The sequence below is a fragment of the Notolepis coatsorum genome, assembly GCF_963971535.1.
Source record: "Notolepis coatsorum genome assembly, chromosome: 6".
NCBI classification, from domain to species: Eukaryota; Metazoa; Chordata; class Actinopteri; order Aulopiformes; family Paralepididae; genus Notolepis; species Notolepis coatsorum.
This window is the reverse complement of record NC_140170.1, coordinates 90,392,727-90,457,726: the sequence shown is the minus strand read 5'-3', so window position 1 is coordinate 90,457,726 and position 65,000 is coordinate 90,392,727. Positions and strand designations below refer to the sequence as shown.

The window sequence follows — 65,000 nt, the reverse complement described above, 5'->3', positions numbered from 1 at the left end:
TCTTCTTAGATTTTCTAAACACCTAAATGAAAAAACCCTATTGGTTTTGGCGACCCCATAACCTTTTTTCCATCGCCACCATCAGGCCAACATTGATTGATTGATTGATTGAAAACTTTATTAACAGATTGCAGAATGGGTACAATACAGTACAGCTCAATACACACAATTGTTAAGGGGATGCAGACCAGAGAAAGACTTTCGTCTTGTTTACATCAGGGTCCCCCATTTTCAATTCATCAGGACATATATGACAGACAGATAGTCAGTACTGCTACATCTATACATTTATGACATACCAGATTTGCAAATACAGTACTGTTTGTGATACAGAAGGAGTCAGGAAAAGGGAGTATATACATTTGACGTAGAAACTGTACATTGGAGGAGGTTGGGTGGGGGGGGGTTGGGTACACTGGGATATTGACAACCATACTGGGTAATCTACATTGGAGGTGGTTGGGGGGGGGGGGCACACTGTATATACAAGCAAAACTGTACATTGAGGGGGGGGGGGGAGACACTGTACAAACAAACAAAATTGTACATTGGACTATTGACAAAACCATACTAGGTAAATGACTGTACATTGGAGGGGGTTGGGTTAGGATATTTACAGGGGCCAGTGTTGAATTGCAGTCTCCCGTAGGTGTCCCTTGAGAGAGGTTTTGAAAGTGGGTAGTGATCCACATTCCTTTACAGCTTTGGGTAGGGCGTTCCACATTGATGTGGCATAATTGCAAAACGTGTTTAGTCCCTTATTTGAGCCGAATCTGGGTTTAACATGATTTGTGGAGCTCCCTCTGGTGTTGTGATCGTGGTATTCACTGACCTTTGGGAAGTATTTTGACATGTACATGGGTACCTTGGTCGTGTAGTGTATCTTGTAGACCAGGCCCATTGCAAGTTGCTGTACTCTGTCGTCTACTCTAAGCCATCCTAGGTTGTCAAAGTGGGCAGGGGTGAGGTGGGTTCTAGGAGTAAGGTCAAGCAGTAGTCTGACCAGTTTGTTTTGAGATGTTTGTAATTTTGTTTTTAGCGCCTTTGAGGTGCTTTGGTACCATGAGGTGCAAGCATAGTCGTAGTACCCCTGAATGAGTGCTCCTGCCAGAGTCTTCAGGGTATTCTTGTTTACCAGAGAGGAGATCCGGTACAAGAATCGAGTTTGTTGGTTGACTTTTTTTATTACATTGGATGCCATTTTGTCACAGGAGAGATTAGCCTCTAGGATGGAACCCAGGTAGGTAATTTCATCTTTCCTTGTGACAATATTGTCACCCACTGTAACTGAGAAGCCGTCGGTCTTGCTGAGTTTGTTATTTGAACCGAAGAGAATGGACTCTGTTTTGCCCATGTGTAATGATAGTTTGTTATCAGCGAGCCATATGCAGATTCTGCCTAGTTCCGAGCTGAGGGTTTTTTCAACCTGTAACTTGTTCTTGTCAGAGACCAGCAGGGCTGAGTCGTCCGCAAACAGGAACAAGTTGCAGTCACAAGCTGACGACATGTCATTTGCATAAATTAGGAACAGTAGCGGTCCTAGTATGCTTCCTTGTGGAACACCACAGCTCACTGTGAGGGGGGGGGGATAGGGTACCGTTTACCTCCACCATCTGTTCCCTCCCCTCAAGGTAGGATTGCATCCAGCTCACTGATAGACTATCAAAACCAATTGCTTTTAGCTTGTCAATCAGAATGGAGTGATTGACCGTGTCAAAGGCCTTTTGTAGGTCCAGCATGACCATGCCGCAGTATTTGCCTGCGTCCACCTCTTGTTTGATGTGGTCATTCAAATAGAGAAGGCATGTGTCAGTGGAGTGGGATGTTCTGAAGCCAGATTGGAATTCGTAGATTAGATTTTTTTCCGCTAGGTACTTTTCGACCTGTTCGTAGACTATTTTTCCATGACTTTCGAGATGGAGGTGAGAATAGAAACAGGGCGGTAGTTGCCTGGGTCTAATTTGCTGCCCTTTTTGTGCAGAGGGGTCACCCTCGCAATTTTGAAGTCCTTGGGGACGTGTCCCTGTTTTATGGAGAGGTTTATTATGTGTGTGATGATTGGGGTGATGGCGGCTGCTGAGTCTCTGAGGAATTTGGAAGGGATGTTGTTGTGGCCAGTGGCCTTGTTAGGTTGGAGGGCGCTCAGTTTATTGAGTACCTCATCTGTTGTTACCATTTCCAGCTTGAAGTCGTCCTTGCGGACCCCTAGGTTTTTGTAGTAAGCTACTATGTGTTCTACCCCATAAAGCCCTGAGTGGGAGGGTAGTTTGTTTACCAGTGTTGTGGCTATGTTTGTGAAGAAAATGTTTAAGTAATTGGCTACATCCAGCTTGTCTGTGATGAGCGTGTTGTCCGTTTTTATGTTTATGTTTGAGAATCTGGTTTTAAGTTTTTTACTGCATCCTAGTTGATTATTGAGTAATTTCCAAAGTTCACGTGGTTTGTTTTTGTTTTCCTCAGTTTTGTCATTGATGAAATTCTTTTTTGCAGTTTTGATCATGGAGTTTACGTCGTTTCTTAGTCTGTTTCTTTCTAGTTTGTATTTCGGAGTGCATCCACGGCTCAGCTGACCAGTCCAGACTCTCCAGTTCAAGGTTGAAGGCCTCGCTAGAGTAGGTTTTGAGGTCTCTAGATGTGACTGTTTTGTGGCAGCCAGCCTTTTGTTTTAGTTTTTTGCGGGTACAGAATATCATATAATGATCACTTAACCCGCATGCTATAACCCCTTTATTGGAGATCTTGGACTTGTCGGAGGTCAGAATGAGGTCAATGGTAGTCTGAGTTGATTCACATACACGTGTGGGTTGGGTGATTAGCTCAATTCAATTTTCAAACCAAATTGTAGGTAGTAATATGAGAAAATAGTTTTTCATTTATTTTGGGGGATTTCACTTAACATTTCATATTTTCACATTTTATTTCAGGTGTTCAGTTTCCACTTTCAAATGGCAATTTTTGTTATTTTTTCTTTTTAATCTCAAGTGTCCTATTTTAATTTCTGATTTTATTATGGCATGATTACTCGTTTCTCATATTTGTCTTCTGGCATTTACATTTTAATTTATTATCCTCCATAGAATTGTGCCTCAACATTAAATGTTTATCTATAATTTGTCTTTGTTTCCACACAGGTGATCAACACATTCGGAGTTCAGAAGGTTTAGATTCTTAATGTGTGGCATGTTTCTCACTATACAATGACCACCATCAATAAACCTTCATCTAGAAACTGATCCAAGTCTTGTTTTGTCGTTTGTTCACTTTAAAACACTGTTACGACCCCTGAGGTCTAAGGGTAAAGGGCTGTAACATGGTTGATGGAAAAGGATGACCAGGTTTGTAAACAAAATGATATTTATTGATATAAAAAGGAAGCACAGGTAACTCAAGGGTGAGCCAAGGCCAAAACAACAAACAAACACCACTATTCTCCAACAGTGGAGTTGTTAGCCCCGGATGTTTTTCTCCTAGCCCCGGAGCTTTAAAAAAAGAGATTACATATTTTATTTTTATTTTTTAAGATTGCAGCATCCCCATTGTCTGTGCTGAATGTTTGTTAGTGTTTGGTATTTTGTTGGTTTTTAGTACTTTTAAAAATTCATTTTTAGTAAGTACTAGTTTTCATTCACCGATTTGTGGACTTATTTTTTAGTGTCCTGAAAGGTGCCTTATAAATAAAATGTATTATTCATGGTTGAAACGGCAATAAAGTTATTCTATTATCATCCAGGAGGGAAAAGACACTTTGGATAGTAGGGACTGCATCTCTGCCTGTCCTGGCCAGGAAACACTTTGCAACTGTGATCTCCTCTGGCAGTAGTTGGATATTGTAATGTGTGGCGATGGGTTGCAGCAATTCCACTGAGAGAAACTGGTCTGAGGCTGGATAACATGCCTGTATGCCTCTCATAAGTTGTTCTCCAACTCATGAGAACCTGCTCTTGCAGCATTCTGTCGAGGACTGGATAGAACAGTCTCTGTCTCAGCTGATCTCCTGAGCTGAGGTCTGAGCTTGTGCCACAAGATGACTCAACTACATACTCGTCCATCCTTTTCTGCTTCCTCCTTTGGCTGGTAGTATGTTCCTCAATCCCAAGGCCATTACATATGGCCTTTGTCCTGTCATACATGTCCACTGCCATCTCTGAGGTGCAATAACCTTTGAGTGTGTCCTGCACTGTGCTTTTAAATAGTACAGATAGGTATTGTAGATGTGCACTTTAACGCAGCAGCACCTGGAGCCATCCGTACCCATGTCCAGTGTCCACTAACAAAGACATGCTCATGATACTGTGATAAACTATAATAAGCTTTAATCAAACCCTGGTTCATTTCCTCCGATAGTCCGGTTGGTTTGGGGTGGTGTTGCGGTTAATTTGAGATGTGAATGCAAAGCGGACCAAAGGCAGGAAAATACCCAAAAATCTAATATTTTTTTTATGAGAAGACTGAAACATATGTATATAATGAAACACACAATACAGAGGGCGGCTAAGTGGCGCAGTGGGCAAGGCGCTCGCCACTAATGCAGGAGATGCTGGGTTCGAGCCCAGCTCTCGGCATTGCTACCAGCTTGGCTGGTCGTTCATACTAACACAATTGGCAGTGTTGGGGTGGAAAGCTGTTGGGTGGGGATCGGCCGTTGTGGACAGTGACTCCTACAGGTCGGTTGGTGCGCCTGCGCAGTAGAATCAGGAAGCAACGGGGGCGGCGTGTCCCTCCCACGCAGACCCTCGCCGCTGAGAGATCGCGCTGTGCAGGTGAAAAGATGCGACGGCTGCCTCCTCGTGTACCGGAGGGGACACGTGATGCAAGGCTTCGTCCACATTGCAGCCGGCCTGTGGGAGGCATGGCCTAACAGCGTTCGAGACACAATACGAAATTGGGATGGGAGAAAAATTGAAAATGGGAGAAAAAGTAGATAAAAAAAAGAAACACACAATACATTTTTTTTTTCTCGATTGCTTAAGCACGATTTTGAAAACAGGGCCCGGTGTTTCAAAACACTACACACAATTAGCACAACCACACACAATTATCAGAACACCTCAGATCCTTTGCTAAATTAAACACTCTTGTCAAAACTATACACTAATTAATATAAACTACATTTTGTTACCATATGAAACACACGTTTCATATGACTTAATTCTGTTTGAACCAGTTACACACTGCTGTGCTTAACCTAAAACACATTTAGCCATTCTACTTCTCAGTGATTAGAGTACTGTAAGTGAAGTACACAGAGAATGTGCAAATATACAATAAATTCACCAAACACTACACAAGACCAATGCAGGGTAGGCAACCCTAGGCATGCGTGGCTGCATAGGCACGCGGGGGCATTTGCATAGGCACAGGGGGCAGCAGTAATTTTTTTTATTTTTTTTTATTTTTATATTATAGTGGAATATTTTGCACTGTTGTCGCATTTATCTTGTTGAAATCCTCCCACAGGTTATTTTTACTACCACATATTTAATTGAGACCCTTTATTTGTTTATTATTTCAATTTAGCTGGAAATACATTGCTACATCATTCAGTAACATTTGCAGATCCTTATAACAAAAACATTATTACGGTCACCGTTGTGACCAGTGGGATTAATCAACAAATTGTATTATTTATTTTTCTATTTCATTGAACATTGCACATGTTAAAAGCCATTTTTTTTCCTGAAAATGTGAGTATTACCAAGTCAACTTGTGTTCTTAAAACAATGACAATAAACATAGTTTTATTAGGTTGAAATAATGTGGTTGTGTACTTAATTTTCTGTTAACTTATTATGGATTGAAAACTGAAAACCTTAATGCACAGTAACTGAACTCAATATTTTGAAGTTCTGGTAACTTATTATTATAATTTTTTTACAGTGTAGTCTTGCGATCAATCAAAACGTATTTACACGATATACCTCACATTCACCCTCCATTCACATCCTGGTGTTCTCCTGGTGTTCTCCATTAGGCCTGTAGGTGGAGCTATGACAGCACACGTACAGTACACACACCGATGGTGTGTGATGTGTCCAAAAATGAATGGGCAAATGTGAGTGAAATGGTTGCACTGTATGCAGCTGTTTGTCTGCATTGCATCCCCCCCCCAACTCAGATTTAGGGTTGATACAACCATCATAATAATATCGTTAATAATAACAATAACAATAATGATGTAATAATGTAAAAATTATCATTACAAATACCTGATTATGAGAAAAAAAATTACGATGCATGGAATATTGTTGAGGCACACTAGTTACAACTATATTTCAAACAGGCACTCCATGTCAAAAAGGTTGCTGACCCCTGCTGTAGACTGATGAAAATATAATTTATTTATCTCCATATACCCAAATCAATGATGCAGACTGATGAAAATATAAATTGTCTCTCCATATAACCAAATCAGTCAACATTTCAACATGGAGAATCACAACAAAACATGTCCCAGTTTTCATGCTACTACAGTGCATAACACTGTAAGCTCAGCAAATATCAGACAAACATAAAATACTGTATCCAGTACAGGTTAAAATTACAGTAAAACAAAAACAAAAATAGAAAACATTTAAATAGAATACAGAAAATACAAGACATTATCTCTTTGCCTAGCTGGATCTGGCAAGATAATTTTTTGTTGTGATTCTCCATGTTGACATGTTGACTGATTTGGGTATATGGAGAGAAAATGTATATTTTCATCAGTCTGCATCATTGGTTGTCTTGTTGTGTAGTGTTTGGTGAATGTATTGTATATTTTCACGTTCTCTGTAGTGTGTACAGTATTTCACTCTCCTTCCATTTTGGTTGAAGACAGGTGAACTCACCTGCTGCATTTTTATAGTGCAGGTAATGTTTAAGCATTGTGATTTATGATAACCCATCAGAACAAATTGCTGCCTGTTACTAATAGCTTAAACATTACCTGTGGTGTTCCACAGGAGTCAGCATTGGGACCCAAATTGTTAATTTTATACATAAATGATATGTAAAGTATCTGACATACTGAAACTTGTCTTTGCGGACGACACACATATTTTATGTTCGGGGGATGACCTACAGCAGCTTTTAGAAGTGGCAAAGAAAGAAATGGACAAATTAAAAGGTTGGTTCAACACAAATAAGTTATCACTCAATTTGAAAAAATAAAAACGTCATGATATTTGGAAATTGTTAAATAAATACTGATCCTCAACTGGAAATTGATAATGTAAAAAATTTAGAGAGTATATACAAACAAGTTTCTAGGGGTTTTAATAGACCACAAACTCTGCTGGAAATCCCATATAAAATATTTGTGTTCAAAGTTAGCGAGAAGTATTGGTATACTGGGCAAGACTATATCCTGAATCAGAGAACTCTATACTGTATTTCACACTCATTGTACCATATCATATTATGTTGAAACTTGGAGAAATACTTATAAAAGTTACAAAAGATATGCACACTGCAAAAAAGAGCCATACAGATATAGTACATCAGATATTTAGATCACACACTTGTAAAGATTCAAACATTGAAATTCATGGACATAATCAAATTCAAAACTGCAAAAATTATGTTTCTGGCAATAAAAAACAAATTACCAAGCAACATTAAAAAAAAATTTCATGGCTAGAGAGAGTGGGTCTTATTCACCAACGGATTTAGGACAAAAGATCTGACCAATTTTGGTCTTAGCGCCACTTAAGACATTTTCGGGCCGATTTTGGGATTTAGGATCGCTGAATAGCAGACTGGTGTGCGCCAAGGGCTTTATTTGGGAGGAATCATAGTGATTTCATTCATGTCTCTACAGGCCTCCTTGGAATTAATTAATCATAATTTAAATAAATATGACTGTTTGTATGATAAAGAATTATGTTTTATATTTAAAGGCATGCCTCAACAATGCATTTGATGTCTGAAAATAAATAATAGCACTATACAAACACTGTAAATGGCGGTGGATAAATAAATAAGAACTAAAGCTAATCGCGTGGATATAGTGGAATAGACTGTATTAATATTCCATATTTATACATCTTGTTGCGCGCTCCAGCCTGGCCACCTGTTCAGTGAACACACACACGCACATACTGTATAGTCTATATAATGAATGAACAGTATAGGCTTATATTATTCTAATGACTTTATTTTTTTTTTGCATTTTTACAGCTTTATTGGTCACACAGGACCGACAGAGGAGAGGGCGAACGGGAGGAGAGGTGGGGGAGACATGCGACAAATAACGACGGGAGCTGGGATCGAACCTGGGTCGGCCGCGTAGGTGTGCAAGGCACTATGGTATGCGCCACGAGGGCGCCCCTAATGACTTGTTTTATTAGGAGATCACAGATACTGCGCTGCCCTGCAGGAGTTTGGTACTACTCCCCCCTATGCATTCTCCAGGAAGAGAACATGAAGATCCTGGACTATAGAGGTAAAACAGTAGAACAAGTCATTGAATATTGTGCGTGCCGTGGATGTGTACGTATGAGTGTATGTGTTTCAAGTTTCTTTAATAGTTGTCATGTACAGAATACTTTTATACAAAATGCTTCTTTCTGTTACGCTCCAAATACTGTGCTAGACAAAAGATAAGTATGAAATAAAATAGTATAGTATGTAAAAATAGAAGTAAAAAATAGAAGGTCCGTACGTAGACACAGTGTTCAGTATATACATATGTACAATGTTCAATGCAGAATAGAAGTAACTGAGTTACCATACAATATACAATATACTATGCAATATACTAATTACAATATACTATATAGTGCAAAGCAGAAATGGGATGAGGTACAATTTAGGTACAATTTACAGTAAGGTGTACTGAGGTATGGGTTGTAGTGCAAATCCTTTACCAATAAATATAAAGTGTGTTTGGGTGTTCTAAAGTGTGGAAAGTGGGTGCTGCAGTGTGTTGTTTGTTTTAAAGTGAGTGTGTGCGTGTGGATGTGTGTGTTGTGAGTGCATTTGATGGTTGTTGCATAGTGTTATTGTTCGTTGAGCAACCTGATGGCCTGGGGATAGAAGCTTCTTCTGAGTCTTTCTGTGCTTGTCATGAGACTCCGGTATCGCTTGCCTGACCGCAGCAGTTCAAAGAGGCAGTTGTTTGGGTGGCTGGAGTCCTTGATAATTCTCTTAGCCTTACCCCTGCACCGCTTGTTGTAAATGTTCTGGAGAGTGGGAAGCCCCCCTCCAATAGTGCGTTCGGCTGAACGTGCCACTCTCTGTAGTCTGCTACGGTCTTGTGCGGTGCTATTCCCAAACCAGGAGGTGATATTGCCAGTCAGGATGCTCTCTATTGTACATGAGTAGAAGTTCTTAAGGATCTTCTGACTGACTTGGAACTTCCTTAGGCGCCTGAGGAAGTAGAGGCGTTGTCGTGCCTTCTTCACAACACTGTCAATGTGTGTGGTCCATGTCAAGTCCTCGGATATGTGGGCTCCGAGGTACTTAAAACTGTTCACTCTCTCAACCGGTGCCCCGTCGATGCTGAGGGGGCTGTAGTCCCTGACCCCCGACCTCCTAAAGTCCACAATCATCTCCTTTGTTTTGCTGACGTTCAGGGAGAGGCTGTTCTCCTGGCACCATCCCGCCAGGACCTTGACCTCTTCCACGTAGGCCCTCTCATCGTTTGCAGAGATCAGGCCCACCACTACTGTGTCGTCAGCAAATTTGATGATTGTGTTGTTGTTCCGCTGAGCCACACAGTCATGTGTGTACAGGGAGTAGAGGAGGGGACTCAGAACACAGCCCTGGGGGGCCCCTATGTTGAGGGTGATGGATGAGGAGGTGCAGTTGCCTGCTCTCACCACCTGGGGTCTGCCCGTCAGGAAGTCCAAGACCCACTGGCAGAGGTCATAGTTCAAGCCCAGTGAGTGGGCGCACCATCAGCTTCAGAATATCTGAATGGTCAAGTTATTGTAATGTAGAGAACGTTTTCCTAAAAATCCCCTATGACCTTTACTAGTCGTCCTACCCCTGACACATACGACCTCTGACTCTGCCTGGCCCAACGTAAGACGGGACTCGCGTTGAGCTGTCAGAAATAGTAGCCTGCACATAATCTGCAGGGTGACAGGACCGTACTGTATGTCAGTTCAGCAGGATAGCACTGCCTTTCTGCACCGTTACTGTACACATACTTTCCACTCCGTAGGCGCTAGTAGGAATCGCTCCATAGCGTGCGATGCACACCACTGGCAGTGAGCCCAGGTGCATATGCTCTCATGGTTATCTTTCATAGACCAAGCCCATCATTGACCAGTAGAGTTACATACGCCATATTCAAAAGGTATAGGTGTTTGTATTGTACATTATCGTTCTTGTGCATGTGTGCATTATTTGTTGTTGAATGCAAATAATTTCCACATAAAGTAAGAGTAGGGATTTTAAAGATGCAATTTTATTGGTGGTCAGTTTATGAAATTGCATGAAATATTTACAGGCAAAACTATTTGTTGAATAAGGCATGAGGAAAACTACTTGTAAAACCCAACTGAGGGTGCAACATAGGAATGTAAATTTTCCCAAATGGAACCAGTTCCGCGGAATCTAGGCAGCATAGGCCATACATTCATACAACCTCAGATGGCCTGACATACTGAAAACTGAAATAGTTAGAAGCGATCTGGAATGGGTGGCTGGGTGGTGCAGCGGACATTGCGCTCGTCACCAACGCAAGAGACACCGGGTTCGACTCCGGCTGTCGGCGTTGCCTCCGGCTTGGGCCGGCCGTCATACTAACTCAATTGGCAGAGTTAGCGGGTGGAAGTCGATGGGTGGTAATCTGGACGTTGTGGACAGCGACTCCTACAGGTCGGTTGGGGGACGCCTGCACAGCAGAGACAGGAAAATGGCGGGGTAGTGTGAGCCTCCCACACGTTACACCTTGGCAAATGATAGTCCGCGCTGGCAGGTGAAAAGATGTGACAGGCTGCCTCCACATGTATCGGAGGGGACATGTGATGCAAGGCTTCTATCCTCCCTACAACTGGCCAGTGGGGGGCAACGTTCAAGACAGGGGAGGGGAGAATTGGCACGGCTAAGTAATGCTGTGAAGTGTGTGTCGGCGCCAGGGGCGGGATGGCTTGGTGAACGTTCCCCTGAAGTGGACGGGTTCCAGGCGATCCTGGAGCGTGCTGCTAACACTAATGCTAATGCTAATGCTAACGCTAATGCTGAAATGGGTCACTGTTCTAATGTTCCCCGCCGTGGGATGTTGCCGCTTTTCCCTCCTCTTAACCGGTTCATTAATGAAGGTCAGTCAGTAGCTAATGTGGGGGGTAAATGGGAGTTTAAGGGGAGTCCTATTTACCCTTTTTACGGGTAAATGGGTTGACAACAGGGTGCAGGGCGGGTGTACCGCGGCTAAGTAGCCAGGTAGCTTTGATCCTGTGCCCCGGCGGGGTTGAACGGTGTCCCACCCGGAAGTTGATGCTTGAGAGCGAATCGGCTCGGCGGGTGGCAGTATGGACGGATGAGAGCTATACTGCTGCAGGATGGTATTTAGTGGCGGCCAGTGTTGTGGCTCAGCTGACTATTTTCCTGTCCACATTAGCGTCGGGTAGTGGGGCTACGGGACCAGCCGACGCTGAAAACAATTTGCATGTTTGTGGTGTTATAGAAATCTTGACTCAGTCGCAAGCTATAACTGCGGGAAGGATTAGGATGCTATCAACGTTTGTTAATAGGCATGTCTGGTTGGAGCAATCTCCTCTTGGGGAAGAAGAAAGGTTTTCTCTCCTCACGGCTCCTTTTTCCACAGAGGGACTTTTTGGTCGTTCTGCGGAGGCGCAGGCGGTTGTTGATCTGGGTCCCACACCGCCTCACGCTATGCAGCCAGAGATTGGAGCACGGCCTCATCAGCGACTGTGGCGAGGCCCTCGACAGGCGGCCATGTTTCCCCCGCCAGTGGTACCCTGGGCGGAGAGTCAACAGGGGTCCACAAGGCCGACAGCCTTGGCGGCCGAGGGATCGGCCATTTTGGGTGTACTCGGCTTGGGAAATACAAGCCGTCGTCATTCTGCCGCGAACAGCCCGCTCCCCGTTCACTCCTCTCTCCGTTACCCATGGAAGCGGGGCTCTGATCGTTTTCCTTTGGCTGCGGGCCGCGAACCTTCTTTGAAGCGCATGCGGCCCCACTTTTCGCTTCTCATGGGGAACAGGGGCTGACACCCAGTTGATGGCTGAGCCTGGGTCTGTCCGTGAGAATGTTGTGCTGTCGCGTGGCTCCTGCACCACACGTTGTGTGATGGGTGAGCCTGGTGTTACGGCTGCCACTATTTACAGTGGTCAGCAGGGGGACTCAAGGCCTCTTCGTTTGAATGCTCAGCACAGGTTACCCCGGCCTCGCCTTCGCCAGACGGGGTATCACGCTGATGCCTCCCACTCCCGTGAGAGCGGCAGTGGTCTGCAAAGAAGAGGCGAGCGTGATTTGGGTGATAGCAATATCACTGCAGGGCTACGGCGTGTAGGAGCCCATGGGGTCCTCACGCCTTGCATGTCTAGCTGTAGAACAACTCCTCAGCATGCGCTAGAGGGGTGTTCAGGGGGGGAGCGTGTGTCAACCAGTTTGATGGCAGCTTCTCCCGTATCAAACCGGCCCTTTCTGTCGGGGTCCCCCCTTGGGTGTGACCTCCCTGTCCGCGTTGGCGGGTTCAGGGGCTACGCACAGCGGGAGGGACCGGGCCACCTATCTACTGTTCCTTGCGGCCCAGTGTCAGTTGACGGCGGGTGCGCTTTGGGATTATTATCACATATGGCGACAAGAATGCCGTTTGGAGGGGTGGATGGAGAGAACGTTGAGGGAGGGGCTTGTTTTGCAGTTCGCACAACCCCACCCTCCGTTTTCAGGTTTGGTGCAGACCCTATTGTCAGGGTCAGAAGCAGTGACAGCCCTGGCCGACGAGATCCAATCTCTGTTGGCGGAGCAGGCTATAGTCGTGGTCCCGAGAGAGGACGCAATGTCAGGCGTCTACTCCCGTTATTTTCTGGTGCCCAAAAAAACGGGAGGGGTCAGACCTATACTGGATCTGTCCGCGTTCAATCGTCTGATTGTGGCGAGACCATTCAGGATGTTGACCGTCAAACTCCTGCTGCTTGCTGTTAGAGGGGGAGACTGGTTCACCTCCATAGACCTGAAGGATGCGTATTTTCACATCCCGATTTTCCCTCCTCACAGGAAGTTCCTACGGTTCCTGTTTCAGGGCGTAGCGTACGAGTACCAGAGGTTGCCGTTTGGCTATTCTCTGGCTCCCTGCACATTCACCAAGTGCGTAGCGACGGCGCTGGAGCCTCTACGTCGTCGGGGAATACGGATTCTATTCTATCTCGACGACATTCTGCTCCTCAGCCGGTCGGAGGAGGTCGCCAGGTCTCATACCAGGCTGGTGGTGGAATTCCTCACCAGGCTGGGTTTTGCTGTGAACTGGAAGAAGAGTACGCCTCTTCCCAGTCAACAGGTGGAGTACTTGGGCTTGACGTTGAGGTTGAGCAACGGATTGGAAAGACGGTCACGGCGCTGCAAGTGATGCGCCTGCTCGGTATGATGGCATCTGCTCACACAGTGGTTCCTCTTGGCCTCCTCTTCATGAGAAGGATACAGAGGTGGTTCTTCAGTATGAGAATAGACTCGGTGAGGGACAAATGGAAACGGTTGACGGTTCCTTTGTCGATATGGGGGGATCTCGCCCATTGGAGGAGGCCTGGTATCCTCACCAATGGGGTCCCTATGGGCAGCAGGCGCTCACACGTCACGGTCTTCACCGATGCTTCCCTCACGGGTTGGGGAGGGAAGTGTCAGACCAACGCAGTGGGGGGCAGCTGGACGATCCATGCTGCCTGGTCTACCCTGCACATCAATGTGTTGGAATTGAGGGCGGTCCTCCTGGTCCTCAGACGGTTCGTCCACCTGGTGGTAGGCGAGCACGTTCTGGTCAGAACGGACAGTATGACGGCAGCGGCGTATATCAACAGGCAGGGTGGGACTCGATCCATCCGCCTGCACCGGGCGGCGGTCGAACTCTGGCTATGGGCATCTCGCAGGCTGCGCAGTCTGAGGGCGCTCCACATCCCTGGCATGGAGAATGTGGGCGCGGATATGATGTCTCGGGGCAGTCCTCGTGTCGGCGAGTGGGAACTGCGCCACGATATAGTCAGGCAGATCTGGGATCGCTTCGGGGAGGCTTCAGTGGATCTGTTTGCGAGCCGACGCTCTCACAAGTGCCCCTTGTGGTTCTCAGTCAGTCGGGCAGATCATCCCCCCTTGGGGGTGGATGCCTTCTCGATGTTTCCATGGCCGCCCGGCCTTCTGTACGCCTTTCCTCCTATACATCTGTTGTGTCAGCTGTTGGAGCGGATACGGAGGGAGCGCAGGACGGTGATCCTGGTCACGCCGGACCGGGGCACGGCGGTGTGGTTCCCGGTCCTGATCCAGCTACTGGTAGCTCCGCCATGGCTTATTCCTTGGTCGGCAACGACCCTCTCTCAAGCACACGGGTCGCTGTTTCAGTACCCGGTGTTGTGCCAACGTCTGATGGTGTGGCTGGTGAGAGGGTAAGTCTGGAGAGGATGGACCCTTCTGTGGTTGATACCATCCGGAATGCGCATGCTCCTTCCACTGTCGTGCTTTACGCGGGCAGATGGCGTATGTTCCAAGAGTGGTGTAAGGCGGGGGGCAGGGACCCGGTGTCCTGCCCCCTGGATGCTGTCCTTGTTTACCTCCAGTCTCTCCTTGATAGACTGTCGGCTTCGACGGTGAGGGTATATGCAGCAGCTATATCCTCTTATCATGAGGTATTTGAGGGTGATGTTTTGTTCAGCCACCCTCTTGTGAAGCGTTTCCTGCTTGGCGCCCAACGCGTTAAGCCGGTAAAACGCTCTTTGGCTCCGAGTTGGGATCTTCAATTGGTCCTCGGCCGGTTGTCCTTGGCCCCGTTTGAGCCTCTTGAGCAAGCGCCGTTGGAACAGCTGTCGTTCAAGACCGCGTTCCTGCTGGCTGTCACCTACGCTAAACGCGCGAGTGAGCTCTGTGCTCTTTCGGTACGTCCAGAGTGCCTGTCTTTTCGGGCCGATTGCGGTGCCACTCTGCGACCTAATCCTGCTTTCATGCCTAAGAATATCCGGAGTTCCTTCCGCTCCAGGGATATTGTGGTTCAGGCGTTTCATCCACCTCCTCACGCTAGTGAGTTGGAGGCGAGCCTTCACCTGTCATGTCCGGTCCAAGCTTTGGTGATTTACCTCAGCCATACTCAGGGCCTCAGGGCTACCGATCAGCTCTTTGTCTGTTACGGTGGTTCTCGTGCTGGTAAGGCACTATCGAAACAGCGCCTGTCCCATTGGTTGTGTGAGGGCATTGCCCTTTGCTACACGTTGGCCGGGCTGGCTCCCCCTGGGGGCGTCAGGGCGCAGTCACTCGTGGGGTGGCAGCCTCTGCCGCTCTGCTGGGTGGGGCCTCGGTGGAGGACATCTGTTCTGCAGCTTCATGGTCCTCCCCGGGTCCCTTCGTAAGGTTTTACCTCATGGACATGACCGGGGTTCTGTCTCCCAGGCGGTTCTGAGGTCTGTGGCCTCTCCTGCTTCCCGTCCTTTGGTGGGGTAGCAGGGGTGTGTGGGTATGGGCCACAGTGTGTTGTCTCACACGTGGTTCCGCCTGTGCTGTGTGTTCAAGGGGTTCTAGTTCCCTCTTGTTCGCACTCGGGTGGAGTTGACTGCGCCCCCTCTTCATTAGGAAGGATGGGGTGACGGGACTCCCCTCCCCCTTGATGTGGGCTTACGGGTCCGCTCTACCCCATATCTCGGTATGGCTTAAGAGCGGGACGTGATGCCAATACGAAATATAACGACAGGTTATGTATATAACCTAGTTATATGAGTACTCGCTAAGCGTCCCGCTTTTAGCGTGCCCTGAGTTCCCTTGGGGAAACTTTTCTTTGGAAACGATTTTTTCCGAGGAAGAGTGAGTGGTGACCACGCCTAGTACTATATAGTACGCCACTAGGGGCGGGGCCTGGCAGGTGATGGGTGTATTTTGGTTTTATTCGTTGATGGAGTACACTAGGTACATGAGATGAGGTATATCTCGGTATGGCTTAAGAGCGGGACGCTTAGCCAGTACTCATATAACTAGGTTATATACATAACCTGTCGTTAGTTCACCCTCCACTCAGTATCGGTTGATAATCAACACACCATTTTAAAAGCTGCTTCCCGTGCTTAAAGTGAAATGGTCAAGAACAAAGTAAAAGCAAAAACCTATTCTGTTGTATTCTAACCATTAGCCCTTATCTTTATTCTTTTAACAATAGAATATAACACCCTTATAGTATGCCCACCGCTCTACTGATAGTAGTGTTTTTCCCACAATCCCTTATTATGATGGATTGGATAAATGTCCACCCAAAGCCATTTATTACCAGTTTGGACAGCAAGGTTTCAAAAAGAGCTCTAGAGTGTCAGTGGCTTATGACTCACTATGATAAGGTGGCCACAACATGGCGTCCATACTCCAACCTGGCCGAACCCTGGTAATACATGGTAAGCACATTGTAAATGCTTTATAATCGCATCATAACATATAAAAATTCCTTATGAATCTGGCATGACCACCATGACATGAGACTATATATTTGTCACTGGGAGTCTATATATCTATTTTGGTCATAATGTGACTCATGATATGCTTCGTCTCTGGAAGATAATCATTTCACCTGGTCCAGTGGTAAAATAAGTGAAAATAGCAAGAAATTGCAATATTGAATCGCAATATGTATATATATATATAAAACCCCAAGAATCGTGATAGTATCAAATCGGGAGGTCCCTGCCTTAGTAGCTACCTATTTATTTATGTAATGATCACTTCAAAGCTATTCTGGTTTACAAGGACTTCTTGTTTGCCAATGTCTACTTGTTTGAGTTAATGAATTACTTATAAAACATTATGGTCCACATCACTTTACTTTAGATGTTATGATAAGCACATGAATTACTAAGTACACTAACTAACTCCAGATATGACAAGATATAAACTATAAATGTATAGACTCTAATGAAAACATATACTGTAGCTCTTTAACAGCCTCATGACATTATCATGCAAGATCATTATCATGATGAGCATTATGACATTTTCGGACAATATTATTTATAATGGCTTAAAATAAATATATAGGCTTCAGTGTTCAATTCACAAGGCTTTATAATGAATTATGATCTTTCCTGATGCGATTATAAAGCGATTTTTCTATGCCATGGCTGCTTCCAACAGGTGATGTGTAAGTAGTGATCTTGAAAAATGAAGTGGTTCCAGTTTATTTTATGTTTATCTAGAATGCATTTTATGCTTTACGACAAATGTATGTATTGATCCATTTTATTTACTGAGCCGACCAGTTAGTTACTAGTACTACACACCTACTGCAACGAAATGAAAGTCAGATACTTTACAGTGTGAATTTATTGTCTATTTACAGAAGTTGTTGGGTATTGAGATGAATGCTTAAATGATTGTTTGTGGATGCAGTTTGAAATTCAAGGTTGCCGGTCTCCATGGAGATCTTCCTCCAGTTAAGCCATAATCTGAAAAGGAAAGATGAGAGAAATAATGACATTTTGATGATAGAAACCATTGAACAACAATGTCATAAGCATCAGCAACACCACAGAATGGAGCGTTCCATTTTCAGCTCCTGTAGAGCATGAAGTGTAATTCATATGACGACACAGCCTACATCATGCAGGTTTAAATTGCATACAGTATTGAGTGTCCCCATTTCAAATACTGTGTTTTTTTTGGGATACTATATCTGAAATGAAGGAGAAAAAAAAAACACTAATCTTTTAACTAACTATACTGTCTCATGCACTTTTCCACTAAATAATCTTCCTTGACTATATTACTACCTACTATACTAATATGTCTCTACTACTATGCACTCAAAACTGCAGCACCCACGTTTGATGAACATTGTTACTCAGCTGATAGAGTTGTGCCCTTCCTGCTGACTTGTCGTCCAGAACTTGTAAGTCGCTTTGGATAAAAGCGTCAGCTAAATGACTAAAAGTAAATTTGTGAATGTAAATACTGACTCCATTCATCCAGCTGTTGTAGGCGGAGACGCGGGTGAAGACGGTGGGCTTCTTGAGGGCGTTGCAGCCATAGCCCGACACGAAGCTGGCCACACCATGGACCACCCACTGGCCGTTCACACTGCAGTTCAGGGGACCACCAGAGTCGCCCTGGAAACGGGGAGAAACCACACCATTGGCACAATTCATCATTGGCTTCTACTTATCTACAACAGGGGTTCCCAAAGTGGTCAGGCCACTGAACTTAGAAGCAGGCCAGGCCAGTGTTTCTAGTTGCAGCAGCGCAATAGTTTTTGATATATTGCAAATATATGCCATCACACACACTGGCATTTAAAGGGTTCGAATTATAAAATGAATATGTGGTGTTATGATCAGGGCTGAAGTTGAATAAAAGATTGTATTATTTTCAATCTGACATTACAAAAAAACATAAAATCCATCAAAATCAGTGTTGTTGCTAAGCCTGTTTTTTAACAATAATTTGTGATGCCATCACAAACACTGGCATTTAAAGGGTACAAATAAAACAATTCCTGCACCAGAATGCAGGAAATGAAGTCTTTGTAACAAAAAAAATCCTGGTGGGGAACCCCAGACCCCCTGCTTAAAAAGTGGCCTGACTGGGGCTATATTTTGCACTATATTTCCTGGCCTGAATGATTTCCCCAGTCCGGCCCTGGTTAAAAGCCTCCAATGCTTATTAGTGTGTGTGCGTTTGAACGTTTGCATGTTTCAACCATACATTTCCATTTATATATAATTTTTTTTTAAATTATAATCTTTTATTTTTATTATAATTATAATTATTATTATAATTTTTTCCTATAATAGTGGGGGTTGCGGCTCTCTGACACCGTTATTTGGGGGTCGCGGCCTGAAAAGTTTGGGAACCCCTGATCTACAAGACTCTACTAGGGAAGACGCCTCAATAGCCTCCTACACCCTTCTTTGTGACATCAAACAGTGACAGAATTAGGACTATAGATAACTGCAATGTGCACACATAACGTATAGTGTAACAAGGGGGGCACTAGGACCCAGGAGTACCCTGGCCAGGTATTGCCAGAGCATGTAGAGGAGGTCTCACGCGAAAGAAGGGTGTATCCGAAAGCTGTCTACAACATTTGTAACAGATGATGAAAAAGTGAACAAATAATTAACTGTATTAGATATTTGTTAATGATGAATAGGCTTCACTTTAGATTAGGGCACACAATAGCATCTGTAAATGATTTATAGATGTTTTATGAATGTCTTAACAAATAATTTGTTGAACATGAACAAATAAATGCAGGTACAGTATAGTCGTTTTTTCATATCCATTTTTCAAAGCATCTACAAATGTGTTACTACACATTAAACAACATTATTTAATGATGAACAAATCAAGTACAAACAATGTTGATAATGAGTTATAAATAATGTAGAACTAATTTGTAAATGTTATACAAATAGTTATAAATGATTTAATAATACGAATGTATATAAATGGTTTGTTCATGATTAGTTCATTATCAAATACCTTATAAAGGTCTTATAACTGAGTGTTATTATAAAGTGTTACCAATACATTTTCTGGAATCCTGGTCATGAGAAAGAACTCCACACTGCAAAAACTTTCTGACAATACAAACTAGTATTGTGTGCTTGAAACAAGAAAAATAATCTGCCAGCTAATTTAGCTTGGCAAGACTTGAAATAAGTAAGGAAAAAATATATATATATATAATCTAGGGTTCTCTCTCCTGATTGGATATAGTGGGAAGGGATACCAGAAAATGTATTTTCTGTTTACTGCAGAGTGAAGGGACTGGGAGACTCATGTTACTGACCAAACACTCAACATCAGTGATGGCTGTCAGAATATAGAGCTACTTAACGCTTATTTAAACAAAGCAATACCACTTACATTACATCCAGACTCTTTGCCACCTCCACCGCAGACCATGGACTCCTTCACGATGCTCCCCCACCAGGCACTGTGGGAGCAGGTCTTGTGGTCCACAAGGGGCATGTAGGCCTCCTTCAGTTGCGCAGACAAGCTGCCACCGGCTATGGAGAACCAGAGAGAAACAAGGGAATGGAGATGGTGAGATCACAGGGGACACTATAATACATATAACAGATGGCGATGCACGATAAGTAAATGGTAAATGGACTGCCTTTATATACATGTAGCGCTTTTTTCCAAAGTGCTCTACAACTTGTGCCTCACATTCACACACACCAACGGCGGAGGCAAACATGCAAGGTGCCAACCTGCTCGTCGGGAGCAGTTAGGGATTAAATGTCTTGCTCAAGGACATTTTGACACGCCGCCTGGAATCGAACCCGGGAACCTTCTGATTACCAGACGACTGTTCTACCTCCTGAGCCACTGTTGCCCCGTTTATATTCTTTTCTGATGATTGAATCCTTCAGATGAAAAACCATATAAATCCGCTCTATTTTTTCAGATGAACAATGTTGTCAAACCAAATTATCTTAGAGAGTTGTATATATTCATAAGGTAAAAACAGTAGATGTTGATTACTTTCAGGTGTATCACATTCACACTCAGATGGACTTATATGGTTCCCAATGTTGACTACTTCTAGTCTTCATTTATTTATTGAACAAAAAAAAACAAAAAAATGGATACATAAATGCTATGTAACGAGACACAGATTTGATACCAATTTAGATTTTGAGATCATGTTTTTTTTTACGTGTTAAAATGTATTCATACAACAGAGCTTTAATTATGGATTATACAGGCTATATAAAGTACTACATAGCCTGGCTTGGCTCAGAAAAATACACATTTTATTTCAACATTGTAAACTATTAAAATAATATTATTATAACATAACATTAACATTATGTCAACATATAACATTATGCTAATAGCAGTAGCTATTGCCACCAGTTACACTGAGAAAAACCTAATGGTAGTATTGAGTATTGTTTTTGAAATTTCAATTCTGTATTTAGGTCATTACACCCTTACAAAAATACATAAACACTTCTAGTCGTCCTTTACGAATACTCACTTGAGGTGAGTCCCCATCCAGTGATGTAGCAGTTGTTGTTGTGGGGCAGGACCTGGCCAGAGGGAGGCAGAGCACCCAGCTGGACGTTGTTATTGAGGGTGGCCTCGGTGGACAGACGCAGAAGGGCAATATCCCACCTAAAGGTCAGATCAGCACATCAGACAGGGGTCGAACTGGTAATGTTTCCCTCACATCCACACTGCATCTGCTCGTGCATCACATTCTAATTGAAGTAGTGGTGAACCCCCACCAATGAGGGACTGGCAAATATATATATATATATTTTTTAGGGTACTCTCACACCGTCTATATTTGCATACATGCAGCAGGGAATCAGACACCTGAGATACATTTCTAATTATTTAAAGTTGCTGTAAGTGCTTTTTTGTATGTTTAAATAAGTGTTAAAAGGCTCTGCTATCCCAACAGTTACTGATATAGAGTGTTTGGTCAGTAACATGGGTCTCCCAGTCCCAGCCCTCCTCTCTGCAGTAAACACAAAATACATTTCTTGTATCCCTTCCCACTTTATCCTATCAGGAGAGAGAGCCCTAGATATTTTTACTTATTTCAAGAAATATTGTCATGATTTTCTTACTGCACTGGTAGATTATTTTACTTGTTTCAAGGACACACAGATTACATTTCTTATTTTGGTCAGACCCTTTTTGAGGGACTGGGAGACCCATGTTACTGACCAGACACTCTATATCAGTGATGACTGTCGGAGTGTAGAGCTATTATTTTAACATGTAGACTACTTATTTTAACAAACAAAAAAATACCACTCACAGCACCTCAAGAGTCTAGGAGTCTAGTTCATCAAAAGAAGAACTGTGTGATTGGTTTAAATATCGATGAATCAATTAACGCAACCTTCAGTTCAGTGAGTTGTTACTGACCCTCCGGCAACGTTGTTGGAGTTCCAGTTGGGGTGGATGTGGACACGGCTGACGCTCATGTACTGTTCACTGCCCTCTTCGCTGTAGATGTCGTGGTCGCCAAGAACCACACGCCAAGTCATGGTCCTGGGGAACCACAACAAAACACATCACGCTCATTACACAACAACATATGGTGAACACTGTTATCACTGTTACTGAGTCCCATGAGTGTATGTATTTGTGTGGGTGCTCCATTAGGAATCACATGTGTAAACCTGGCGGTCTTAAGTGCCGTACTCTCGTACGTACATGCAGCATATTATTATCTATCCATCCGTTTGTACATAACTGCACATAATCATTTGACCTGTAGATACATATACCTATATCTGTACTGTACATACATGTATCCCTTACCTACTCTTACTAGTTGCGCTGCTGGCCAGTATGACTACTACCATACTGACTTTATACCTGTATCTACTCTGTACATACATCTGATTACCACTACACCCAGTAGTACTAATTTATATATTGTATACCCAGTTTATTAATCACCTGTACATTGTATATTACTATTGCACTTTACTGTTACATTTGCACTCTGGTTGAATGCCAAACTTATTTTCATTGTACTGTACTTGTGCTGTATAATGTCAATACATTTTAATTTATTGTAATGTAATCTAATATTATTTTTGTGACAAAATAATTCCAATCATTTCACATTGGAATACAGATGTGAATGTGGAACTTTTCCTTAATGTCAGGATACATTTTCTCCAGTTTCACTGGAATTATGTTGCTGGGGAACCGTTTGGACCCAAATGTACAGTATTTCCTGTCAACTATTGCATTAGCAAACATTGCAAGAGGAAATAAATTAGAATGTTATTGTTGTCACTTTGAAACCGTCTGTACTAGAATCCGCATCAGCTTTGGCCTCAGCAGCCTCCTGATCTCTTAGCGATCACATGGAACACCCACCTGTCCACACAGTGAGCTGCGGTCAGCACCCATCCTCTCCTGATCAGGGTTCCTCCACAGGTGTGACGGAAGGAGCTGCCGGACTTGTACTGGAGAGAGATCTGAGGGGAGAAATGCAGTCAGTTCGCTTATTTCCAGATACTCCGGTCGGTCAAACAGAAGCAGAAAAGAGGTGGTTGTGAGGTCAAGAGGGAACATACCTGCCAAGGCCAGGAGTTGGGTGTGACCACCTCCCCTCCTACAACCCTCTCCTCAACATTGTCCTCCAGGTACCTGGGCTGGGGCTCCACACTGTCCTCCAGGTACCTGGGCTGGGGCTCCACACTGTCCTCCAGGTACCTGGGCTGGGGCTCCACGTACCTGGGCTGGGGCTCCACCGCAGCCAGCACTGTGAGGGAGGAGACACACAGTATAGTCAAACATCAAGAGGTGAACGTTCTCTTCATTTGGTTGTCTTTTCCGCACGGACGGTGGTGCTACAACGACGGGAGGGAATGTCTTACCGATGGCTGCGAGAGAAGTCAACAAGATAAACTGAAGCATGTCTGCAGTCTGTTGAAACTTTCTGTGCTGGAGACCACGGCCACTGCCTTTTTATACCCACTCAGAGGTCATGGGGCTTCACTTACACAACAGCAGCCAGCCTGTACCCATCTGCGCGCGTCCCACAGTTTGTTATCACCGTCTGGACGGGGCCTAGAGACAACATTGTGGAATTCTCTGACCCCCTGTCAAACACTACAAAATGTGTTTGTTTTTCCATCGATATATTATTTGCTATGTTGCTATACCTGCCTACAGACGGTGTATTGCTTGTTGTGTTACCACTTTCGAGGTTCAGTGATCCAGCACCACTCAGGTTTTTCAAATGTTTGACATTGTTGTCATGTGTGGGTCGTTCCGCTGTACAGCACCACATAAGATAAGCCCTTGTTGGGGGCCTCCTGGGGGGGGGGGGGGACTGGTTTTGGACATGTGAGCATTGCCGCTACTCTCATTTCCCATACTGCATTTCACAATGTTACACATTTAGCAGACTAGCGTTCATCATTGCAGGTCCCATATAACTATTAAATAATCGCATTCATTCTGGAATAATGGAATAATGCAATTGATTATGTTACTGATAGCAATTTTAAACTGGTAATTAGACATTTGCTGCCATAATGAAAAGACTTCCATGCCCTGATCAGGATACGTTCATCTCACATAATTTCTTTTAAATAATAGAGAGGCTGGTGAATGTGTAGAGTTGATTACATGGCTTTACTGCATAGTTGATGCTCTCCCTTTTTGCTTTATAACATTCAGACTGTTGGAATGTTTGTAACAGGGTTGTGTGATCTTGCCATTTTAAACCTTGGTTGAAGGTGGACCAGGTGCTGCTGACAGAGGTCCCTTCCCAGGTGAAGACTGACAGAGTGACGGAGGGCTGGGTCCGGCCATTGTCCTGATGCAGACCATTTCAAAAGCATTTATGCTCAATACTACCCTAGGTTTTTCTCAGTTGGTAATAGCTACTGCTATTAGCATAATGTTATATGTTGACATAATGTTAATGTTATGTTATTATAATAAATATAATTTTAATAGTTTACAATGTTGAAATAAAATGTGTATTTTTCAGCCGATGATGGACAGATTATGTTACCACGTCCAAAATCAAATGCTTTAAAGAGGACGGTTGTTTATCGTGCCATCAATCATTGGAATAACTGCCCACTGAACATAAGTACATTTAATAGCAAAGTGTCTGTCAAGTACAACCTAAGAATGCACTACTTAAATATGTGAGCAAATACTGTTCACGTTTGGGAGTGGAAATACCTACTGTAGGAATGTAATAATGAAATATTTACTCATGAATGTAATAACCTTTTCTGAAAATATTCTGATGTTTATAAAGATGTCTACAATGTTTTACTGTTTTTAGATTATCATTGTTAATTAAATTAATTGTGATTGTCATATGTATCTCATGTATTGTTATGTTTTGTGTTGTCTTTCTGTGTGGACCCCAGGAAGACTAGCTCGCCACTTAGGTGGCAGCTAATGGGGATCCTTTTAAACAATAAACAATACTTTGTTTGAATTAAAGTGTTCAAATAAGTGTTAAATAGCTCTACATTCGAACAGTCATCACTGATATAGAGTGCTTGGTCAGTAACATGGGTCAGTCCCTCTGCAGTAAACACAAAATTATTTTTCTGGTATCCCTTCCCACTTTATCCAATCAGGAGAGAGAACCCTAGATATCTTTTTACTTATTTCAAGAAATCTTGCAAATCCAAATTTGCTTACTGCACTAGTAGTAGATCAGACCATTTTTGCAGTGTGGAATCTTCTCTCCTGATTGGATAAAGTGGGACATTTATTTTCTGTTTACTGCAGAGTGGAGTGACTGAGAGACCCATGTTACTGACCAGACAATCTATATCAGCGATGGCTGTCGGAGTGTAGAGCTATTATTTTAACATATAGACCACTTATTTTAACAAACAGAAAATACACCTTCCAGCTACTTTTCAGTAACACAATCGTGTTATAACATCATGCCACCTCCCCCCACCCCCCCCCCCTCCCCCAGCCGCTCCATGCCTTGTCATATAGCTGCGTTTTGTCTGCTCTGAGGGAGAGCACAGCTACATGAAGAAGGCTGATTACAAGGAGACAGAACAGGCAACAACAATTACAAAGGCCCTTGTTTTTGCCGAAAGAACGTGACACCCTTTAGTCCATAACAGTGGATAAGCTCCTCTAGCAGGTTTTGCGTCTAGTTTGTATCGTTTGTGGATTGTCTGGCACAGTTATTCATCTGCTGTGTTCCAGCAGTCAAGCTGCTTTGAACAGAGGGGAGAGAGAGAGAGAGAGAGAGAGAGAGAGAGAGAGAGAGAGAGAGAGAGAGAGAGAGAGAGAGAGAGAGAGAGAGAGAGAGAGAGAGAGAGAGAGAGAGAAAGAGAGAGAGAGAGAAGAGAGAGAGAGAGAGAGAGAGAGAGAGAGAGAGAGAGAGAGAGAGAGAGAGAGAGAGAGAGAGAGAGAGAGAGGAGAGAGAGAGAGAGAGAGAGAGAGAGAGAGAGAGAGAGAGAGAGAAGCAGGCACCCCTTGTTAGATACTTCACATATGAACATACTGGTAAGTAAGACATTTGGAAGACCAGGCACAATCATTTTTGTGTGATTACATTAATCTGGGACACTGGAAAGCAGATTGTGAAATGAATAGAAGAGCTAAGAGCCCTTCAAACACATTGTTGCAGTTCGAACATTTTACCAGGTTTGAATGATAGTCTGATGTTCACACTAAAAGTGACTGCTTATGTTTTACCCTAATCACAGATTCCATGCAGTGATATTGATTTGCTGCTTCTGTACAATATTTAAACATAGTTGACCAACATGTCAGGAGTCTACATAATCAGACAGAGGCAGGGGTATGGCCCTCTCTAATCCCACTGTCCCAAATGCTTTGAGTCATTCATCCAATCAGTCAAAGGCAGCAGTGGATATCGGTGGGCAGTTTTTTCCACTGTATATTGAGTGATTTCTGTTATTAGCTGCATTATTGTGTATACCCAGATAAGAGAATATTTTACACTGTTATGATGAGGCATTTTAATGATTACCGTAAAACCTCAACTTAAAAGTCGAGTCCCATATAGACGCCTTCCCATTTTACTGGCTGATTGTGGCTACAAATATAGGCCTATCTCAATTAGAAGCCGGGTTTGTTATGTATTGGGTTATTTATCTGGTTGCCATTGACTGGGAATCAGTTTCTTTTTTAACTTTCAAATGTCAGTCGCATTTGCTGATCACCATGGCAACGTAGAGAAAAAAGTACAACCTAAAGGGCCAGACTGCGTGGTGGGGGAGGAAGCGTATTACAATGTCTGGACAATTCCTGAGTGGCCCAACTGACCAAGGTTGCCAGTTATTCTCTGTATTCTCTTGTCTGATTCTCACTCTCTGCAGACCGAGCTGTGTTGATTGATTGATTGAAAACTTTATTAACAGATTGCAGAATGGGTACAGTACAGTACAGCTCAATACATACAATTGTTAAGGGGATGCAGACCAGAGAAAGACTTTCGTCTTGTTTACATCAGGGTCCCCCATTTTCAATTCATCGTAACATATATGACATACAGATAGACAGTACTGCTACATCTATACATTTATGACATACCAGATTTGCAAATACAGTACTGTTTGTGATACGAAAAGAGTCCAGAAAAGAAGTATATACATTTGATGTAGAAACTGTACATTGGAGGAGGTTGGGTAGGTGGGGGGGGGGGTACTGTACATTGGAGGTGGTTGGGTGGGTGGGGGGAGGTTGGGTAGGAGTGGGGGGGAGGTTGGATAGGAGGGGTGGGTGGGGGACACTGTACAACTGTACAAGCAACACTGTACATTGGAATATTGACAAGACCATACTTGGTCATTTTTACTGTACATTGGAGGGGGTTGTGTTAGGACATTTACAGGGGCCAGTTTCGAATTGCAGTCTCCCGTAGGTATTTTTGAAAGTGGGTAGTGATTCACATTCCTTTACAGCTTTGGGTAGTGCGTTCCACATTGATGTGGCATAATTGCGAAACGTGTTTAGTCCCTTGTTTGAGCCGAATCTGGGTTTAACATGATTTGTGGAGCTCCCTCTGGTGTTGTGATCGTGGTATTCACTGACCTTTGGGAAGTATTTTGACATGTACATGGGTACCTTGGTCGTGTAGTGTATCTTGTAGACCAGGCCCATTGCAAGTTGCTGTACTCTGTCGTCTACTCTAAGCCATCCTAGGTTGTCAAAGTGGGCAGGGGTGAGGTGGGTTCTAGGAGTAAGGTCAAGCAGTAGTCTGACGAGTTTGTTTTGAGATGTTTGTAATTTTGTTTTTAGCGCCTTTGAGTACCATGAGGTGCAAGCATAGTCGTAGTACCCTTGAATGAGTGCTCCTGCAAGAGTCTTCAGGGTATTCTTGTTTACCAGTGAGGAGATCCGGTACAAGAATCGAGTTCGTTGGTTAACTTTTTTTATTACATTTTTATTACATTTTTATTACATTTTATCACAGGAAAGATTTGCCTCTAGGATGGAACCCAGGTAGGTAATATCTTCTTTCCTTGTGACAATATTGTCACCCACTGTAACTGAGAAGCCGTCGGTCTTGCTGAGTTTGTTATTTGAACCGAAGAGAATGGACTCTGTTTTGCCCATGTGTAATGATGTTGTTATCAGCGAGCCATATGCAGATTTTGCCTAGTTCTGAGCTGAGGGTTTTTTCAACCTGTAACTTGTTCTTGTCAGAGACCAGCAGGGCTGAGTTGTCCGCAAACAGGAACAAGTTGCAGTCACAAGCTGACGACATGTAATTTGCATAAATTAGGAACAGTAACTAATATGCTTCCTTGTGGAACACCACAGCTCAAGTCCGGTAGCATGTTAACGGAAAAGCTTCTATCACTAAGGTAGGAGGTGAACCAGGATAGGGCTGTGCCACTGACACCAACTGCCTGGCAGAGACGATCAATAAGGATATCATGGTCTATCGTATCGAAAGCTGCACTAAGGTCTTCTGAGTCCCCTCCTCTACTCCCTGTACACACACGACTGTGTGGCTCAGCGGAGTAACAACACAATCATCAAATTTGCTGACGACACAGTAGTGGTGGGCCTGATTTCTGCAAACGACGAGAGGGCCTACCTGGAAGAGGTCAAGGTCCTGGTGGGATGGTGCCAGGAGAACAGCCTCTCCCTGAACGTCAGCAAAACAAAGGAGATGATTGTGCAATATATGCAATATATAAAATAAGGAACCCAGTTTTGGGAGCAATTGAATGTAGGCAACCAAAACTAGACAACAACTTCCAGATTGAGACGTTCCTCTCCTCTCTTGATTTACCCAAAATCACAGTCAAACATAATAATATAGGATTTGCACGCTGCAATTTCTAGACTAAAAGCAAATAAATCCCCGGGCACAGATGGCTTCACCGCCGTATGGTATAAAACATTTAGAGAACAAATGACCCCAACACAACTGAAGGCATTTAATTGGGTACTAGAAAAAAGGGAACCCCCCCCCCTGGAGAAAAGCAATAATTTCTGTCATCCCGAAGGAAGGGAAAGACAAACTAGATTGTTAAACTTGGAATATAAATTATTTACATCTATAATATCACAAAGAATAGACAAGATCCTACCCAACCTCATTCATTTGGACCAGACAGGCTTCATTAGACAGAGGCAGACACAAGACAACATTAGAAGAACATTACACATTATTAGACATATCACCCAAAACGGAATAGAGGCAGCCCTAACAAGTTTGGATGCAGAGAAAGCATTTGATTCGGTAAGGTGGTCCTTCTTATATAAGGTATTAGGGAAATTTGGCTTTCATGAGTCTATAATAGCAACCTTTCGAGCACTATACGACAAACCAACCGCAAGGATCAAAATTAACAGGGACCTATTGAAGTCCTTCACCCTAGGATGTGGGACTAGACAGGGTTGTCCGGCTTCTCCAGGACTGTTCACCCTTTTTATAGAACCTCTGAGCCAATGGATAAGACAAAATGTTGACATAAAGGGAGTGGGCTTGGCAGACGGAGAACATAAACTCAGTCTCTTCGCTGACGATGTCATGGTGTACCTAACTCAACCCACACAGACAATCCCAAAACGAATGAACTTACTAGAAGAATATGGGACGCTTTCAGGTTACAAATTAAATATTCAAAAGACTCAAATACTTACGTTTAACTACAATCCCCCCAACCATATTAGAGGGAAATTTAAAATGAAATGGGAAGTAGACTCATTAAATTACCTGGGCGTGAACATGCCAAGGGATATCTCAAGAATATTTTATCTCAACTACGGCCCTTTAAATGTAAAACTAAAGTCAGATATATTAAGATGGAGCCTCATCCCCTTCTTAAGTTTAAGCTCCAGGGTGGACTCAATAAAGATGAACATCCTACCGAGATTGTTATACCTGTTTTAGACCCTCCCAGTGGAGATACCCACTAAGCAATTCATGGAGTGGGATAGATTAATATCGAGATATCTATGGCAGGGGGAAAAACCCAGAATCAGATATAAAACGCTACAGATAAGAAAAGAAAGGGGGGGAATAAGCCTGCCCTGCTTACAGGATTACTATTATGCAGCCCAGTTGAGGCCAATAGTATGTATATATTCCACCTAAATACAAACAGCCTGAGACCTAAACTGGCTGAAATCAGACAATTGTTTTTAAACGGGAAGGCAAACATATTGTGTTTCACAGAAACAAAGCTAGACTCATCTGTACAGGATCCAGAGATTGAAATCGAAAACTACTCAATAGTCAGGAGGGATAGGAATCAATATGGAGGTGGCGTCTGTGTGTATATACACAAAGATACCAAATCATCAACCGTACTGACCTTAACCATGATGAAATTGAAACTGTTTGGATTGAAATCTTATTCGATAGGGCAAAACCAGTACTAGTAGGCACAATCTATAGACCGCCAGAACAGAGTGGCTTCTATGACACACTTGATGGGTGTTTAGCTGGGGTGGAGGGTGTAGAAAAAAATCTTATTGGGGACTGGAACACGGATATGCTGCGTAAAGCAGCACCCGTCTTCAAGGCCTTCAGTAGGTTTTCTGATCTGCACGGTTTCAGCCAGCTAATCACCCAACCCACAAGGGTATGTGATTCGACACAAATATGGCACCCCTAAGAACCACCAGGGTTAAAAATCGCGCTGAGCCATGGATGCACACTGAAATACTGGCCGCTATGAAAACCAGAGAAAAAAAATGCTCTGAACTTCATAAAAGTCAGACAAAGCTTTCCAAAAGCTCAAACAGTGAACTCCAAGCCCACGTGGTTGAACAAAAAATTCTAAGAAATGACGTAAACACCATGATCAAAACCGCAAAAAAAAATTCATCAATGACAAAACTGAGGAAAACAAAAACAAACCATGTGAACTATGGAAATTACTCAATAATCAACTAGGCTGCAGTAAAAAACTTAAAACCAGATTCTCAAACATAAACATAAAGACGGACAACACGCTCATCACAGACAAGCTGGATGTAGCCAATTACTTAAACATCTTCTTCACAAACATAGCCACAACACTGGTAAACAAACTACCCTCCCACTCAGGGCATTATGGGGTAGAACACATAGTAGCATACTACAAAAACCTAGGGGTCCGTAAAGACGACTTCAAACTAGAAATGGTAACAACCGATGAGGTACTAAAAAAATTTAGCGCCCTCCAACCTAACAAGGCCCCTGGCCATGACAACATCCCCTCCAAATTTCTCAGAGACTCAGCAGCCGCCATCACCCCAGTCATCACACACATAATAAACCTCTCCATAAAACAGGGACACGTCCCCAAGGACTTTGCGAGAGTGACCCTGAAGTGTCTTTCTTGCTTCATTTATCTCTATCTAAGTTCATTGATCGTATAGTTTTCTATTACCCTTTTCCTCTGCATTGGTTAGGTATTTTTCTCAGATGTTCGGTTCAAGTGAGGGGAGACGGACAACGTGGTCAAGATCAACGGGCGGCGGTTGTTTATTAATACCATAGCTTAGGAATCAACAAGTACATCGTCTCTTTGGTTCAAATCTAATTGTCTCTTTCATGTGGCTGTTGTCGTCTCAGGTTGTCCATGGCAACAACGAGTCCTCTCTTAGTGGTTCGCTGGTCTGGTTGTTAACGGCAACCTTGCTTTCGGATCCTTGGAGGTTTGGGAGCGCTTGGTTCTTTCATCTACCCTCGGTGGAGTCTGGATCCCCTGCTGCGAGGCGATTTCGTCTGTCATCGGGTCTCAGTCCCTCTGTGTCACTGCTTGGCTCTGCAGTAGCTGGCTTGGCGAGTCTCAGGCTCTTCTCTCCAGTTCTGTGTGGCTCTGCCTCTCAGGGGTCCGTCCCCTGTGTCTCCGGGTCTGTGTCAGCGCTTCCCCAGGTCCCTTCTGGGTGTGAGTCGTGTGTCTAGTGTGTCGCCATCAGCCCTTTTTATCAGAGGAAGAGAGAGAGAGAGAGAGGGGGAGGGGGAGACAGAGAACGAGAGGGAGGGGGAGACCCTGCCTGCCTATTCTTGTCCATGATCTGTCTTATTTTGGTCACATTCCAGCAGAAATGTGTCTGCTGGTGTCCTGTGACCACATGTTTCGCTGACACAACCTCCTGGGTCTTGTGACAACAGCTTCACAGTTTAAATCTGCTGACACTTTAATCATTACTTAATGAGAGGATTAGTTTTTCCCTGAGTAACATCCTCATGCTTGTGACAAAAATGTTTACATAGTCTAGATAAGAAACAGACTACTTTGTCCTGACAACAAACCATATATCCCCGTCCTTTAATAGAACACTTTATTTTCCTGATGAACATTTGACCAATACTGTATAGTTTTACCTTCTAGTTTTAAGAGTTTTTATTCTTTATTGTGACTAAGTTATTCTAATAGTTTCTAAGAGTTTATGCCTACATGTAACCTATGAAATTGCTAAATCTTGATGCATTTTGAACACTTGGCCTCACTTGAGTGCTGCTGACTCATCTATCTGAGAGGCTCTTTTTACAGTCCGATTCACTCTGTCCCCTGACCACTCTGCCATGTCGTAACTTGAAAGTCCTTACTTAGGGTAGGGGTCAGTTTTATTGTCTTAAGGTCAGCCATCTGTTTCTGGGGAGTCAACCTGCCTCAAGCCTAGGGTCTCAGAAATAACTTCACATGGTGTACTCTACATGGCCCTTCTCTATCAATCAGCATTTTGTCTTTCTAATCATTTTCCTTGTACATTTCACTTGCATTTATTCATGTTTTCATTTAGAAATATACGACAATCCACCCTTAGGGGGTTTAATAACCCACTATACAACATTAATTTTCTAAATTAAACATGTTAAAAATCATAACCATAATTTTTGCTAATATTTTTCAAAATATCAAAAAAATCCAAAATTTACCCAAATCGAACTACAACCCCCTTTCCATCTGTACAGTTACAAAATCATCATTTTACCTACCTTTTCCTCCTTTCACAGTTTATACACATTATCAGTTATTATTATGACATCCAGTCTAAGAAAGCTGTTCCTGTTTTTACAAGAAACACTCTTTCACTAATAGCTTTGTTGTTTAGACTATTTTTTATCCGTGTAATTAGCTTAAATGTCTATTTTGTGTAATGGACTCTGCAAGAAAAGATTAATACATCACACCACTAAAAGATTAACTCTCTAAACATTTGAGGGAAATTCAAACAAGCATACATAAATCCTTTTTACTCCTTAAAAAGACCACTGAGGCCTCAATTATTCTTCGCTTTCATCCCTGTTTAAACCTCCTGAGGCCTTTACTGCTAACTCGTTTTTGACCGTTTTCTTCTTGTTGTATCTTGTGCTAATCACCGCCTCTTCTTCGTTGTATGCAGGTCTCTGGTACTGCTCCGATTCTCCACAGAAGGAAACGATTTTCCCTCTGTCCTTTTTGCACTTTGGATTATTATTTACAAAACACACAATAGATTGGAAACATTTATTTTCGCAGATACATTCTCTACTGTTCTGCATTCTGACAATACATTTTTCTCCAAATTATTTATCTATGTATTTCACAGCTTCTTAAGTTATTTATTCAATCAAATCAACTTTGTCTCATTTCTTTTTGTGCTGTACTGTTTTACTAGATATGCAATATCTCAAGATCAACACAACTACCACTTCCACCCTTGACAGTGGAATATCCATTATTTCACTTTCAAATACCTTGTTTCCCGACAGCTCCTCGGTCCGGACAGTCAGCTCTAGACGAGGCCAATCACCAACAGAACCTATGTGCATGGTCAACAAACCACAGTCCCTTTTAACACACATCACACACACTCCGTCAGCTTTCAACAAGCCGGTGCAGAGTCTTCCATAAGTCAATCATCAAATTCACATGTCTGCACCCTACATGAACACTATTCCGGCCAATTCGCGACCAAAAACCTACAGAGCTTTCTATAGACAGAGAAATATGTTTCCCCAACTCTTATCATAACCCAAAAAGTGACACAACCCTCCAGATTCTACATCTGGAGCCTTAATGAGCGGAAAACAAACCATGAACCAGCTCCCGTCCATTCCCAGTTTCCAGCTCATTATATCAGACCTCCTACCAGTCTCGCTGTGTCACCACCACCTGCTACCCCTGACCGGCGAGAGACCCCCCCAGCCAGCCAGTTCCTATAACTATCCGAGTACCAAACAAAAACAAACAAATTAACAAAAAAATTGTGAGTGCCTACATGCTACACACCCATCAAACAGAACTTAACTATCATCTAGAGGCATAAATACCCCCGCAAAACTAAGACAGCAAAATTAGAAATCCAAAAAGAAATAAAATAAGTAATGAAATAATAATTGTGTTTTTTTTTTTTTTTTTTTTTTTTCCTTAATTCAACTTTGACCACCCTTTGATCAAGTATTGTAATCACCACTATAAATAGTCCTTTGTTTCTAACTCTGTCTAATATTATATGTTCCACTTTTCCTGTCTAAAACCATACATTTTGTTAGTTTAGATTAACCCATGCAATTTTCCCAGTTACTTCATCCCATCAACAGCCCCAACTTACCCTGGTTAGTCTTCCAAACCATTTTAGTAACTTGCACACCTAATCAAACCTTATCCATGTATCCTCATCTCTATCCTTATCCTAATCAGTCTCATTTTCCATCTTAATTTATCAATAACTCTATTTACTCGAACACCCAAAGGCTTTGTTTGTGCATTTCCGCTTTGCTCTTAATTAACCTATGACCTATGCAGACACCCCCTCTGAAAATGTCCCAACTCTCCACATTCCCAGCAACCCTGTTTGGACTCTTGCTTCTTACTGGACGTTCGCTGAGTCCGCCACCCTTTGTAACATGACCGAGCGAAATGGCCAACCTCCCCACAATTCCAGCACACAGCCGACGCCGGCCATCCCAGGGGTTCCAGTTTACCACGACTCCCACAGTCTCTCGGCTGGCATCCCACAGTCCTCGCCAGGTCCACCCCTCTCCCGTCCTCTGGTCGCATGTCCTGTTGCCTGGAGGAGAGAGGGGCATACCTGTCCTTTTCTGCTGCCTCTCCTCGGGCCTTCTCTTGTTGGGAGGGGCCTAGAAACTCACCCCTCCTGCGGTTCTGTTCACCCTGTCGCGGCCCAGTTCCCTGTCCGGGCAACGGGGCACAGGGCACTCTTTGATCACAGCGGCCTAGGTCAGACGCCCGAAGCATGATCTCAACAGCTGTCGCTTCTAGCAGCGCAGCCTTTCTTGCCAGTTCTTGTTCCAATCTCTGAGTCTCGTGTGCGGCTTGACCGATCTCCAGCTGTGTCTTCATCAGATCTCGATGAACTGCCTCGTGTTGTTCGAACGCTGTCACAAACGCTCTCCGTCGTCTATAGGATGCTGCCTCCTCCCCCATCTCAGCACCGGCGGTTTGACTTCCCATCGTTGGGCTCCGCCTCTCATCTTGGCTTTGGTGCTGAGGGCAGGGTGGACATGGGAAACGGGTGGGCTGTAGAAACTGTTCGTGTATTCCATACCTGCTGTCGGTCTCAGTTCCAGCCCTCCGGCCAGAGTGGACTTCGTGGGACTGCTGTAACCTCAGTCTCTTTTTCTGCCCCTTGGTTAAACCGCAGTCGCCTGCAATGGACACTCCAGCTTGAATCGGTTCTGGTTGGAGTAACACCGTTGTCACTGGTTCACTCCCCTGTATCGGAACCAAAGTCAACATCTCAAGTCCTTCTGTCGCACTGGTCACATGAGAGAAGTCCCAATCAATCAGATCATTATCACTGGTAAAGTCTATCTGGGAAATGTCTGCAGAGGCTCTCGGCCTACTCCCCCCAATGGCCCGATCACTAAGGCCCTTTTCCATATTGTTGTCACTGTTATTCTATTGTTTTTGCATCTAACGCTTCAGTCGTTCCTATTAATGTTCCACTAAGGTGAACTTCCTATGTTACTGTCATTCACACCACTTCCAACCACTCCTGTAATCACCGTTTGAAAAAACAAGTTTCTCCGTCTCACACTATTTTCTACTTACTTGAGTTAAAACACTCACACTGTCAAATTTCTACTGTGCAGACAAGGATTGATAACTGGCTTATCATTCATACTTATACCAAGGCTCATTATAGCCGTTTTCCCTAGATGGTTATGGAAATCGTTAGAGCTCCTGTCCGGCCGAGCACCTGTACAGAAAGAAAGCAGAAACATCCAGACTTAATACAGTGGCATTTCCCTTATTATTTCCACTCTTCGTTATGCATTGGAAATGTCGGGCAACACTATACTAAAATATTTAGAGAGACACAGTGTGATTTGTTTGAAAAAATAACGATACAGCTTATCTTGTTTTTTGTCCGTTCCTTCAACAGGAACACTGGAGGTTTCCAATCCCCTGTGTGCTCTCTCCACCTGATTTCCTGGGAAATATAATCATTAATCCCCTTCCTATCCATTGTCTAATAATCCTTTGTAAACCTGGTCTTCCATCCGTTCCAACCTCTCTTTGCTTGATGAATCTGTTCATCCTAACCTTATTTCTTACTTTTAAATGCCCGATTAGCGTATCGACTAAATGTATTATTCGCTTTTGCTTCACATTCCTCATACAACATCAACTTCATTCACTCCTTATACACACACTTGTACCCCCCACAACACTTAATAAAAATTAATCAGTGTTGCTACTGCTACCAACCACCGATCAGGGAAAACAATAAACCTTTAGCAACTTAGATCACTAAAACCCTGACCGACACATAGTACAGCTGGCCACGTTAATAAATTCACGGACACCCGCACTATGCCACCTGCAATATTCACCCCGTTCCCTGAATACACAAAGAACCGTCAACTCACAGCCCAAAGCGTCCTCCCTTCAGTTTCGAACCTGAACGGAAACACCCCAAGCCTTCCTCCCAAGGAATATCACAAATCATCCTACCACCACCTGCACCTAGACAGGCCAACGCCCATCCGGTACCTACTTCACATACACAATAACAACGCAGTTCAAATAAACCTACAACCAAATGCCCACAACACACGCCACAAACCTAGGGATGGCGAAATACAAGGATAGACAGAGGGGGGGCGAAGGGAAAAGAAAAAGGAAGGAGGGATACAGGGATACAGGGACTAAGGGGAGGAAAGGGGGGGGGGCACACAATGCAACATTAACTATTACCAAAAACCGTCTAAATCAACCTTAACTTCAATCAGACTAAAAGAGTCCGCATGGAGAGACATAGAGGGAGGGGGGGAGGGCTCCAAAATAACCATGAATATCCTATTTACCCTTACGCAATAATTTAGCAAGTAACACCATTCTAATATAACCAATATAACCAATTTTAATATAACCAATACTCCACGCCCATGATGAATTGAAAATGGGGGACCCTGATGTAAACAAGACGAAAGTCTTTCTCTGGTCTGCATCCCCTTAACAATTGTGTGTATTGAGCTGTACCGTATTGTACCCATTCACAATCTGTTAATAAATTCTTCAATCAATCAATCAATCAGGCAATCTATCCTAAACAAAACTCCCTTTGTGCACCTGTCATCTCACAAAGTTAAGCTGGGAGACAGGGATGGAGCGGAGGGGGGCGTGGGTGGAGGAGGGAGGGAGGGAGGGAGGGAAGGAGGGAGAGAGGGAGGGAGGGAGGGAGGGAGGGAGGGAGGGAGGGAGGGAGGGAGGGAGGGAGGGAGGGAGGGAGGGAGGGAGGGAAGGAGGAAGGGGAGAGTGTGAACGAGGAAGGAAGAGACAGAGGAAAAAGGGGGGGAGGGGGGGGGTTCACGCCAAATCCCATCACAAAACGCCGCTGCTCTCACTTCAACCATACTTGGCCCATAACAAATACAGATTTATAATCAAACAAGTATACACATCCATCATCAATAACTGAAAAAACCGAATATAAAGAACTCACAAATTCCCACAGATTGCCGCTACTCAAAACCTATTATAACCACAACTGCTCTCTATTGCTTACTGCACCTCGTTCCACCTGTAAAGGTGAAACTATAAAAGAGGCAACAGCGCCCTCCGCTGGAACGTCTTGTCCATCACCACCATTTCACTACAGCACTCACCACTTCCTGTAGGAGGCGCCCACGCCTCCCCCGCAAGTGCGTCATCACGTAAACCACCCCAAGACGTCAACTTGACGTTCTACCTCAACCACAAAACTACAATTCCCAGAACCCTCTACACCGGAAGTCCCTGTCCACCGTCTCTCTAAGATCCCGCGCCAGCAAAAAGTAGCAACACGCGAGATTCCCCGAGAGTTCAACCATGCTATATTGTTAGCACAGGTAGCTTAGCATCTTAGCTTCGTTAGCTCAGTGCTACTAGCTCCTATTAGCTTAGCTCAGCATCCAACATCACTCCTCCTAAACGGCCCCTTCTCCTGTTGATCCGAGCGGCACAACACATCGCAACGTTTACACAACCCCTGCTTTCCCCCATAACATAACTTTAATCCTATTTAGCCCCCGTTCACAGAACATATATCATTATCCTTATTCTAGCATGCTCTCCCGATTGGCCCTGCCTGACCGAAATACACAGTATATCAAACGCACCCCAAGCTCCGACGCTCCCAATGACGTCACCAGCTCTAAAATCCCCGTCTTCTTTGATCTTTACTACATTACTTTTAGACTTCCACACCACCGTTATGAAAAATTCCAACGCACACTTCACATCATCTAGGTTCCATCTCACATGCCATTCATTCAATTCACTCGAAAACGCAACACAGCGACCACACGCTAGTCCCGTCGCGCTCAGCTAATGCTGGCAGGACAGGGGTGTGGTTTCTCCCCGCTGCAGCCTTGGCCACCTGGTTCATAATAATACAAAAAATACCTTGACATTCACTCAGAGCTCCTAACATTCATCCATTTAAACACATATACTTAGCAAAACAATATCCCATTCATAAGCATACCATTCATTTGCACACATTCATTCCTAAACGCATTTGCTGCCCACTTCACACAATATCCTCCTATGTTCTAATCCCCTGTACAGTATCTACTCCCAAAGTGCTTCATATATCTACTGAGTCCGCGTTGCTATACCCCTGAGAAACCCACTCCATTCATGTATAGTAGCCCGTGAAAAGTTTCAGCAGCGCCCTTTGTTGGCTTGTATCGGAGTGTTATATGGCCAAATCGTGTGTTCGACCGTACTCCCCGCCACCCGTAGAGCCCCTTGCATTCCTCCACGCGGCTGATGTTCATCAGATATCGACCTTAGCCAATCTGAGCCTAAATGACGTCGGACTAGAAGTGGTAATTCGCTTATGGAACGTCTTCCAAAGTCCATTACTCCGTCGCACCGACTCTAAGTGTGGTTTCTACAGCATTCTAGCCCGAACCTAACATCTCCCTGTTCTCTGTTTCTCTTCGCGGAACCAGGCTATCCCCGTACTTCACCACGGTACTCTTATTCTACTCTTTGATCTGACTACTCCTCTTTACCCTCTAATGAACCACTACGTCACGCACAGTCCCACTTCCCGCTATCTGTGACTAATCTCCGTTCTACTGCTCCTACGCCGGTCCCCTCAAATATTTTACCTAATCCCTAGCCTATCCCCTAAACTGATATAACTAAATACAGACATCTATTTCCTCTCCTCACTTGGCCTTGTACATTTACATTTTACATTTAGTCATTTAGCTGACGCTTTTATCCAAAGCGACTTACAAGTTCTGTACGACAAGCCATCAGGAAGAGCACAACTCTATCAGCTGAGTAACAATGTTCATCAAAGTGTTGAGTGCTACAGTGTAGGTTAGTTTATTAGGACAAGTGCATGACAGTATGGTTAGTTAGGGTTAGATTTTTTTTTTTTTTTTTTTTAATTCAGATAATGGTTGAAGAAGTGAGTCTTTAGTCGACGGCGAAAGATTGGACGTGTTTCGGCTGTCCTAACTGGGGTGGGTAGTTCATTCCACCATTGTGGGGCAAGGACTGAGAATAGGCGACTTCTCTTTGATGACCCTCCCGGAGCTTGGATAGGAGTAGGTCTGAGGCGGCCAGAAGATGCAGAGCGTAGGGGTCTTGAGGGTGTGTAGTTAGAGACCATTGACCGGAGGTAGGCGGGAGCAGTTCCCTTTGCCGCACGGTATGCTAGGTCAAGGGCCTTGAAGCGGATTCGTGCAGCAATGGGGAGCCAGTGCAGGTCCCTAAGAAGTGGGGTGACATGGGCCGACTTCGGTAGGTTTGAGATCAGGCGGGCCGCTGCGTTCTGAATGAGTTGAAGAGGCTTAGTGGCAGTGGCCGGGAGGCCAGCGAGCAGTGCGTTGCAGTAGTCGAGGCGGGAGATGACTGTTGATTGGACGAGGAGTTGGGTGGCTTCTTTTGTCAGGAAGGGGCGTATCCTTCTGACGTTGCTCAGGAGGAATCGGCAGGTTCTGGTTGTCGCTGCGATGTGAGCAGAGAAGTTCAACTGGTCGTCGAGGACAACACCAAGGTTCTTGGCGGTCGGGGACGCGGTCACAGCTGCATTCTCGACTGTGATGGAAAGGTCGGTCAGGGGGGAGGATTTGGCCGGCAGGTGGAGCAATTCTGTTTTGCTTAGGTTCAGTTTGAGGTGGTTGGTCGTCATCCAGGCGGAGATGTCGGACAGACAGGCCGAGATCCGCTCAGAGACGTGGATATCTGAGGGAGGGAAGGAGAGGAAGAGTTGAGTATCGTCGGCATAACAGTGGTAGGAGAAGCCATGAGACGTGATAATGTTACCCAGTGATTTAGTGTAGAGGGAGAAGAGAAGGGGTCCTAAAACCGAGCCCTGGGGGACACCCGTCCGCAGGGGGCGGGTGGCCGACAGGGTCCCTCTCCATGACACTTGGTAGGAGCGGTTAATGTATCTTCTCAATGATTCTATGTTATAGCTATATGATCGTTCTCTAATGTATAGTGGAATAGCTTACTCTGCTCGTTGTATTTCCCGTTAAAGTAACAGTTCATTCAAATGTGGTCCTTTGGAAATCACGTGGAGGCGGAGACAGCGCTGCGGGTGAAAACGGTTCTGACCGTTGTTTTATTGGAATATCCAACAGCTTAAATTATCTGGTTCACAGCATCAATTATTTTCTATCTCTAATCAGCTTTTCCCGGAGGGCTTCTTAGTGGCATCTCTTATTCTCGAACTGGTGGGGTGGATTCTCCGTCTCTGCTTCTCCGTTCTCTCTGCGTCTCGGTGTCTCCGTGTCTCTGTCTCACCTCCATCATTCAACCTGTAGGTTTTATAGAGAAGAGAGAACCCCCCCCCGCCCTTGCGCCATCCAGTGCCGTCACCCCAGAGAGCCTGCTTTCCTATTGGCTAGAAGGTCTCCCCTCTCAGTGATTTGGGTCTTGCGAAACAGCGTTACAAGGTGACCTTACAGAGGGGATATGAACTAGTTTCCTTTTAGAATGATTTACCCAAGTGTCCCTGAATGCGACCCTCATACAGATGGAAATATAGTACCCACTCAACCTAACAGTGGGTATCACAGAATGGCCTGTTTGGTCTGCTTAGCTAAAGTAAACAGAACTCGGGTGTTGGCCTTCAGGCCGTCACTTCTTGACTTAAAAGTTAGTTATTGGGCGCACCATCCCTGTTCATTGTGGAGGAAGATGTGTCATCTGTTTGCCATTTGATCTGTTCTTTTATCTTTATGGCACTCTGGGCCTTTCCTATAACTGCTAAGTGAAGGCTGAAGGGGTGCACTGTTAGCTTTTTGACTGAGTTCTCCTGTGGCTTTTTCCATCAACCGCTAGATGATTTTAATCCTTCCTGTAATGCTTATATGGGTCATTTTGATCCATTTCGACTGAGGCCAGTTAACAGCCTTCTTGTTGACTCAAATGTATGGTTAACCTAACAGGTGATTTGGCATGGCTGTGAGTCTCTATTTTTCTAAGAGAAAATAACCTAGTTCTTTGCTATTTCATATATGTGCATAATTTCTATTGTTTAATTTACAGGTTTTATTTAGATAAATATACGACACGGTCATTGAGGTATGATGACAACCATGTCAGCGCAGAGCCAGCCACTCCCATTCCTGCGAGGGCCGCGAGGAGGATCTGGTGGTTGACTGTGTCGAAGGCTGCAGATAGATCTAGGAGAATCAGGACAGAGGAGAGGCCTTTCGCTTTTGCTAAGTGAAGTGCCTCTGTGACCGCAATGAGGGCTGTCTCTGTGGAGTGACCAGTCCTGAAGCCTGACTGATTAGGGTCTAGGAGGTCATTCTACCAACTATAGACATCCTAACTGAACATCCCCTAACCCCTATGCTTCCTATAAGTGCAGCGCCGGTGTGTGGCTGAGACCAGAGCCAGGTTGTGAACCCTGGACCCCGGTACTCCTCCAACACCAACATAACCTGATCCATCTCATTTCTACCTAATGCAATAGCAACCCCAAAAATGCGAGACTGCTTCGACCATTATCAATCTTAAACGCCATTAATACTACTTACCTATCCCCACTGGCCACGGTCGAAATGGTGACGATCCTCAGTCCTCAGTCGTAGAGAGCTTCGATGAGGGGGAGAGAACCTCTCCGTGTCCTTGAGAAGTGGCTGTTGTCGTCTTCAACCGGTTCTGGTCGAATGCAGGACGGGTCACGGACCAATTGAAGTGTCTTTCTTGCTTCATTTATCTCTATCTAAGTTCATTGATCGTATAGTTTTCTATTACCCTTTTCCTCTGCATTGGTTAGGTATTTTTCTCAGATGTTCGGTTCAAGTGAGGGGAGACGGACAACGTGGTCAAGATCAACGGGCGGCGGTTGTTTATTAATACCATAGCTTAGGAATCAACAAGTACATCGTCTCTTTGGTTCAAATCTAATTGTCTCTTTCATGTGGCTGTTGTCGTCTCAGGTTGTCCATGGCAACAACGAGTCCTCTCTTAGTGGTTCGCTGGTCTGGTTGTTAACGGCAACCTTGCTTTCGGATCCTTGGAGGTTTGGGAGCGCTTGGTTCTTTCATCTACCCTCGGTGGAGTCTGGATCCCCTGCTGCGAGGCGATTTCGTCTGTCATCGGGTCTCAGTCCCTCTGTGTCACTGCTTGGCTCTGCAGTAGCTGGCTTGGCGAGTCTCAGGCTCTTCTCTCCAGTTCTGTGTGGCTCTGCCTCTCAGGGGTTCGTCCCCTGTGTCTCCGGGTCTGTGTCAGCGCTTCCCCAGGTCCCTTCTGGGTGTGAGTCGTGTGTCTAGTGTGTCGCCATCAGCCCTTTTTATCAGAGGAAGAGAGAGAGAGAGAGAGGGGGAGGGGGAGACAGAGAACGAGAGGGAGGGGGAGACCCTGCCTGCCTATTCTTGTCCATGATCTGTCTTATTTTGGTCACATTCCAGCAGAAATGTGTCTGCTGGTGTCCTGTGACCACATGTTTCGCTGACACAACCTCCTGGGTCTTGTGACAACAGCTTCACAGTTTAAATCTGCTGACACTTTAATCATTACTTAATGAGAGGATTAGTTTTTCCCTGAGTAACATCCTCATGCTTGTGACAAAAATGTTTACATAGTCTAGATAAGAAACAGACTACTTTGTCCTGACAACAAACCATATATCCCCATCCTTTAATAGAACACTTTATTTTCCTGATGAACATTTGACCAATACTGTATAGTTTTACCTTCTAGTTTTAAGAGTTTTTATTCTTTATTGTGACTAAGTTATTCTAATAGTTTCTAAGAGTTTATGCCTACATGTAACCTATGAAATTGCTAAATCTTGATGCATTTTGAACACTTGGCCTCACTTGAGTGCTGCTGACTCATCTATCTGAGAGGCTCTTTTTACAGTCCGATTCACTCTGTCCCCTGACCACTCTGCCATGTCGTAACTTGAAAGTCCTTACTTAGGGTAGGGGTCAGTTTTATTGTCTTAAGGTCAGCCATCTGTTTCTGGGGAGTCAACCTGCCTCAAGCCTAGGGTCTCAGAAATAACTTCACATGGTGTACTCTACATGGCCCTTCTCTATCAATCAGCATTTTGTCTTTCTAATCATTTTCCTTGTACATTTCACTTGCATTTATTCATGTTTTCATTTAGAAATATACGACAACCCCTCTGCACAAAAAAGGCAGTAAATTAGACCCAGGCAACTACGGCCCTGTTTCTATCCTTACCTCCATCTCGAAAGTCATGAAAAAAAAAACAGGTCGAAAAATACCTTGCGGAAAAAAATCTAATCTACGAATTCCAATCTGGCTTCAGAACATCCCACTCCACTTTCAAAAACACTCTCAAAAAACACCTACGGGAGACTGCAACTCGAAACTGGCCCCTGTAAATGTCCGAACACAACCCCCTCCAATGTACAGTAAATTACCAAGTATGGTCTTGTCAATATTCCAATGTACAGGCTCCAATGTACAGTTTCTACATCAAATGTATATACTCTTTTTTCTGGACTATTTTTTGTATCACAAACAGTACTGTATTTGCAAATTTGGTATGTCATAAATGTATAGATGTAGCAGTACTGTCTATCTGTATGTCGTGTATGTCATATATGTTACGATGAATTGAAAATGGGGGACCCTGATGTAAACAAGACGAAAGTCTTTCTCTGGTCTGCATCCCCTTAACAATTGTATGTATTGAGCTGTACTGTACTGTACCCATTCTGCAATCTGTTAATAAAGTTTTCAATCAATCAATCAATCAATCCTCCCCACCGCATGTATATATTCTCTCCCCACCGTATGTATATATTCTCTCCCACCCACCCACCCCCTCCAAATGTACAGTCTCCTCCCCACTGTATGTATATTTCTCTCCCACCCACCCACCCCCTCCTAATGTACAGTCCCCTCCCCATCATATGTATATACTCTGTCAGGATCTATGGGTAACAGTACTGTATATTTGAATACCGTTTATGTCACAGATGTATCAGTACTAAATACCTGTATGTCCCTATGCCATAAATGTCATGTATGTTGTGTATAATTGTGTGTAATGTTGTGTATGTTGTCATAATTGTCAATATTAATTGAAAATGGGGGACCCTGATGTAAACAAGACAAACGTCTTTCTCTGGTCTGCATCCCCTTAACAATTGTGTGTATTGAGCCGTACTGTATTGTACCCATTCTGCAATCTGTTAAATAAAGTTTTCATTCATTCATGTTGGTGTGCTCCATCGTACTCAGCCAGATGGAAGGACATTGAAAGTGTAATGATGACAGATGGGATTCAAATAGCAGCAATAGTGGCAGATAGTGGGTTAATAGACAACATGACAAAGAAAAACAACCCGTGGATTAACGTAGCACTGAGAATTTGGCAGGATACGATAAAGCTGTGCGGAGTGAGAGGATCCCTCAGAATGTTGAGATGGTGCGCATACGATTCTGACTTCCCTCCCAACAAAACGGACGGGAGTTTTAAAGGGTGGATAGAAAAGGGCCTTGCAAATTATTTCTCATTCGTCCACAAAGGGGTGTTCCAGAGTTTGGTTAAATGCTATTCTGCTGGTCCGTGATTGTATACTATATCAATAGTAGAGTACTCTGCCGTTGTTGTGTACATATGCTACTTGCTGCAGTACCTGGTACAAGAGAAGAGTCGGCATTCGACGGCTGTGGACTGAAAGGAATTGGCAGACAGATAACAGAGCTCAGATCAAACATAAATGCGTTTAATTGCATAAAAACAACGCATAACTAGTCTAAAGGTTTGGATTTCAACAAGCACTGTAGACATGAGAGTCGGCTGAGAGTTTTCATATTTAAGAATGATCAAAGCAGCGTTGAATATTCTAGCTAATAAAGTTCTGTTTCTCTGGAGCCAGGAAGCTCTCCATCGATGGATTGGTTGTTGTTTGGCTCGTTGCTATGGTGATGGGTTTCTTCGTCTTCTTCTTCTTGTAAGTTTCCGGCGGACTACGCATCTAGGCGTATTGCCGCCCTCCACATGACAGTGAGATCACTGTAGAAACAAAATTATGGCGGGTCGCGACCACAAAAGCCGCACACCGCCACCTACTGCACACACCATTCCACAATAACCTTCTTCTTCACTGGGTATAGTGGCAGATTGCGACCACAAAAGCTGCATACCGCCACCTACTGTACAATCCATTCAACCCCATAACACACAAAACAACAAACCCATCCCTAACATCACCACCCTCCAAACCTAACATATGAGTCCCTCCTTGCCTCCTGTGGGCTGACCCTGGCCTCCTTGAACACTCACCACCCCCTTCTCCAACTCTACTTGATCCCTCACCCTATTTAACTCCCTTATAACGTCCTCCACTGTCAACCCCTTCATACCCAAGTGTCCCACTGCTGCTTGAACTATCAACTGGGTCCTAACTGTCCTACTACTAACCGTCGCTGTTGTATTTACTACTCCTGCCACAAAGCCCACTAAATCCAACTTCTCCCCCCACACCCTCCTTTTCTCCTCCTGAACTTCCTCTACTGTCAGATGCCCTCTTCTAAAACCCTGATCCCCATCTTGCTTTCCCTGATCCTCCTGCACTATCCTCACTGCCAACTCCCCTTCTCTAAACCCCTGACCCTTGCCTTGCTGTCCCTGTCCTACCTTCCTAGCTGCCTCTGCATAAGAAATCCTACCTTCCCTTCTCACCTGCTGGACCATTACCTCCCGTTTCACCGTTTCACCGCCTCACAACCCCAATACCCTACACTATGCTTCCCACCACAACTACAACACTTCGGCTCCACTCACTGTTCACACTCCCCATACTTATGCTCCCCACTACACCTACCACATCTCTGTCCCTTCCTACACAACTTAGCTATATGTCCAAACTCCTGGCACCTGTAACACCTCAACGGATTTGGCACAAACTCCCTAACCCTATATGCCAAATACCCTAAAAATACCACTTTCGGACTAACCTCACCCTCAAACTGAATGACTATTGTCCCTGTCTCCTCCTTCTCTGCCCCTCTCTTCATCCTTTCTACACTCTTAACTTTCCCATTACGATCGTCACTCCTCAAATCTCCTAACAGCTGATCCATACTAACCTTAATTGGAATTCCACTAATCACCCCCTTGCAACCCCCATCCCTTTTCTCCCCTACTATCGCTACTCTACAGATAACCACTTTGCCAATGCTCTTCATTTCCCTTGCCCTCTCTACCTGCACTACACTTACACACCCTATAAACAAGTTCCCATCGTCTAACACCTTCCCGTACCTTACCTCTCCTAACTGTGCTTTAATGAGTCTCGACAACTGGCTCGGCTCTATATCCCTAACTCCCTCTTCTCCCTCAAATCGCACCACTACATTCAACCCTACAAAACCTTTTCCTCTACCCTCATCCTCTGACTCACTCGAGCTATCTCCCCCCTCTTTCTTCCTCTTACTCCCCTTCCCCTCACTCTTCTTCTCCACCTTTGTCCACCCTTCTCCCCCACTCTCATCCCCACTACACTCCATACAGTCACCACCCAACCCCTTGCCCTTGCTATTCTCACCCCCATCACTATCGTTCCTCTCCTCCTCGATATATCTCTTCATGAGCAATTCCCACTCCTTGCGACTCCATTTGTGTATCAAGTCCTCACTGAACTTGTTCAAATCTTCATCCACCCAAAACCCCGGATAATCTTCCGTGGGCCGGGGCCAACCACGAAAACTACACGTCTCAAAAACTGACCTGTGCGCCTCCCACCACTGATCACTCCCCTTCGAGCCATCAATCAATCTTCTAAATGACTCTGCCTCCGTCTCCACTAAAGATTTCTTCTTCTTCTTAGGCATCTTGCTACGAGTCTCCATCAACGACCAAACTCAATTTTCCTCTCCAAACAAATCTCATTTGATTTCGCAGCAACAACAACAACTGTGACCGCGCCGCCCGACCAGTTTACCGATAGCAAGCAACAACAAGAATCGTCCTACCGCCTTGTTTACTTATATCTTTCTTCGTCTGTTCTCGTTGCTGTCTTCCGTATGAACTCTCTTCCTCCGTGTCTGTGTGAGTCTGAGTGACTCTCCTCCCCGCTCAGTCCGTCTCTTTTTATCAATGAGTCTGAAACGTCTGTGTGATGTCATCAGAGTGACGTCACCTAGACGTTTCCTCCAATCACGGGCTTTCACAGTTTGAATTTGAAATTGAGGGTTGTCTTTAACAGCCCAACCGTTCTTCCCTTTGTTCCAAATCAGAGAAATAGAATTACTGTCCAAATTAACTAAATACTTTGGCTATTAAACCCAAGATGTATATATTCAAATTGAGATTGATTTTTTAAACACAGACATATCACTTTTGAATAGTTTTCTCTTTATATTAACCAAGAATCACTGTCTTTTTACCATCAAGTCCTTTTCTACAGGTTCTAATCATTTCTTTTAGCTTATATATCTATTTTAAACAGCTATTATTCAGCACTTTGGGTATTTTCCAGTTTGGTTCGGAAAAGGTTTAATGGCAAAACTCCGTGATTCTTAAGCATACATACAGCATATTTCATCTCATTTCCTTCAGAATAATTACCACCATATGACAGAATTATTTGTATTTCAATTCACGCTAATTTAAGTATATTAAAACACATTTGAAAGTTTACCATGTTTTCTATAATGCTGGAACATAGGCCCTCCTCTCTGCAGCTGTCTTTCATGTAATTCCCCTGGGGCAGTTTTTAACAGATAACACAGATACGTGACTACTCCCGCCATTGTTTCAGCTGTTGACAACACTTGTATGTAAATCGACTCAGTGGGATCACATTCCAAACCTCTAAACCACACACACTATGAGAACTAAGTTACCTTAGTCTAATCCAGGTTACTAGTATATTTGATTTGTCAATCATTACACTTTGACTGTAACTGAAAGTATAAAGCATTCATTTTACACACAAATTCAATAATGTTTCCTAAATAAATGACTTATAATTATTTGCAGAGTTTTCTTTTATCTGCACAGCCATCTGTTCTATGTAAGAATGTAGATGCCTCCAAGGCTTGACCCCTAGTGTTTATATAGTCGTACTGGCGAATCGCGTCCTGCTCTTCGCCATCGAGATATACCTCATCTCCAGTACCTAGTGTACTCCATCAACGAATAAAAACAAATACACCCAGCACCTGCCAGGCCCCGCCCTAGTGACGTACTATATAGCACTAGGCGTGGTCACCACTCTTCCTCTATTTTCGTTTCCATCATAGCGGATGCTTGCACCCTGTGTAACTAGTTGTTATGAAAAGTTTAGAGAAATTACGCAATATTGAGTGCTTACCGGAGATTTGCCTACCCCTGGAATCTTCGCGGCATGTTCCAACAACACGTCGGGTCTATCCTGATGTTTCCTCGTCTTGTGGCAGCAGATCGAGGGACAGCGTGCAAGGTTTGGCTATCGAGCCGGCTCGTACACAGGTAGGCCCTGTGTCATCAGGCATTAACGCTAGTGTTAGTAATGCTGGTTGTTTTGTTACACAACCGAGTTGTGTGTCGGTGCCAGGGGCGGGATGTTTTGGTGAACGTTCCTCTGAAGTGGACGTTTTCCAGGCGATTCTGGAGCGCGCTGCTAACACTACTGCTATAATGCTGGGTCACTGTTCTAATGTTCCCCGCCGTGGGATGTCACCGCTTGAGAGCGAGTCGGCCCGGCGGGTGGCAGTATGGACTGATGAGAGTTATACTGCTACAGGATGGAATTTAGCGGCGGCCAGTGTTCTGGCTCAGCTGACTGTTTTTCTGTCCACATTAGCGTCGGGTAGTGGGGCTACAGGAGCAGCCGACGCTGAAAACATTTTGCATGTTTTTGGTGTTATAGAGATCTTGACTCAGTCGCAAGCTGTAACTGCAGGGAGGATTAGGATGCTATCAACGCTTGTTAATAGGCATTTCTGGTTGGAGCAATCTCCTCTTGGGGAGGAAGAAAGGTTTCTTCTCCTCACGGCTCCTTTTTCCGTGGAAGGACTCTTTGGTCGTTCTGCGGAGACGCGGGCGGTTGTTGACCTAGGTCCCACACCGCCTCACGCTATGCAGCAAGAGGTTGGAGCACGGCCTCGTCAGCGACTGTGGCGAGGCCCTCGACAGGCGGCCATGTTTCCCCCGCCAGTGGTACCCTGAGAGTCAACAGGGGTCCACAAGGCCGACAGCCTTGGCGGCCGAGGGATCGGCCATGTTGGATGTGCTCGGCTTGGAATATACAAGCCGTCGCCATTCTGCCGCGAGCAGCCCGCTCCCCGATCACTCCTTCCCCCGTCACCAGCGGAAAAGAGGCTCTGATCGGTTTCCTTTGGCTGCGGGCCGTGAACCTTCATTGAAGCGCATGCGGCCCCACGTTTCGCTTCTCATGGGGACAGGGGCTGACACCCAGTTGATGGCTGAGCCTGGGTCTGTCCGTGAGAATGTTGTGCTGTCACGTGGCTCCCTCGCCACACGTTGTGCGATTGGTGAGCCTGGTGTTACGGCTGCCACTATTGACAGTGGTCAGCAGGGGGACTCGAGGCCTCTTCGTAAGAATGCTCAGCACGAGTTACCCCGACCTCGCCTTCGCCAGGCGGGGTATCACATTGATGCCTCCCACTCCTGCGAGATCGGCAGTGGTCTGCAAAGAAGAGGCGCGCGTGATTTGGGTGGTAGCAATATCACTGCAGGGCTACGGTGTGTAGGAACCCATGGGGTCCTCACGCCTTGCATGTCTGGCTGCAGAACAACTCCTCAGCATGCTCTGGAGGGGTGTTCAGTGGGGGAGCGTGTGTCTACTAGTTTGATGGCAGCTTCTCCCGTATCAAACCGGCCCTTTCTGTCGGGGTCCCCCCTTGGGTGCGAACGCCCTGTCCGCTTTGGCGGGTTCAGAGGCTACGCACAGCGGGAGGGACCGGGCCACCTATCTGCTGTTCCTTGCGGCCCAGCGTCAGTTGACGGCGGGTGCGCTCTGGGATTATTATCACATATGGCGACAAGAGTGCCATGTGTCGGGATGGGTAGAGAGAACGTTGAGGCGGGGGCTTGTTTTGCAGTTCGCACAACCCCACCCTCCGTTTTCAGGTTTGGTGCAGACCCTATTGTCAGGGTCAGCAGCAGTGACAGCTCTGGCCGACGAGATCCAATCTCTGTTGGCGAAGCAGGCCGTAGTCGTGGTCTCGAGAGAGGACGCGATGTCAGGCATCTACTCCCGTTATTTTCTGGTGCCCAAAAAAACGGGAGGGGTCAGACCTATACTGGATCTGTCCACGTTCAATTGTCTAATTGTGGCGAGACCATTCAGGATGTTGACCGTCAAACACCTGCTACTTGCTGTCAGGGTGGGAGACTGGTTCACCTCCATAGACCTGAAGGATGCGTATTTTTACATCCCGATTTTCCCTCCTCACAGGAAGTTCCTGCGGTTCCTATTTCAGGCCGTAGTGTACGAATACCAGAGGTTGCCGTTCGGCTACTCTCTGGCTCCCCGCACATTCACCAAGTGCGTAGAGACTGCGCTGGAGCCTCTACGTCGTCAGGGGATACGAATTCTATTCTATCTCGACGACATATTGCTCCTCAGCCGGTCGGAGGAGGTCGCCAGGTCTCATACCAGGCTGGTGGTGGAATTCCTCACCAGGCTGGGTTTTGCTGTGAACTGGAAGAAGAGTACGCCTCTTCCCAGTCAACAGGTGGAGTATTTGGGCTTGACTCTGAGGTCAAGACCCATGAGGGTAACCCTCTCGGAGCAACGGAGGGTGTCTATCCTCCACGCGCTCGGGGGTTTCCGTCTTGGAAAGACGGTCACGGCGCTGCAGGTGATGCGCCTGCTCGGTATGATGGCATCTGCTCACGCTGTGGTCCCTCTTGGCCTCCTCTTCATGAGGAGGATACAGAGGTGGTTCTCCAGTATGAGAATAGACCCGGTGAGGGACAAATAGAAACGGTTGACGGTTCCTTTGTCGATATGGGGGGATCTCGCCCATTGGAGGAGGCCTGGTATCCTCACCAATGGGGTCCCCATGGGCAGCAGGCGTTCACACGTCACGGTCTTTACCGACGCTTCCCTCACGGGTTGGGGAGGGACGTGTCGGACCGACGCAGTCGGGGGCAGCTGGACGATCCATGCTGCCCGGTCTACCCTGCACATCAATGTGTTGGAATTGAAGGCGGTCCTCCTGGTCCTCAGGCGGCTCGCCCACTTGGTGGTAGGCAAGCACGTTTTGGTCATAACGGACAGTATGACGGCAGCAGCGTATATCAACAGGCAGGGTAGAGTACGCTCCACCCATCTGCACCGGGCGGCGGTCGAACTCTGGCTATGGGCATCTCGCAAGCTGCGCAGTCTGAAGGCGCTCCACATCCCTGGCAAGGAAAATGTGGGCGCGGATATGATGTCACGGGGCGGTCCTCGTCACGACGAGTGGGAACTGCGCCCAGACATAGTCAGGCAGATCTGGGATCGCTTCGGGGAAGCTTCAGTGGATCTGTTTGCGAGCAGACAATCTCACAAGTGCCCCTTGTGGTTCTCGGTCAGCCGGGGAGACAATCCCCCCTTGGGGGTGGATGCCTTCTCAGTGTATCCATGGCCGCCCGGGCTTCTGTACGCCTTTCCCCCCACACACCTGGTGAGTCAGTTGTTGGAGCGGGTACGGTGGGAGCACAGGACCGTGATCCTCGTTGCGCCGGACCGGGGCACAGCTGTGTGGTTCCCGGTCCTGATCCAGCTACTGGTAGCCCCGCCGTGGCCTGTTCCTTGGTCTGCGAGGGCCCTCTCTCAAGCGTACGGGTCGCTGTATCAGCCCCCGGTGCTGGGCCAGCCTCTGATGGTTTGGCTGGTGAGAGGGTGAGTCTGGAGAGGATGGACCCTTCTGTGGTTGACACCATCCGGAATGCGCATGCTCCCTCCACTATCGCGCTTTACGCGGGTAGGTGGCGTATGTTCCAAGAGTGGTGTAAGGCGGGGGGCCGGGACCCGGTGTCCTGCCCCCTGGATGCTGTCCTTATTTTCCTTCAGTCTCTCCTTGATAGACTGTCGGCTTCGACGGTGAGGGTATATGCTGCGGCTATATCCTCTTATCATGAGGGGTTTGAGGGTGTTGTATTGTTCAGCCACCCTCTTGTGAAGCGTTTCCTGCTTGGCGTTCGACGCCTTAAGCCGGTGAAACGCTCTCTGGCTCCGAGCTGGGATCTTCAATTGGTCCTCGGTCGGTTGTCCATGGCCCCGTTTGAGCCTCTTGAGCAAGCGCCGTTGGAACAGCTGTTGTTCAAGACTGCATTCTTGCTGGCCATCACCTCCACTAAGCGCGTGAGTGAGCTTTGTACTCTCTTGGTGCGGCCCGAGTGCCTGTCTATTCGTTCCGATAGCGGTGCCACTCTGTGGCCTAATCCAGCCTTCATGCCAAAAAATATCTGGAGTTCTTTCCGCTCCAGGGATATTATGGTTCAGGCGTTTCATCCGCCTCCTCACGCTAGTGAGTTGGAGGCGGGCCTTCACCTGTCATGTCCGGTCCGGGCTTTGGGGATTTACCTCAGCTGTACTCAGGGCCTCAGGGCTACCTATCAGCTCTTTGTCTGTTACGGTGGCTCTCGTGCTGGTAAGGCACTGTCGAAACAGCGCCTGTCCCATTGGTTGTGCGAGGGCATTGCCCTTTGCTACACGTTGGCCGGGCTGGCTCCCCCTGGGGGCGTCAGGGCGCACTCCACTCGTGGGGTGGCGGCCTCTGCCGCCTTGCTGGGTGGGGCCTCGGTGGAGGACATCTGTGCTGCGGCTTCATGGTCCTCACCGGGTCCCTTCGTAAGGTTTTACCTCATGGACATGACCGGGGGTTATGTCACCCAGGCGGTTCTGAGGTCTGGAACCTCTCCTGCTTCCCGTCCTTTGGTGGGGTAGCAGGGGTGTGTGGGTGTGGGCCACAATGTGTTGTGTCACACGTGGTTCCGCCTGTGCTGTGCGTTCAAGAGGTTCTAGTTCCCTCTTGTTCGCACTCGGGTGGAGTTGACTGCCGCCCCCTCTTCATTAGGAAGGATGGGGTGACGGGACTCCCCTCCCCCCTGATGTGGGCTTTCGGGTCCTCAGGGGGTGCATTTGTCGGTCCTCGCGTCTGATCTGTCCCCATATCTCGATGGCAAAGAGCAGGACGCGATTCGCCAGTACGACTATATAATGATAGGTTATGTATATAACCTAGTTATATGAGTACTGGCTGAGCGTCCTGCTCTTAGCTTGCCCTGAGGTCCCTTGGGGAAACTTTTCTTTGGAAACGGTTTTCCGAGGAAGAGCGAGTGGTGACCACGCCTAGTGCTATATAGTACGTCACTAGGGCGGGGCCTGGCAGGTGCTGGGTGTATTTGTTTTTATTCGTTGATGGAGTACACTAGGTACTGGAGATGAGGTATATCTCGATGGCGAAGAGCAGGACGCTCAGCCAGTACTCATATAACTAGGTTATATACATAACCTATCGTTTTTATGACTGAAAAGCCATCTGTTTTGACCAATCCTGGGTTAGTTTTCAGAGACAATTCTCCACACCTTATAATTAGCATTCAGAGACCATTTTCAACACGTGGCATGAGTTTAAATAAAGCATAATATACCACAAGAGCTTTGAATCTCTACAGAGAATACACGGACTGGAAACGATTTCTTTAGATACCTTCAGGTACGACATTATTTCAACCAACATTTAGGGGGAGAAATAGAAATGGGAGAATCAGTAATTATGGAAGTGTTCACATCAGCAGGCAGATCATCAAAGTGTAATAGGATCGTCTCGCGAATATACGGTGGACTTTGTCAGGCAACACGACAAAGAAAAACAACCCCTGGATTAACGTAGCACTGAGAATTTGGCAGGACACGATAAAGCTGTGCGGAGTGAGGGGATCCCTCAGAATGTTGAGATGATGTGCATACGATTCTGACTTCCCTCCCAACAAAACGGACGGGAGATTTAAAGGGTGGATAGAAAAGGGCCTTACAAATTATTTCTCATTCGTCCACAAAGAGGTGTTCCTGTGAGGGCTGGCCCAGTACTGCGCGCTTCTCAGCGCCAATTACCATCACGCACCTGAGAGGAGTTTCCAATCAGCTCGGCGGGAGCACTCTTATACTCGGTTTGCTGATCATTCTGTGTCGGGTCGTTTTGTCACCACCAGCTCTACTGCTGTTCCCTCTCGTTGTTTCTCCAGTGCGACCACCTTGGAGGTTGCTGCTGTGTTTCTCTCTCTGCCTCCGTGGACCCGTGCCTCGTTACCCACTTCCACTTTGCTTTTGGTGAGTTCATTTGGAGGACTATTTTTCCATGAACTGCAATTCTCGTTCTGCCCTGGACTCTCCGCCTTGGTTCCGTTTTTTGTGTGTTTCCTACAACACTGAAGAAGTGTAGATTTGTTTGGTTACTGGACTCCGCCCTGTATTTTCTGCGTTCTGGGACTAATGAGATTCTCCGTTTCGTTTTCCCTGCAAGTTGGGATAACCTAAGGCTGCAGAGCCGCAGAACCGCAGAGTAGACTCTGCTAAGGACAGCGCTGCAGAGCCGCAGAACCGCAGAGTAAACTCTGCTAAGGACAGCGCTGCAGAGCCGCAGAACCGCAGAGTAGACTCTGCTAAGGACAGGGCTGCAGAGCCGCAGAGTCAACCCTGCTGTGGGCAGTGCAGCAGAGCCCTACTTGACTAGAAGACATTCCCCTCTAATGGAGTTATTGTTTTGTTGCACATTTCTGTTTTTTGTGAAAATAAATACACCCGTAATTTTTGGCTAACTCTGAACTACCTGTCTGTGTCGTGCTGTTGGGGTTGTTTACAAAACCTAACAGTTCCAGAGCTTTGAATCTCTACAGAGAATACACGGACTGGAAACGATTTCTTTAGATATCTTCAGGTACGACATTATTTCAACCAACATTTAGGGGGAGAAATAGAAATGGGAGAATCAGTAAATATACATTTGAGGGGGAAGAAACTGTACATCGGAGGAGGTTGGGTAGGTGGGGTGGGCGGTTGGGTAGGTGGGGTGGGAAACTGTACATTTGAGGTGGTTGGGTGGGGGGGTGTTGGGTAGGCGGGGTGGGTAACTGTACATTGGAGTGGGTTGGGTTAGGACATTTACAGGGGCCAGTTTCGAATTGCAGTCTCCCGTAGGTGCTCTTTGAGAGTGGTTTTGAAAGTGGGTAGTGATTCACATTCCTTTACTGCTTTGGGTAGGGCGTTCCACATTGATGTGGCATAATTGCGAAACGTGTTTAGTCCCTTGTTTGAGCCGAATCTGGGTTTAACATGATTTGTGGAGCTCCCTCTGGTGTTGTGGTCGTGGTATTCACTGACCTTTGGGAAGTATTTTGACATGTACATGGGTACTTTAGCCGTATAGTGTATCTTGTAGACCAGGCCCATTGCAAGTTGCTGTACTCTGTCGTGTACTCTAAGCCATCCTAGGTCACATCAGCAGGCAGATCATCAAAGTGTAATAGGATCGTCTCTCGACTATACGGTGGACTCTGTCAGGCCAAATTGAACTCAATTAGCACAATGTATAGGAGAAATGGGAAAAATAATGTAATGTCAATCACGGGGGATGTGTGGGATCGACTATGTACACGACAATGGGAAACAACATGCTCGAATAATATCACCCCACTATAGAAAAGACATCAGGGGACCGGGGTGGGATGCTGGAGATCCTGTGGACTAAATGAAGCTAATCACTTACATGTATTCTGGGAATGCCAGACTCTGGTGCCATACTGACAAGAGATTCACAGGAACCTAGAAGCCATTTTCGAGACTGACATCCCCTTTGAATTCGACACCTTATACCTAGGAAACATCTCCTTCGAAAAATGGGATTTCAATGATAAGAAATTGATTATTGTTGTGAAGGGCCAGATTAAACCGAATATATATATTTATTTATATATATATATTTAATTGTATTTGTATATTCTCTAATATTCCCTGATATCCCTTGTATATTCCTTGTACAATATGCATTGAATATCCATTCTAGCCTACTGAACATCCCATAATAGTCTCCATTCTACTATTGGTCGAGACCTTGGTGCCAGGCTGCCATACCCCTCAGACCCAGTTCAAACGTACCGCTCCACATGTACGGACAAGTCCTAGTTCCGCGTAGGAATCTGACTACCGCACCACTAATGGGACTATTTGTTCATAGTGCGTATATATACTGCGCTACTAAAGTAGGACTTTCCTTTTCAGTCCAGTTTCTTACCCTCCAATAGAGTCACAGACGTAAAGCCTCCCCGCGACGCCACGTGTGGGAGTAAGGCCAAGTTCGCCTACCATCGGTATTGAGACATCGTGTATATTAATATTTGAATAGTCATATTTGGCACTATATCGTCGAGTTGGACGTAGTCTATTAAGCTAATAATAGTCTGTTAATATATAGTGCTTCGTGCGGTGAGAATACTACCGTAGTCAGTACCCCATCGTTTCGGGCAGAGAACTGGCTGCTTATCCAGGGTGGTTGACCCCACGTGAAGCTGCACCCGAGGAGCCCCAGAGCCGACGAGCGAGTGGACCTGTATACCGGATTATTCTACCGACGACAGCCCGCCTTCCCAGGCACGGATTATGCTTTGTATACTTTGATTATTCCATGGATAAAGACCCCCGACACCGCCGTGTGTTGGAACCCCCCCCCCTGGAGAGGACGCAAGGTGAGGAGACGCTCTGCAAGACGAGGTCGCTTCACGTCTCTCCTCCGTGGACCGGAGAGAGCCGGCCCACAAAGAGTCCACCTGCTTTCATCTGTGGTCCAAGGATCGCCGGCGCATTGAACGGCACTACAGTGGGTTCACCTGGGATACCCTTGGCCGGATGAGGCAGCCGGATTCTACCCCCCCCCCCCCCTCCTACTCCTGTCGGCTTACAAGCGACCGGATTAACCCCCCCTAGTGTATCCAGTATATAATCATTAAAGTATCATTGCTGTTATTCCTTAAACTATTCCAGGTCGTATATGTACCACCTGCGCCTTCAGAGATTGGACCTTCTCTATTGATATACCGACGAATACTCTTGCCATAAAAGTGCATACTAATTCCATTCATAAATGTGATTGATTTGATTAAGTGCTTGCTCTACACACCATCGCTGTGTAGAAATAAAGACCTATTTCTAATTCGTACATTTGTGTTGGATCCGTTTCATCTACGTGACAGTGTTCATCATAATATATTTATGCCGAGTACTGGGTGGCCGAATATTAAGTACAAAGGTAGTGGTAGTAAGTATCATATCTAGTAATACAGTCAGGGAATTGTACCCCTCAGTTACAATTGGTCCTTCGAGCCGGAGGGTAATTAGTGTAATATTAATATAGTGTTATTAATATTGAAATGGCCTATGATGAACACTCCACGAAACGATCCTCCTAACCAACGCCCGCAGCGCGAACGACGGCTCCCTGAGTACTTAGAGGCTTACGCTGTCAGTCAACAACCTAGTCTTCTACTAACAGTAAACGCGGTAAAACTAGAAAGTAAAAGTATGTCTAACCCCAACGCCCAGACTACCCCGACCATAGAGGCCCCTACGGGCTCTAATGTAACTGACCAAGTTCACGGTGGGGACCAGTGGGAACCAGACATGACTTCACACCCCGCCAGTACTGAAGAAGTAGTCCCCGATGAGTCCCGGGAGGAATACAACGCTACCGAGAGAGAACTCGGCACGGAAGAAGACGGGGAGAGCACCGTGGAGATAGAGCTCCAAGGCTCCGCAAGGAGTACCCCGAGGGAAGGCTCCCCTATACAACCGCCTTCTCCCAGCGAGGCAGAGAGGACCCTACAGCAGGCCTTCCTCATCAGCCTGAACGCCGCTGCTGAACGCGACCGACTGCAGATCCAGCAGCGGAGCGAAGAAGAGCATATACGTCTAGAACTAAGACGCATTCAGAGAGAAGAGAATGTGGCCCGAGACCGAGCAGACAGCCAGCGAGCAGCTGCTGGTGCTCTACGGGACGCAGAGCGCGACAGACAGCAAGCGCAACTAATAGAACAGCTGATCAGACGGACAACACCCTCTCCCTCCGCCAGAGGCTCCAGGAACTCGTCTAGACACACCTCCAGGGCGGCATCCCCTAGCCGAGTAAACAACCCTGAACTTGACCAACAGACGAGGTCTATACCCCCCACAGACCACCTCCCCCCACCGGTCCAAGCGAGACCTAGCAACCGGGAAGGAGCAGCATATCCTGTGGAGAGGCTAAACCAGAGACTACAAGCACTGGATGACCTAACTGAAGACGAAGAGGAAGAGGAGGAGAACCACGCCCGACGACAGCACAGTACTCTACCGGACCAGGAGGTCCGGTACAGCCCAGGCTATACTCCCGCGGAGCTGTGCTACAGACCCCCGACTCTATACACGGGTGAGCACGACGCACGACCCGCACCGAGGAACAGCACCTGGACAAGCGGGCCATGGTACACTGCCGGTACCAGCCCATACCAAGGAGCGGGAGGAGACTCGCCTAGGAGGCCTCTCCCCCAACGCTCGCCGATGTATCCACAGTCAGCGTCATACATTGGCCCGCCTATGGTACCCGACTTCACCCAAGAGAACCGGGCCCAGTATACGGAACTCCGCATGTGTCTGGAGACCATGTTGGTGGATGTATTGGATGAACGCCACAAATACGCCATCCTACTGAAGCACTTAAAGGTACCCCGCGCACATAATATAGCGCTCGCCTACGCGACTTCCACCACCCCATACACAGCAGCGCTGGTAGCATTGGACCAGAGGTATGGGCGCATATGGGATTACGTGATCCAGGAGATCCGACACATCGACCGCTTACCCCCAGCAATAGACAATCGAGCACTGGACAACCTGTCCATCAGAGTGCAGTCCCTGGTAGGGATGTTGGGAGCGCAGAGAGAGAAGGGGAGGCATGAACTTTACGCCAACTCAAATGTGGAAAGGATCTTGGAGAAGCTGCCGCCCGCTCGACAGGAGCGTTTTAGGCGACAGAGGGACCACCGAGACCCGAATGGCCCCGAACCGAACCTCCTCGATCTAGCAGACTTCCTGGCGAGAGAAGTCAGCAGCCTACGGCTAGATACATTCGGACGGAGCACCCCTGGCTCCAGAGAAGGAACCAGACGACTAAGTGATGGAAGAAGATCGGTGACTGTGATGCACCAATCGGAGTCAGTACCGAGCAGCAGGAGCCACAGTACCCCCTCCAGAACGGAGAAGTGGAAGATAGTGTGCCCCTACTGTGAGAAAGAACACTGGCTAGCGCAATGTGACTCCTTCCCCAAGCTGAACGCGGAGGAAGCAAGTCAATGGATAAAGTCCAACAAGCGCTGTTTTCGCTGTGCGCGCTCACACATGGCAGCCGAATGCCGCTTAAAGAAAAGGTGCACCAAGTGCGATGGAGCCCATCTGGACATACTTCACGACAGTAACAGACGGCGCCCTTCACCCGCACCATCCAGCAGCAAAGCGAGCGTCATGTACATCGATCCCGCCAGCAGCAGTGGAGCCCGAGTACTCCTAAAAGTAGTGCGTGTGACACTAAGCTACCAGAATAAAGTCCTGGACACTTACGCCGTCCTCGATGACGGGTCAGAGAAGACCCTTCTGCTCGCCTCCGCTGCGGCCCAGCTAGGGCTGCGGGGAAGCGAAACCCAAATGACAATTCGGACAATAAGACGAGATTTGAAGACGATAAAGGGCGAGAATGTCTCATTCTCTATCGCAGCAAGCGGCCAGCCTGAGCGACGGTACCAGATTACAGACGCTTTCACCAGCCAAGAAATAGGACTGTCGCGGTACACATACCCCGTCGCCAAGCTGATGGAGAAATATGCACATCTGCGCAAGTTACCGATCCCGCTCATAGACAATGCTATGCCGACCCTGTTGATAGGCTCCGACCATGCAGACCTCATTGTCCCGATAGACCGGGTTCATACCGGACCCCGAGGCTGTCCTGCAGCAGTCGAGACCCGTTTGGGATGGACTCTCCAAGGCCCGCTCGCCAAATCTCTCAACCGAAGTACAGCCACTAGATGTCTCCACTCCCGAGTCACAGAGGGAGAAACCGCACTCCTGCAACACGTAGAGCGGCTATGGACCTTGGAACAAATGCCCTTTAAGAACGGAAAGAAAGACATTCGCTCTAAAGATGACATTTACGCCATTCACCTCCTCGAGACAGGGACCAAGAGAGTCCCGGTCAACGGCGTGTTGAGATACGCCACGCCACTCCTGCGGCGAGAAGGAATGCCTACTTTCCACGCCAAGACAGACGCCACAGAACGGTACCTGCTGAACACGGAGCGGCGCTTAGCCAAGAACCCCGCCCAAGAGAGTGTATACCGCGCTGAGATTGAGAAGCTCATCACAGCGGGACACGTCACAAAGATGGACATTAAAGAGGCTGACTAGACCACTGAATCGTGGTACGTGCCTCACCACAAGGTCCATCACAACGGTAAAGACCGCATAGTATTTAACTGCAGCTACCAGATCAGATCCCAAAATCTGAATAAAGAATTACTGCCCGGTCCCACACTCGGCCCCTCCCTACTCGGCGTTCTACTCCGCTTCCGCCAGGAAAAGGTGGCCATCAGCGGGGACATTAAAGGAATGTTCCTGCAGGTGAGATTAGTAGAGGCGGACAAGCCCCTGTTACGGTTCCTATGGAGAGAGAAGCCAGGAGATGAGCACCCAGCCATCTACCAATGGGAAGTCCTCCCCTTCGGAACGACGTGCAGCCCCTGCTGTGCTACATTTGCACTACAGAAACATGTAGCAGAGGACCCAGCAGCGAACGAAGAGGTCCGACACAGCGTAAAGAACAGCTTCTACGTAGACAACTGTCTACAAAGCCTTTCAACCCAGGAAGAAGCCGAGGCTCTCCTGATTAAACTCCGCGCCTCATTGATCAAAGGCGGCTTTGATCTCAGGCAGTGGGCCAGCAGCGATCCGCAAGTACTGCGCAGCCTCTCCTCCGAGGACAAGGCAGCCAGCAGCGAGACCTGGATGGCTACAATCCCGGGAGAAGCCCAGGAGATGACCCTGGGATTGGTGTGGCGATTCAAAACAGATTCGCTTCACTACAGACACAAGCCCCTGACTACAGAGCAGGGAAGGCCGGCGGCGGCGCCGACCACCAGACGGAGTGTGTACACAACACTCGCCCGACAATATGACCCGCTAGGATGTATTCTACCGTACACCACCAGGGCAAAAATGATTGTACGAGCATTGTGGGACAAGGACCAGGGCTGGGACGACCCCATTCCCGCACACCTTGCATCCACCTGGAGAGAGTGGGAGATGGAGCTCCACTCACTCCCAGGCGTTAATATGCGCCGAAGCTACTTCCCACCCACGGTGAGGCCAGAGACATGTAAAATGGACTTACACGTCTTCAGTGACGCCTCAGAGGTCGCATACGGATCAGTAGCCTACTTGCGGGCCCAAGAGAAGGGGGGAGAGATCTACACAGCATTTGTCCTCGCCCGCTCGAGAATAGCCCCACGCAAGCAACAATCTATCCCACGTCTAGAGCTCTGCGCAGCCCTAGCCGGAGCGCACCTAGCCACGCTCATCCAACGTGAGCTCACCATACCGGTGTCTAGAACAATCCTGTGGTCAGATTCCACGACGGTACTCGCCTGGATCAAATCGGACTCATGCAAGTACAAAGTCTTCGTGGGAGTCAGAGTCACCGAGATTCAAGACTTAACCGAAGAGTTAACCGGAGAAACAGAGTGGCGCTACGTTGATACAAAACAGAACCCAGCTGACGTCATCACCCGGGGGATCCCCCTGGATGACCTCACCCGTCACAATGCTTACAGTGACGGCCCCGCATTCCTAAGACTCCCGGAAGGACAGTGGCCCATGCCTATCCCGAGGGAAGCAAGTCCAGAGGAGGTGGAAAATAAGAAGTCTGTGTTCTGTGGATTGAGCACCGTAGCCTCCACCGACCCTAACATAGACGATTGCACGTCCATAGAGAGTGCACAACAAAGAACATTCCTGCGGTACCACCCGGAGTGCAAGTCCCCCGCTGATATGTCAGCAGCTAACTACGAGGAAGCAGAATTGCTTCTACTGCAGCGAGCCCAGAGAGACTCGTTCCCCGATGAATTGGCCTGTCTACAGGGAGGAAAGCCCGTCCCATCCGACAGCAGATTAATTCATCTGGCCCCCGAGAGCGACGCTCATACCCTCATCAGAGTGGGTGGTCGCCTACGCAGAGCCCCCAATCTACCGGATGACATTAAATACCCGATCGTATTGAACAGCCGACACAAGGTCACAGAGCTGATTATAAAGAAATACGATGAGGATGTACATCACGCAGGAGCAGAAAGAGTCTTCGCAGAAATCAGACGTCGTTACTGGATCCTACAAGGAAGAGAGGCGGTACGACGCTTCCAGCGAACATGTCTAGACTGCCGCAAGTGGCGCGCGCAGCCCAGCATACCAAGTATGGCTGACCTTCCTCCATGTCGCCTCCGAATCGGTGACAAGCCATTCCACTCAACGGGTATGGACTGCTTTGGCCCGCTGCACATAAAGAAAGGAAGAGGAACCGAGAAGCGGTGGGGTATTGTATTCAAATGCATGACCACCAGAGCGATACACATCGAGCTTCTCCCGACCATGAGCACAGACTCATTCCTTATGGCCTTCCGTAGATTCACATCACGGAAAGGAAGACCGTCTACCCTATTGTCCGATCATGGGACAAACTTCAAAGGCGGCGAAAGAGAGCTGAGAGAGAGCTTCCAAGCTATGGGCCCAGAACTTAAGACCCACCTCGCTCCAGCACAGGTTGATTTCCAATTCAACCCCCCAAACGCACCCCACTTCGGTGGCACTTGGGAACGAGAAGTGCGCTCCATAAAGACAGCCCTGTACGCAGTACTTGGGGCCCAGACTGTGGCGGAAGAAGTCCTAATGACAGTCCTCACGGAGATTGAGGGAGTACTTAACTCGAAGCCCCTCGGATATGTCTCCAGTGATGTGGCGGATATCGACCCAGTTACCCCCAACACACTCCTGATGGGGCGGCTAGATCCTGCATTACCCCAGACAATGTACCGGCCTGAAGAAGCGAACGGCCGACGAATGTGGAGGTACAGCCAAGTATTAGCCGACAAGTTTTGGAGCAGTTTCCTACTGCACTACCTACCGTCTCTACAGACCCGCCAGAAGTGGGTAAAGGAGAGAGACAATTTGACAGAAGGAACAGTCGTCATGATTATTGATCAATCACTGCCCAGAGCTATGTGGCCGGCCGGCCGCGTAAGCAAAGTGATCACCGGTGCCGACGGCAAGGTCCGAGCAGCTGAAGTGCTCGTCCAGGGTCGCACTTACACCCGTCCCGTGGCGAGGCTCATAGAACTGCCTCGACTCCCAGACACAATCGATGATGACCATGACCCTATAACCCTATGACTTTGTGAAGTTGACTGACCCCTACAGCAAACCCTTATGTGTAAATAGACAACGCGATTAATCTGTCTCTGTTTAACTGATTAGGTCTGGGACCAATCAGGGGGTGGCTGTTGTGAAGGGCCAGATTAAACCGAATATATATATTTATTTATATATATATATTTAATTGTATTTGTATATTCTCTAATATTCCCTGATATCCCTTGTATATTCCTTGTACAATATGCATTGAATATCCATTCTAGCCTACTGAACATCCCATAATAGTCTCCATTCTACTATTGGTCGAGACCTTGGTGCCAGGCTGCCATACCCCTCAGACCCAGTTCAAACGTACCGCTCCACATGTACGGACAAGTCCTAGTTCCGCGTAGGAATCTGACTACCGCACCACTAATGGGACTATTTGTTCATAGTGCGTATATATACTGCGCTACTAAAGTAGGACTTTCCTTTTCAGTCCAGTTTCTTACCCTCCAATAGAGTCACAGACGTAAAGCCTCCCGCGACGCCACGTGTGGGAGTAAGGCCAAGTTCGCCTACCATCGG

The 65,000-nt window shown here is 46.2% G+C and overlaps 1 protein-coding gene across 1 annotated transcript; it reads right to left on the bottom strand.

Moving 5' to 3' along the window:
• Window positions 1–11,253: 11,253 nt before the first annotated feature.
• On the bottom strand, window positions 11,254–47,826 carry LOC311229607 (elastase-1-like; the record flags this gene model as incomplete). Its single annotated transcript, XM_084315682.1, has 8 exons — window positions 11,254–11,264; window positions 18,078–18,231; window positions 19,994–20,136; window positions 21,117–21,253; window positions 22,019–22,144; window positions 22,988–23,088; window positions 23,188–23,375; window positions 47,541–47,826. The coding sequence occupies 8 exons, from the start codon at window positions 47,824–47,826 to the stop codon at window positions 11,254–11,256; spliced, it is 1,146 nt and encodes a 381-aa protein (XP_084171808.1).
• Between the last annotated feature and the right edge of the window lie 17,174 nt (window positions 47,827–65,000).